Genomic DNA, 67,021 nt, shown 5'->3' with positions numbered 1-67,021 from the left:
TTCTGAATTGCTTATGAACAGATTCCTCTGAATCAGCTCATCCCAGAAAATGTGCTCTTTTTTTTAAACATACAAGTAACATTGGTCATACGCTAGCAAATATTCATGTTAACCTTCACAAATTCCTCAGATCAACCCTGTGCTCATAAGTAYGACTGCAGCTGGTAGGATTTGTTATGGTGCAAGGGGTCAAACCTCTGCTCCAGAAACCCTTTGCAAGGGCAGGTAGACAAACTCTATTCAGACATAGATAAGAGCAGTTATTGTCTTGTCTATATTGTCTATATAGAAGGATTAAGAAATATGTTTTGGATTCTGACCATAGGGCACCAAACAGGTACAGATTGGGGACTGACAGATTGTCAGCTTCCTGTTTGAAGCCAGTTGGGCTGCAGGGGTTATCAGCAAACAGAAGTTAATGCTAGGATCTTTCTCTGGTGAAATGAGCGGTTTTTGTCAGAAGAGAAGCAAATTTTATTCTTCCACTATGACTCACACTCTCCTCTACTTCCATCTCCAAAGAAAATAAAACACATAAAAGAGATATTTATTTTCTATGGTCCTGAATCATATAGAAGCATAAATATTTGGTATACCATAGTCACCTAATAATGACAGCAGAGTTACAGGGGTATTTTGCCTGGCTGGCTGTTTCTTTCTTGTCTCTCATATTTTCATTAATAGACATGTCAAATCCTAAAAACTTGTGCAGTTTGATCACAGGAGTTATTTATCCATGTTAAACCCTACAGCTATAATGAAACTTCAGCACAAGGTAGGGCAGCTCCTCCTTTAAGTCTGGTGGTACTGCGAACAGGGTATGTGTTTAGGAAGCTGAAAAGATTCTTTTTTTTGTTCCACTAAGGAGATTTCCCCAAAGAATTAATATGTTCCATTTGGGTATGCTGCTGTCTGCAAAGAAGCCAAGGGATGGCTTCCAGTTGGGTGCAGTCCTAGAGGAAACATCAAGCATGTGATCCCTCCCCTCCCCACCAATCTGAACATCAGATGCAAGACATTAAAGAGATCCTACCAAGGGACTCTGTTTACTTGATCTTGTTCCTTTTATTCTTCCATTCTATTTTTGTACTTTTACAGCATATGGCTAGATGCTCCCAAACATTTGTTCCCCCTGAAGAGAATGCAGAGAAGTACCCAATCCAGAAATGGCTCTGCAAGCACCATCACACAGAGCTGGAAATCTCCAAAGAAAGTTAAACTTATGCAAATAGCTGAATTCTTTTGCTGTGTTGGTAATTTAAAAAGGAAACAAGCAGGAAGATCAGCCTGAAGAGTAATTTACATAACTCAGAAAAAAAAATCCACACGGTTTTAAAAGCACAGATTGGAATGTCTTAGTAGCACAAATTATTTGCTCTTTCTCTAAAATCCTGCAGTGTTTCCAGCCAGGGATCTTAAAGTACTTTCAGAACATTAATATATAGAAGTCTTCAGCTGGTATAAATCAGGATAGCTGTTTCAGATTGCATAGTCCTCTAAAGCAATCATTTCTTGTACCCACCTCCCAGATGAATCACTAAAACTGAGAGCTAGTATAAGACTTGATTAAAATTATTGGGCAGTCTTGGGGAAAAAGAAATGTAAAAAAATGCAGAAAATGCTAAGTCCATTGCTTTAATTACTCGAAAACCCTATGAAAGAATTATTGTTTATTCAATTTCTCCAGATCTATAGTATATGTATTTATTTGCAATAAATACTTATACAATGCATTGGTGCTGTTAGAGTGAAGTTTTCGCCAACAAATAGAGACCAGTCTGTTCTCTGAAAGAATGTGGGTCTATCTACCGTTTCTCTGTTTCACGTCCTGCATATAAATTAGTGTGCCATGCAATCACTGTCTTCTCCTACCTTAAAATTACACAACTTTTAAATATGCTGTTGAATGCACACTGATATGAAGAGGTCAGGAAGAATTGAAAAGATTGCCCCAACAGGTATATGAAACTTATGGTATCTATTATTTTTATGTGTTGTTTGCACATATGTTTTAATGTATCACAATATCAAGTAATGTCTATCCTCACAAAAAACGATACAGCATTTCTTTACAACTATTGGAGATTTTTTTTCTCTATCAGTAATATTCATTGTATTTATATTAGTGTCCACCTAAATTTTGGCTTACCTTATGCCACTTGTTTATGCCAGTCCTACTGTTAGATCATGTTCACCAAGGCCCAACCTGAGAACAAACTTCTCCCACTGTCTTCTGATCATCACTTTGGTCTTAGAGATTTCCTTCAAGATATGCCTAAATCCTGCAGATTTTATCTATATTAGTTTCTAAGTTATACCTTTTATACATTTTTTTATCTTTATAGCTTTTCTTTTAATATCTTTTCTTTCATCCTTATAGGTTTTCTTTATATCTGTTTTATTATTTTATATCTTCTCTATCTTTTATAGGCACAGCCAAAATTCCAGTCCTATTATTTTACAGTTACATTATTTGCTTTCTAGAGATACAAAATATCTTTTTCTTTCATTCTTCAAGAGGCAAAAGGTACCACATCAATACAACTCCACTACTGTAAACCATGCTCATTTCACTGGGATTTACTCATAGTATTAAACTTAAGCATATGCCTAACTCTTTAAAGGGTCAAGGTCTTCCAGGGGTGTACTCAAGTCAGTAATTTCAACTGTTAAACATGTGGGAGTACCTACAGTGCCAGTGAATTAAAAGTTTAAACATTTTAGAAGACTGATCATCTCTGCTTATTTTTTTTTTCTTTTTGGCTTTTGACTTTTGAAGACATTTACAGGGCCTGTTATTTGTGGGTTCCTTTATAAATGAATAATTACTTTGGCATCTTGCATTACATTTTTCCTAAATTATATTACAACTGGAATTGCAACATCTTATACACTCAAAAAGCATAAGAAATACTGACTACAGTATCTGCTGATCTTCTGATTTTTTATTATTATTTAGAAAGGTGGTTTCAATGTAATTATAAGGGCTCTTCTACATTTGATCTGCAGTATGCCTCAGTCAGATCCTCTGAATCAGTATTAAAAGCACTGAGACAAGAAAAATAGTTAGCAACCAGGGCAGACATGAGAAAAATATTACTTTGTGGTCTTCAGAATGCACTTAAAAATTAATAGTGTTGTCAAATAAAAATATCCAATTTCTAGAATATATGGGCAAATGTGGATAAACACACGGTGCACATTCACATCTGTGTTCATAACTGAGTAAATTCAAAGTTCAGTATTAAACAGAAGGGTCTGAGCTAGTTAAAAATTGAGGTAAGTTTGCCTGAAGGCTGTGGGTCTATGTTTCCATCAAATGATTATACCCTGAAAGAAGAGGTTACCTTCAGACGACCAAATGTTATCTCCACTTACTTTCATCTGTATATAAACTGTTACATAGAGGTATTGGCCAAAGAAGAACATGTAGTGGCAGGTCATCTCCTTGTGGAACATTTTTACCCTGAAAAGGGACTGCATATAAAATGAATTTTTTATTAAATGTTCCTCTGCCTATTTAGCATCATATCTGTGTAAACATTTGCATGATAAAAGAAATAAATGAAATATTTTCTATCTTTTTATCTTTTATTTCTTTTTCAGACTTCAATTTAAGCTGGTTGGTACCCTTCTATCTTGTGCAACATAAATAAAACTTATTTACTAAGTTCTGGCTGGTGGTTGAAGGACTAATGTGGCTTTTAAGAGTTATACAGCTAAAGATGCTATATGAGAAGAAAGAAATACAGATTCAAAGATGAGAAATCAAAATACACTGCATGACAAAATATTATTACCAATACTAGACAATAAAAAGCAATAATTATGGAATCCCATATTTAGTCAATCATTTTTCTATTAAAGCCATCCTAATATGTATGGGAAATGGTACTAGCATATACATATAAACATAGCCAAATTTTATCCTCAAGCACTACTTAAGACAGCATTTAGTTTCATGGTGCAGTATGTACCTATCAGAAAAGCAATTTGGTGCCCATTTGTTGTTATTACTTTATTTTATATAAACGGTAAGTCTTTAGAAGCTTTTCTGCCATAAAAATAATAATACCATTTAAGGGGGTATTTTAAGTTTTCTATTTTAAAATTTGGACGGTTGTAACATGGAGCTTAGAACACATATTGCATTTCTATTAAGCTTGAGTACAGTACAGTATATCCCTTTTGCTATAACTAAATAACTATCAGTTTTGCCTTTCTGTTAAGTCATTTCTTTCAGCAATATTTTATCACAAAAATCAGTAGACTTGGCCTGAAACTTTAACATAACAAGCTAATAATACTACTAAAATGGCTCACTGCCCCCAGTAAATCTTATTATATATAAAATGATTGTTCCTAAGACAACAAAAGTAAGTGTTATAATGTTAGAAACAGTTAAGTACAGAAGTAAAAATTTACCACAATGTATTGCATTTATAGACTTCACAAAATGATTGGCAGTATGATATTCTCTCCAAGGAATTTGGTGCATCTATGAAAAAGTGTATTATTTTGAGCATATTTTACCTTTTCAGTGTACTCTTTTCAAAGCAATTGACTTTATTAAAATTCCTTAGTAACCCAAGAACAGTAGGAAACTATAGGAAAGACAATGTAGTAGCTATTTTACTTGCATTTCCAGGAATAATGGAAAGTTGATTTGGGAAAAGAAGGAAAAGGGTGACATTTTTAATAAATCAAAAAGGGAAGAGGGTCTTCACGCTCCCAGGGAGAGATATCAGGTGTATCAAGTTTGTCTCTAGGTCTAAAATCTGTTCTCCTCATTTACAAACTCCCCAAAAGCTTTTTACTTTAAGCCTATAGCATCTAAGACAATTAGCAGGAATAAAGAAAATGTACTACCTGAAATACTGTTGTATATACTACAGCTTTGCAGTATTAACAGTCCACTTATGTCACCACTAGAGTTACTACTAGAGAAGTTTAAAATAGTTTTCAGTACTTGCAAAAGTAAAGTGTGGGGAGGAAAGAAGGGTAAACCTTGTACAAAATGCCTGGTGGGTCGGGTTGGAGTGGTTACATTTTTCATGGAAGCGATAGGTTCAGTGGATAAAAGATACAGAAATGCCTTGGAAAAAATCTGTACCACAAAATCTGCTAGATTGCTGCAAACTGAAGTTTGCCCAGAAAGGGAATTTTTTCCACTTTTGAACTGAAAAGAAAACAAATATTTTCTAGAAATCAAATTATTCATCAAGGTTATGGCCATTTGTGAAAGCATAATTCTATATCTGTTACATTCAGCAGCATGGCTGTGAATACAAAATATATGCAGTTATCTTAATTTTTTTCTCATATATCTCTATATATTCTCCTCACTACCGAACACACTGAAAGCATTGTTGCAAATGCTCTCTTCTCTTCTATTTCTTTCCATGTACTTATTACTACTTTAAGAGATATTTTCTTCATGCGTAGTCTTCTGTCTTATCTTAAATAGCAATTTCACAAGTTTCTGGATAGGCACTATTTTATTATACATTATATTGTCACTATTCCTTTGAAATGATGATATTCAGAAAATAGCTCTTCTGGATAATCTGATTTTTTAGCTCTTAAGAGATATTCTTTCAGAGGAAAGAAACAGATATATGTCATCTCCCCTTATCTTTTTATAACTAGCAATATATAATAGCAGAAAAGAAAAACACGGACAATTTCTTACACCCAAATCAAATTAACCAACAGGAAGCCTATCTGATCTAAAAGGGGAAGATATCATGGTACAGGCAGCAACAGCATCCAGCGCTTTTGTATTTGTAAATACAGGTCTGTTTTTTTTATCTCCCGTTCAGCAGAACTTTGACTTTTTCACTGGAATTTGGGCCACTTTAGCCCATTCCATTATTCCAGTATATGTTTAAACACACCAGCTGGGCTCCATTTTGATAGCCAAGAACACAACATCCCTCATATAACACGGTACTATATAGTACAGAAACATCAGATCTTCTTACTTTACCTCCCTGCACAAAAAACATTCTCCGAGAGAGGGTATTCCTGGGAGCGGGGGAACACTCATTCTGCAGCAGTAATTCCGACGTACCACACAGTGTTGGAAATTACTGCTTTTCCTGGTGCAGTTTCAGCTACTGTTTAGTTAGAAACGTGATCTCATGCTGGCTCTGGGTACTTTGGAGGAATTCTGCCTCTCTCATATTATCCTACCCCCTCTGTTCCCTTACACTCCTTTTTCCTCAACAAAATAGAGGAAATGATGATAGACTCCAAAGACAGAGAAAATAAAATGTCAGCACTTAAAAATCAACTGAATTGAACGGGTTTAGAAGGACTGAACACACAAAGGAAAGTACCAGACCTTAGTCAGGGAATAACATCAGGTACGCTAATATTTTCAAATATTAAACACTCTCTTGCAGGAGTGTTACACTTACAACTTTAAGAGTGAAGTCAAAGAAAGGACTGGAAAGAATTAAGGCTTAGGGAAATATGGAGCCCAATATGGTATGTCAAAGACAACAGAATTTTGTTATTGATTTCAGTGGAATTTTAAAAATAGTTCTTTATACATGAAATTCAAGGGGGAGTATTTTCATATAGAAAAGAACTCTACATGTTAAGGAATCAATATCATAAATAGGAAGATTAATATAAAAATATAAAAGCAGCAAGGGAATGTGCTTTAAAGCAATATCTGAAGCAGAGAGCAAGATGGTCAAGAGCTGCAGTGTCAGCTTCAGAGAAACTTCAGAAAAAAAAAGACCAATAAATTCTCATTCACTGAAACAATGAGGAAAACAAAAAAACACATCTGGAAGGATTAAAAAAAACAGGAAAAACAAAGAGCTCTGAAAATAATGATTGAAGACAACACCACAGAATTCAGGAATAATGTAACTCATCCATAAACACTTCACATTAAAAAAAAAAAAAAAAAAAAAAAAAGCAATAATGAACAGCAAAGCACTTGAGATCTCAGTCCCAGAAACAAAGTATAATAAAGTAACTACACTGCAATGTGATTTTACATTTTACTTAAACCTCCATTGATTTCTGGGAGCCAGCATTTCTTCTAATAGATTTTATTTGGTGTCTGCAAAGGATATGTAGAAAGTCTTGTGGTCCTAGGCCAATCGCGACTGTTTCAGTGGTGCACACAGAAGAAGGCTTTTATTTGTACCAGGCAACTCAGAGCACAAAGGCAGTTCCACTCCCCCAGGAGACTCATCAGGCTGATACAATGGAAATTCATTTGCCAATACAATCACTTACACCAACCCTTCATGTTGCCAGCATCTCTGAAGAAAGTCGGAAAAACTAAAGTTAAGTTTGGGATCTAGCTGAAGAGCATCTAAAAAAATTACATTTTGATGTTTCTGAATTAGCCTTTCCCTCCTGAACTTGTGTCCCTGCACTTCTACAAAATTGAACTGCTCATACCTTTTTTAATCATTTTTTGATCTTATTTGGAGTGGTAAATTGGATAGTCTCTTCGATAGCGTGAAACAGAGGAGGCTTTTTCTACCAGATGTTACAGTAATAAAACAGAAAGCTGTTTCCCATTATTGGCTGGTCCATCCTCATGTAGTCAGTTCCCTTGGAAACTGAGATTGATCATAATTTCAAGAAAATATAAGAACAAACTGAATCATTTGGCTCCTTTTTCAACACTTATCTCAATTTACAATGCTAACAAAACATCCCTAATCTCACTTCTGGTTTTATTTTTGTTGCACTTATCTCTCATAGTGACAGTTAATATAAGTTAGATCAGATATATCAGTAAACTAATTGCAAAGTTTCAGAAAATATTTTAAGAAATGTAAGTCAAATGTGCATTGCCATGTACTTCATTAAAAAAATGGTCATTGTTCAAGATCTGATAATCTGGATAACACAATATCTAGGTATCATGTGATTAAAAATCCTCATTGTATCCAAAAACTTGAACTTTTATTGAAGCCAGAATATATTTGATAAAACACTCTTTTTCCAGTATTTCACAGGCCTCTTCAGAAGTTCATAATCATTTATCTCCTCAGAATTTGAATGTGATTAGCTTTAGTTTGCTGACTGCAAATAAGAGGAGTTACCATTTATTTATTATATTCTTTTGTCATTTTAAATTCCTTGTTATAAAATTACCAACAGAGCTTGCAAACTGTTCAAAGGACTAGTTCAAAAGCAGCACTTTTCATGCTGTTGTCTTTGGATTATGAACATCAACTAAAACTCTGCAAAGATCTCTTTACTGTTCCAGTTCTTCACTTCCAGTTGCCAATCTATGTTTAAAAACAAGTAATTTTACACCAGCTGAGAAATTTGACACACTCTTCTCAACTACTCTTCCTTACAATCATTCTTGCAAGATAAAATTGCCAAATCTGTCAAAGGGAGCTGTGCAATCACAGTGAACAGGAGGAAGTTTTTATCATTCTTAATGGAAGGTGATCCAATAGATTTTTATATTGTGGTCCCTAAAGAAAGGCTTGAAGGCTCTTGGCACCTACGCAAAAAAAAAAAAAAAAAAAAAGAATAAATAAAAAAAAAATTATCAGCCGTTGATCATGAACAGCTAAGGAAAAATGTACTTATTAAAATTTGTAATCTTTGACTTATTTGCCTTTAAGATAGTTCAGTCACTGGAATAAAAAGAGAACCCTAAATTAGTGTAATGTTAGGTGTAGATTCTAAAAAAGTCTGTCTGTATACATAGCCATGTAAGTTAATTTTGATTTTGGAGTCCTAATTTTGTCACTTTCTGACTTTTATGAATTCATAACAAATTAATTAAATAATATCTAGAATTTATTTGATGATTTTTGTTCCCATTTATTGGAGAAATTCTTGCTGTTCATCCAGTTTTGTAAACTTGACAAATATTATTAATGAAGTAAATCTTTATCATCATTTTCATCATTACATGGTGATTTTTCTTATACAGTGCCAGACAAATGATTTGTGAGTAGTTTTGATATTATTTGTCCAGCATAGCTTTAAAAATACCTTGCAGTAACATAAATATTATTTTAAATTTGATGTAATAGTCTTTAAATCATTAATAAAATCATTATTTTATTTTATACTTTGAATTCTAATAAAAATAAGAGCTCTTAAATTGTAAATCTTGAAGTTTAATTCCAATTTTAGCTGGACACCGTGGCAATCCTGGCAACCTATCAGTCCAAGTGGAAACCCTGGTCATGAAGGAAATGGTTATCTTTGAAGAGACTTGACTGTGAAACCTGACACTAGTAAAGTCTTGCTTGTTAGGACACAAAGTAAGTCAGCTTTCCCATCACCTCGTTCCTCTGCTTTCTTCTCCAAGAAAGCAATAATAGAGATGACGAGTATCAAGACGAGATGACAAGCAAAGAATATTTAAAAATAAGCCGATTCTGCCAAGGCTCATATTTTCATCTTTCCTCTGGCTTTACCTCATCTCCTTAAATTCCACTGAATCACCAAAGGAGAACTCTGACCTAGTTGTGAAAAAAAGAAATTAAAAAATAATACAATTAGTGACTAAACCAACAAATCAGAAATACTCTGCAGACCGGAATCTAAGAAATACGCCTTTAGCAGGATTGCTACCTACTGATGAATGCAGCTCAAAAAAAGGCTTAAAGACATTAGAGAACTGCTGCAGCTCTAGAAAACCAAGCACTTCCAAAATTCAGGCACATAGTGTACAGATAAAAAACTTTTAAAATTGAATAGGGCATATTCATGAGCTACAGGGTAGGAAACTAATTCCTGATATGCTGTTCCTACAGAGTTGTGCTCTATCCTACTGTTCCTGAATTCTCTTTCAGAGAAGTAAGAAAAAAAAATCCTCAGTTCCTTTTTAATTCAAGGTCCTATATAAATATAAATAATGACTTATTTTTAAGAGGACAAAGCAATTGTTATTAGACTGGGCTATTGCAAAAAAAAAAAAAAAGTGGTGTTCTAGGTCATATGTATAAAAATATGGGTTTTGTTTATGTTATTATCCATGCATTCAATTTAAGGCTCAGTACAACTTTAAAAGGAAGTATATATTAGCAAGAAGAGACCTCAAGGGATTTGGAGTTTGGTTCATATAAACATATAAATGTTTTGATGTTTATTTCAATCTTATCTATGTAAGGTCACCAACACTGTTATAATACCCTCTTATAGAATATCTGTTTCTAATTCTAGGATGAAAAGACTCACAAAGTTTTGCTTTAACCTTTTTAAATCCTGTCAAAGATTTGGTTTATTCCGAATTTGGATTGAGGGTACAAGTTGGTTTGTTTTTGTTTTTGTTTTTTTTCCTATTTTATCCAGACTGATTCTGCCATGTCTTGTGTAAATCATTATAGCCTTGTCTCTCTCACTTCATTGGCTTTTTACTTCCATCTGTTTTCTCTCATCTTTTCCCCTTTTCTGTCTCATCTGCATTCTCTTTCTACTCTGTTTTATCTCATCTGCTTGCTCCTTACTATTTGTCCAGCCATCTGTTTTCCGCTTTACTAACATAGTCATCTAACATAGGTGGAGAATGAATGAGAACTGAGAGCTCCATTCTGTGAGATACCAACCACTTATAGCAAACTTTACCTTTTTTTTTGTTTGTTTGTTTGTTTTTTTGTTTGTTTGTTTTTTAAATAACAGTCCTGGACAGTTGTTCACTGCCCTAAGCAAATTACTTTTCTGAATGTAGCCTGAGTATATTGTGTTGTTATTCCTGGAAGCACTAATTTATGCGGGAGACATTTGTACTTTTCATAGAAAAGCATAACTCCCTAGTGTCCTACCTGCACACAGACAAGCACAGTATCATGGTAGGTAATGTATTAATATCTAAAGGGAAACGGTAAATATTTATCATTACGGTATTGGATATGTCTAAGAATATTCATGAATGTGCTTATTTTAATGTAAATATAATTAATTTAATAATGATGCTGCAATAAAAGCAAAATTGAAATTAAAAAACAATTGATAGACATGTGTTTAAAACTTTTCAGTATCAAGATGCAAATACCTATATTATTCTGTCACTGAAAATTGCTTAACATGGCAGGTTTAATTCTGCCCTGGGTATACCTTTATGACAATGAATATCACAATTCTATTTTCTAAAGCTATAACCTGGCCACGGATGTTTAGGAATAAACATTAACTCTTAAACTGAACTCAGTCAGAACATTCCAGCAGGAGTCACTTGAACTATTCTTTTTTTTCTTTTTTAAAAAAGAATAATTCTTCACAAATATTCAAAACTATGTAGTGAAGTACTGAACTTCCAGAAGTGTGGACTGAGACTTATTCATACTAGGGACCTTGAGAAGTTGCTCATGTTTATGCACTTTACCCGGTTATTTCTTCAGTGTTCTCCCTGGTAACAAAAGTCTCCAAATGTAATGTCAAAGGAATTTAGTCATGGTCATCACCTTGGCATCTGGTCCACCATTTAAAGAGAGTGAAGGTATTTCACAAAATTACCTGTGCATTTCTGTGTCTTAGGCTCAGGAATGCTGGCTAGACCCTGAGCTAAACTACCAACATCAGTAAGGTCCAAGCTGTGTTCTGTGCACCATTTTCTCAGGCACCTCCCCCAAATAAAATACTACTGATTTAGGAAAGCTATTGTATATCTTACGAGACTTACCACCTCTGATGTTGCACCAGTAGAACTGTATACTGGCCAAGGCTTTCAGTTCCCAAACCCTGCCCTGCTAGTGCTATCCCAGGAGATATTTTTAAGCACTGGAGAGGCAAACAGCAAGATCCAGACTCTCACCACTATATTATTAATATATTACTAATTACTATAAGCTAGTGTCCTGCTGTGCAGGATACTTCTGAAAACTCTGGACACTTCTAAAACTTTCCTAAAGTTACAAGTAAGATTTGGAGAGGTAGATTTCATGCAGCCTTGATTATGGAGTCCATATCTGATTTCTATAATCATGAAAACTGTGAAAGTTTTGAAATAGTGTGGAGAAAGGATTCTCCCCCTATTTAGAGCACTGTATTCTCCACTGAATATCAAAAGGGTCAGTAACAGAAGAATTCGGCCAATTTGGATTTTATCAAATAAAAGTAGCGGTGTTCATTCCACACTCCATGACATACTGTATTCTAATTTTTAAAAATTAAGTGCTAATCTGGAGCCCCATCAGAATAAATGTTGTTACTGAGAGCAGGAACTAGTTCTTTACATTTTCACAGAGGCTCTGTTCCGAAAGCTGGCACCTGTGCCACAACCTAAGCAGTATTTCTCTTATTATGAAATGCTGGAGGCATGAACCTGAGTGATTTGGAGATATTCAAGACAGCTTTTTTGGAAGGCAGCCACCAGAGTGTACTCTGTTACAAAATAAATCACACTGAAAAGATGCTCCCTGTCAAGCTGGAGATACTTTTAGAAAAGATCAATTACAAATATCATCACATTTATGTGACTATTTCTACCTTTGTTAGTGACACAAGCTTATTTCATACTCACTGTAAGATCCCAGTTGAGTTCCCCCAAGATTTCACACAGATCATAATACCACAAGCTCTTAAATCCAGGGGAGAAGTCTCATTTTTATAGCACAATGAAGTACAATTAAGGCATGGTTGTCTCCTGGCAAGTCTGAAATGATCTCCATCTCATCTCCTTAGGGAATATGTTGAAATGAAGCCATTTAAAAGATCTCTAGCCAACACTTCAACAGCTCTGAACTCTCAGAAAAAAAAGCTTTGAATTTCTGGAAAGGGTCATTGCTGAGAGGTAGTCCTTTCAGGATTATAGAGTACCACCTGACTGAACAATAACCTCATCCCAAATTACTATTATCATGTATTTTGGTTTAAGAACAACCAACAATGTTGGCTGTGGAGGGTGCAATACAAGGATGTAACAAAAAGTGTGCAAGCAAAGCAGCAAACCTTCCACTTACTTCATCAACACACTGAAGTGGATACCTTGCCTAGGGATATGGATGCACTGCACACTGCAGCATGAAACAAACATGTCCATGCTAGCTTTAAAATGTTTGGATACTGAAAATTTTTGCCAAAGAGGGACTGGGTTCTATACAGTCTAAGAAAACCTTTCTTGCTAAGAAAAGGTAATTTACCTCAGTGTGGTATATCACCCCACATAAAGCTTCTTGCACCCTGAAAGATCAGCTTCTAGACAGCTGTAAACTGTCAGTTTTGTTGACACTGTGCAGTATAGACAAAATTAATTAGCATAGGTACTTCCTGAGAATTATATCTTCAGGTGTCATGCAGGTAGCTGAAAGCTGGATTGAGAATGTCTACACTTCCTTTGCATGTATGGAAGTGCCAACATACCATGAGACACTAGCTTAGGATAATGTCCCTAACCGGATAGGCATGAAATCATATGACTAACTAAATTTTCCCCAAAAGTATGTGAATAACCATTATGCAGAACAGAGATGAATTTATCCAGGAATGACATCCAAATCCAGATGTAGCACCTACCCTTAGACACCTACAGTACAGGACTCTGCCTCTGAACTGAGTCTAACCTCCCATTATATTCAATGGAGACAGAAGAGTAAATTCAATTTCCCACACAAAGCTGCCCAGCACCACTTGGGATGCAGGGGGTTGTCTATCCCAATTGCCTGCTGACACTCCAAAAGGGCATAGATCTCGCATGAATCCTGTTCTATGTCTGTCACCCACCACACGCTACCTCACCTCTTCCAGTGCTTTTCACATAACACTAGACAGGCACGTTTTGACAACTGAATCAAAGTCCTGGTCCGTACGGTCAGTGACATCTAGAAATTTGTTCAAATAATGGAGGCATGTCTGTGCTTAAGGTTGAGCCAAACAGCTCTCTAGATTTGGCTGACGGTATTGATGAGGGCACCATAATGGGAACTTAGCTGCCTTGCTCGCAGGTAGACACTTACATTGCAGGCACATGGCTAGATGTCTGAATTTGGCCCTGAATCTGTTTAGATGTTTACTCTTAGCCCTAACCTTATGTGAAATCTGAGGCCAAAAACCACATCATCAATATTGTTGAGAAACCAAGATAAAAGTTCCATCAGAGAAATCATTCTAGCAAGCCTCCTTTTAATGCTATTCTTCACCCAATCTTAAGATACGGGGGCAGAGAAGGACTCCTGGGTGAAGAATAGAGGAATTCAAGCTTCTTGTTCCAAATAGGTCATCTCTCTTCATGTTCAAAGCAGAAAGGACATAAGGAAGTGAGTCACGTCTATATAATCGAATTTTTCAAAACGGATCTCAAAATGTAAGGCTGCTTCTCACATTTTTCTTTAGAGTACTACTAATAATAATCTCCACACAACAGGCAGAATCTTCTATTTTCTCTCAACAGCTCATACACTGATGCTTTTTCAGGAAAAAAGTCAAAGTCAAATCTGGGCAACTAGCACTGTTATAATAATTTATAATGCTAACTATCTAAATTTTACTAAGAATAATAGTATTCATAAGCAGCATGGGCAAGACAAGGCTTAGCACTCTGTTAATTCCACAATCCTTACACAATGTAATATGCCACAAATAGTATGGAATGGCACTTACACAATAGCTTCCATTCAACAAAAACTTACTTGTTTTTAACTGTATAATGGATGAATTATTAGCACATTTCAAGAAGTCTAAGATAGGATTGACTGCAAATTCAAAGTAATGCTTCATATTACATTTAGAACAAAACTTCACTTCTGCTAAAAATGTTTTAAGCACAAAACCAAAAGACAATCCATGGGAAGTCTTTTGCATTTTTTCTATATTTTTTAAAGAATCATTTAATTTGTATATATTTTCCTGTGTTTCATTACAGCACTATCAATCGCCGCAGTTACTTTGGAATACTGTACATATGAATTAAATTAAGGTAAGAGAGCTATTAGGAGAAAATATGCAACTAAAAACACTCCCCATTTTTTCTTAATCTTAAATCTGACCTTGTTAACAAGCAGGTGCAAGACTTCACACTACAACCAAAAACAATACAGAAGCAATAGTTCATTTTTCCTCTAATTGTTCTTTTCTCTAAATTGTATTAGCTACCATTTGTTTTATGTGATATTCATGATTAATCCTTTTTATTTTTTCAAGTTTATTGTAGTCATGGAAATAAAAGTGCAATCCTTTGATTACATCACACAGAAGTAATCTATGAGAATATAACATGTCTCACAGTATGAGAAATGTATCCCAGTTGACTTCCTCAGTCAAAAGAATTACCTACCTAAGGTATCCTTAGGTAGAAAGTTCTCTGCAGTGAATTATTCCCCCTGTTTTTGCTAAGTACAGCAATGAAATCTCACAGCCAAAAAAGTATATGTATATACATTAGGTAGGTAATATGCTTATTAACTCTTTCATGGTCCTTTACCAGGATAAACTTACGATAGCCTGTCTGAATGCAATCTGTAACTGTATAAACAGATACAACATCTATTTAAATCTTCTTAAATGGTGTTATCTTCTAGTTAATTTCTTGTCATCATAGCACATAAAAACCTATATAATCAACAACAAAATGCAGTGCTGCCAAAACATATGTTGCAGTCTCTTCACCTAAAAGCAACTTAATTAACCCAAATGATTCAATTTACCTCTTATTTAAACTTTCTAAAATGATGTAAAGGAAGAGTAATGAAAATCAGAATCAAAATCTACCTTCAGCCAAACTGCAGAGTATATGGACACATAAAAAAAAAGGACATTCAATTATCTTTTTTTTTTTTTAATCTGTCATTTCAAAGTTATAGGAATTTCACGGGAATATTGATTAGGAGGACTAGCATTTCATCTTGATTCAGCCAGTGACGTGCTGTGTGGTGTCTATAGTGTTTTGAAAATATATAGCTAATACCATTACATCACATAGGTGGGTTTATGAATGTTTTTGTTATACTTTCTTTTTTAAATTGCACATTTACAAGTAATTGTAACTAAACTCTAAGGCGGAAATTATTAAATTGTGTAGCCCTCCACACCCCACATAAAAATGATCTTTTCTAGGGATTCACAATAAGAATTGTAGCACCTTGGAAGATCTTGGAAACCTTGGAAATAAGTAGTTTAAGCTTCCAGGAAATTTTTCTCTTCATTAAAATGCTTCCTCACTATCTCCTGCTTGATTTATACCACCCACCTAAGCTTAACTTTATAAAATTTGTAGACAGATGTGCAAAGGTCAAATTATAGCATCAGTAGATTATATAATCCTATTCCTTATATTGAGGAGATTAGTAGGCATATGTGCAAAGGATGAATTAAATCACTAATAGATTTAACTTAATTTAATAGATTTGTTTAACAGAATACCAGTTTGCCTAGTCAAAAGAACTTTTTTCCAATATTCTACAATACTATTATAACCTCATATATATATATTTATTTATATAAATATTCACCTAAATTCCATCATCTTTGATAAAATATGGTGAGTCTAGGTAAAGTACATTCACACAAGGGTTACAGCTGCTTCTCACTGACACATCACAACAGCTCACAGCTATGCTGCTTCTGTTAAAAAAAGCTATCTTTTTGATTTAACAGAACAAAAAATGTTCTATGCAATTTTGTTATGAGATGCAGACTATATCTGACATGAACAACCATTTCTTCTGTTTACAGAAGCAATAATTCAAATTTTGCTTTACTGCAATACTAGCTCAAACTATCTCTAGCAAGCATGGTATTCAGCAGGAAGTTTTGGGCTTTTTATTTAGTTACATAAAATTAAAGCAAAAAAAAAAGATATTTAATAAAGTTCAGAACATCTGCCCATCTGCAAATACTGCTTATGGGAACATTTTCATGCTATGATACCTACACCACTGTTTTCTCACAAAACAACCTCTGGTATTAAAATGGAAATTTTTGTTTCCTGATAATTGTAATGAATTATGATATTTTCAAAAGATATTTTCTCAGTCCAAAGAGTGATTCATTAATGCTAATAAAATATGTATCAAGATATAATGAGCTCCCTGTGATGCAGACAATGAGTTTAACAGGTTAAAATTTCACAAAATGTTGATTAAAGTATTAAAAATGTGCTTCTTTTCATTAAAGCATATAACCAAATTGCCATTATACTGACACAAAAAATAGTAAAATGACATGGCATAAGAAAGTGAAGAAAAACAAGAAGCCTTCAGGCTTCTTAAGTAGAAGTCCTTAGTGTTAAAAAGCCTTCAGTTATATTCGCATAAAGTTTGCTTTATAGAATATATTTTATTTGTAAAATAACATAAGGTGGAACTATCCTAAATTACAGTAGCTTGCTTTGTGAAACTGTATTGCCTTAAAGAAAGGGCCAAATAATCTGTAGAATGCATCTTTGTGACCTTTCTAATTTTTATGAAGGAATCTAAGACTTTTCCAAGCTATTAAGAAAAGCAGAACTATTAGCATCATCAAAAAAAAAAAAAAAAGAGGAAATTAAAAACAAAATAAAATGCTCACAGATACACAACGTCAGAACTGATTTTTAAGTTCTCTCTAATTTTCCTCTAAAGCTTATGGAAACAAAGTGTGTGTATCTTAATCTGAGCTCCACAGTTGGGGTTCCATTACCAATTAATATTCATCAAAATTTCTTTATTATGTGCTAGTGTTGGTAATATGGAATCTGGCTCATACTGGCCAATATTGTACGTTTTCACTAGTCTCAGGAGGCTCAGTCCTGCAAACATTAGCACACGTGTAACTTTCCTGAGGTAAGTAGCCCAATTGACTTAATAACACGGAGTTAACATGCAAATGTATTTATCCACATGTCCAAGCATTTGCAGGATCTGTCCCAGGCCTTCCACGGACTCCCAGTCTTCCCATGGGCATCTATGGCCCGAAATCTGAGACAAGTCTCTCCTACTGTAGTATGTCCAGATCTGAAAACTCATTCATGCACACGAGTTTAGCTTTTTCTTTTTCTTTTTCCCCCCCCCCCCCTTTTTTTTTTTCCCAGCAGCACCACCAGCTGGAGCAACTAAGGAGATTAGGACCAAACTCTGAAAATAATTATCCTGAAGAGAGTAACTCACAACCAACATTGCTAAAATACCTCGATTGTTGCTTGCCGTTACAGTATTTCACAGGAGCCTTCCTGTTTTTGCAGGACATGTTACAAGTTACCCTCAAGATACCAGGCCGGCTGCGAGGAGTCAGTTCTGTAGGGTGTCAGGTCTGCAAACACACCGTAGGGGTTTCCTCACTTTTTCCCACTTCAAAGAAGCATTAAGAACAATTTCTCTTTATTACAGATTTTAACTAGATTTCTTTCTCCTGTGATGATTAATTAGGCGTTTGTTACGATTTGCCTTCTTTCCACCTCTAAGAATAAATGTTCCCTTCTGCTAATCAGACATAAACAAAATGTTTTGAAAAGTAATCACTTGTTAAAAAAAAATGGAAATTGGGCTTCTGTGTTGTGAGGAATGTACACACATAGCACAGTGAAATTTAACACTGGTAAATGATCTGACTACCTCAAAGTGAAGCTTTTGCCTTCCTACAGTGGCCTTTCACCCTGCCCTTTCCTCCAATCTGAGGAGAGCTGATGTTGATGGAACATATAATGGCTCCTTTCCTGTGCAGTAAAGTCAGCAATAAAGCTCAGTAATTAAGGTGACCGGGGAGGCCCAGCCCAGCAGGCTAGTGGTGTGGCGAACACTTTTAGAACTTCAAACAATATCAAAGTCACTGAAAAACGGGCCTAGTTCAGGACTGGTTTGAATTAAGCCTCACTTCCACACGCACTTTTCAAATCCAAGCTCAAACAAGAAAGCCAAGGCCTTCTGGATTTCATTAGAGCCAATTATCTTATCTGTTTCATCTCAGGCCTGACCCTAAGGCTGGCAAACAGCTATTCAGTGCGTTTGTGTGGTTGTTTGAGAAAGCCTCCAGCCAGCCAATGGCCTGAGGAACTGCTAATTAAAACACAGTTGCCCCCTGCCTCTAGTGATTAAATATTTTCAAGCTTTTGTAAATAATTTTTCCATTCTTTGCCCCAAGCTTCAGCGGTCCAATACATGCGGTATTTTTTTTTTAAGTTTGTCAAAGAATACTGCTGGAATTAAAGTTGTAATAAAGCCTAGGAAGCTCTTATATCTTGCTTCACTTTGGCAAGTGATAGTCTACAAACTCACAAAATACGTATACTGTTTCTTAGGGAATTAATCAGCTTATTCTGCTTGAAGTGATACAGTGTATAATAGGCCATACATTTGGTCAATAGTCATCATGTTTCCTCAGATGTAAACACGATATGTCTGCTCATGGGCTTAATGAGGCCATATACGCTGTAGAAGTGTTCCTGAGAAGGATGGACACACTTCTAAAGTCCGTTTTGGGAAGGACAGGATCCTACCAGTAGTATATCCAGATGTCTCATTTGAAAAGAACAGTCCCAAAATACAGGTCGCTGGCACAGAGTCCCAAATAAAATCTGGTCATTAAAACATTCATAAGAAGCAAACAATTGCATGTCTTTCATCTGGGCTGACGTGGTCATTCAGTCTCCATCTTCCCTTTCAAGCCATGGCCCTGGCAAGACCTCCCTCTGCTTAGCATCACAGCAGAGGACCTGGAGGGAGACGTAGTTCTAGCCTTGGTGCCAACCACTTTGCCAGGTTGTGTGACTCAACATGTCCCTTGTACCCACTATAAACAGTGCTGGCAGCGTGTACCTGGTGTGTAATAAGATGTGGGGAGAAGTAATTTTTTTTCCTTCTCTCTGGTAGCTTTACAAGCAGAACATATGAGAATATGTCATTCAAATTAACCTTATAACTCCTTACATCTTACCATTATGGTTAATAATAATAAAAAATAGATATTAGTATAGTACATTGGAGTCACAATAGATTTTTCATTGGAAAAAAAAAAGCACAGAATACTGATGCCGGTACCTGGTATCATGATCTGGAAAATCAACTTCATAAGACTGAATGAAACTGAAATAATTAAAAAACAAAATGGCAGAAGCTCAGTTTAACTGGTGGAAATGTTAGCATATTCTGTATTTCAGAGACATACTACAGAAAAAAATTGCAAAATTTAGCCATTGCTGTGATGTGACTTCCAACAGAGAAGGTAAAAGGTAGCACAAGTGCTTATCTGAGTGACAGATAGAAAGATGGTTTTGCCTACAATGAGTGACAGTAGGAGTGGCTTGGGGGTAAGAATTCAGTTACATTAGGTTTAAACTAAGGGTAAACTTTGATAAATGATATATCAGAGTATTCCAGATTTTCATGATGCGCAGAAAAGACAGATCAGATATAGTTCTGATGTAATTGGCTGACAAATAGTAATTGAAGTTGCATTGTGAATGAACTATCTTCTAAAGAGATATAAAGAAGCAGGAGCAGGAATCAAGACCGAAAGCAGAATGTTGTGAAAGCACTGAAGAAAACTGGAGAAAATGCTGGTTCCCCTAAAAACCAAGTTAAAGGAGCTACTAGAAATGCTGAGTGAAATCCAGGGATACTAGCCATTGGAGGCAAGGAAAGACAATTTTTCAAGACAAAGATCAGCAGAGTCACTAGAAGCAGATGACAGGTTAATGAAGAGCAGAAAGAAATACAGACTCTGAGCTTTGGGCTCTGAGGTTTACGCCAAGAACAGTTTCAGAGAAATGGAAGGATGAGCTCCTGTTTTGGGGAAGGTCTAGAACTGAAGCAGAGGATAGACAATAACAGATACACTCACACCTTGGGGACAGAGAAGGAGAAAGGAGAGGGAGTGAAAGAGGTTAAGAGTGTTTTTTTTTCTTTCAGTGAAACACAATTATATCATTTGAGACAATAGCCATTCAGGGTTGGAATTTGAGGTTAACAAGATTAATTAGGGAAGAGAAAAGCTTGTAGCCCAGCACAGATCAGCTGATGAAAAAGAATGATGACCCAGGTGCCAGGCGAAAGAGTTAGAGAAGAACAGATGAGGAGCAACGTTGTGATCAGAGGCAGAGGACAGAACCATGGGAGGGGAACTGCTGTGTAGAATTTGACAAGTGGTCAAACGAATGTCTCAGAGAGAAAAGTGGAAGGAAAATGGCAGGGGAAACTCTTAAAGAATGCAGTGTTACCTATGTCTAGTAATTAAAAGACTATTGCTTGAACAGTCTAATAAGACAAACATTTACTAAATAAGCCTGTACACTGGGGAAACGTATAAGAGGAAGCAAACTTATTTCCATTACTTAAAGTTCTTAAACTTGCCCCGCAAGGGCAAAAAGGACAATATAAACATTTCCATTTTTGTTCAGTGATTTTTTCCAGAGGTGCCAATGACTGAACTTGACACAGAGCAAGTCAAAATTAGCTCCAGAACATTCACCCACTGGCTGTTCTCACTTTCAAGGACAGTTGATACTTCTTAGCAGTGGTCCATCTGATGGTACAGAGTTGGAATTGCCTTCCTGATCAGCTGGAAATCAGAGTCTTCAAGCTGTTACCAATTCAGCATTTCTTTTTCTGACTTTGCTTGCAGTTTCTAACAAGAATTACATCAAAAATGTGGGTAGCTCTTTTAAACACTTGTTTCTTGAAGAATCTGTAGGTTTTTTCTTGTAGACTTGTAGTCTACCTGGTGAATAAGCAGATAATAAATTGTCATTTTAAGATACAAGGTGAATCATTTTCCATAGAGAATTCTTCAAGTGGGGGATGATGTTATTAACATCAGATGAAGTTAATAAACCATAGAGAATGAGAAGTCCTTATCACAAAGGAACGGAAGTACTTGCAGAGGTTTAACAACTGTTGTTACTTAATCTAGAACATATGATAGTCTGGTGTGGGGAACCAATAACCCCCCAACTTCCTATCAGCCTAATTATGCAGGTATAGAACTGTCTATAATTTTGTCATGAAATATGCTCTTTTACTAAAACAAAATAATTTTGTATATGTGCATCACTTTTCTGATATTTTTCAGAAGGAGACTTTTTCCAGATGAGGAAAAAAAATGTATATATATATATAAATTCTCCAAATAACCTGACAGCAAGGGTACTAACTTCAGATGTGATGAGGTCAGGTTTAAGTTCCTGATTTGTAAGAAAGGGGGATAAGAAATTATTTTAAATCACTCAGGGTAGGGATTTTCACTTAAAATTTTTCAGCTTACTAGAGCAACGTCCTCACCATGAGGCTACTCATGCACGTTGTCATGAAAGGGTTTGAAATGCGCACTTACTTGTTTTCTTGGAAACTTTGAAATAGTTTTGGTTTTGTTCCAGTGTAGAAGAAAATCACATGTCAAAACCACGGACAGTTGCTACTTACTGGAACTGCTGTCTTTAGTCAGCTCTACTTAGTAATGCACATCCTGCATAGGAGGAAGAAAGCAGCAAGGTTCTGTGAATTTTCTGAGAGTGAGAGAAAAGACCCCCAAAGCTGCATCTTCTCTCTAGCCCTATGATGTGCATGTACTCTGTACCAGGAGATAAGAGAAGTGCTAAACAGTTTCTGCATAGCCTGGGCATAGTTATTTCCAGCCTGGTTTATACTGCATGGTAATGTTTTTTTGTTTCATTTTTTAGTATTTTTTGATATAAATTTATATCTTTGATAACTGTATTTTCATTGATACCTGGTATCAATATGACTATAAAGATTTTGATAGACAAACATATGAATCAGTTAATCAAACACAAATCAATCAATACAAACACAAAAGCTTACTTTGTTTCAAGCCATGACAACAGTTGAAAATGCTCATGTATAATCTTAAATCTTCACTTGCTTAACTATGTTACATGTAGTCAAAATAGCTAAGATAGATTCTGCCACCTTTACTCAGTGAATAGCTTCTGCTTTCACTCTTTTAACTAGACAGATGACTCTTACAAGAAGCTACTTAGCATAAATAATAATACTACAACTTAACCTTGACTTATGCTGATGTACAGAACTAAGAAATGCTTTAGTTAATGACACAGGTGACCGATTCACTTCTAAATCCTGACCCGTAGGAGCAAAATTGAGCATATGTGATCATAGGACAAAGATCACGCTTTGCATGAAAAAAATACAAATATGTCAAACATCATAACTCTCAGTATGACTGAGCATTTTTCTAATACTGCCTGTAAGAAACAATTCACATCTAGGAGCTTGAAGTCCGATGGCTTCCTTCACAGTGAGTAACAATTTGTTTTTCAAGTAGCTGCATTTATTTAATGGATTATTAGTTACCCAAGCAGTACTGCTAGTACAAGATGATCACGAGTCATAGACCTCTCTGAATTTTTTTCATTAGATACTATTTTTGAGAGTTTGTATTTTCATAACTTCAGATATCTCTACAGGACTAAAAGCTAAATTAAAAGCATAATGAAACCCTCAGATTTGGGACTTTAATTACATCCAGGATGGAGAAACCTTGAAAGATATTGCAGCCCTGAGTTAAGTGCTACTCATTATTATTCAGGATTCCAGAATCTGACTCTTGACAGATTTTTCTATTTTCTTTGGACTTACTGGAGCTTTGTTTACCAGAATATATTCTCTATGCAAAAGGCATGTTCTTTTCATTCCATTGCTTTATGGGCAAAGTGTGGTGCAGGTACACAAAATTATTAGAACCAAAAAATATTTCAAAGGAGTTACTAGTGCAAAAGTATGAGGACATCTATAAGCACACACATGCCCTGGAGGTACACACACAAACTTACACAGAGACACAGGTGCGTGGGCACCTCACAATACTTCTTTGCAATCCTGGTAACATTTGAAAGGAGGAAAATAAAAACTGCATTTCTTTTTTCTTCTTTAAGTATTAAAGGAAGAACAGTGGAGGTCTCATTAACTAAGCTAGCTAAAGGAGGCATGAATAAGAACTGTGTAGCTGAAAGGCCTCTGTTTCTGCTGTTCTTGAAACAACACTTCTGTCTGATTCTGGATAATGGGCTTTTAATAAAAATATCCACCAAAGGAAAACAATTAAACAATACATAAAGCACCAGGGTGCAATCTAGTGGTTCTGTTACAGTCTGGAGCTGTTCCAGCAGAGAACATGTGGATATTTTTTACAGGCTACAGTGTAGTTCTCAAAAGTTATTATAAAGCAACAAAATTTAAATTGGACCTGGACATCTACACAATTGCTCAGTGTTGCTGTAAGACTTTCAGTTCAGGCCTGAAACTTATCTCCATCTAAATACTGCAGATATTTTTACTTTCAGGGTAAAAAAAAAAAAAAAAAAAAAAAAAAAAAAATTGTACTCTTGCTGCTGTTTAATTTCTTCCAGGATGTTTCTGGTGATATTTTCACCTTTCCATCAAAGTATTTGACAATATGGCAATTCTTCATCCATTTGCCTCTATTCTTTCATCTTTCTGGTTTGATAAAAATTGGAAAACAGTTATATTGGAAAAGAGCTCAGGTATATTTCAATACTTTGAAAACTACAGAGCATGTATTGCTTGGGGTTTTAATCAAATAGTTTTTAACCCGAAGCACATAAACTTGACACATGCCATATTTTATTATCCTTTCTCCTCCACCCCCTACTCTGCCATGTCAATAAAGGAAACTGTGCATTTGTAGAGAAGTAAGCCGACATTAATTAATTTCTGTAATGAAAGATTTCATTTCTGTAGACGCAGTGAATGAAAGGAGCTTCATATGTATTTTTAAAAATCACAGTACTGTTAAGGTGAAAGTTTAGGGTAGTTTGGTGAGAAAAAGTTGGATTTTCCAAATAAAAATAAACAAGTAGGAAGAACAAGAGGTCACAGGATATAAACATTGTTGCCAGTTTTAGTTTTATGGTGAACTTTGAAGTATAACAAAATCTTGAAAAGCTGTTTATACCAGTGTTTCAAATACTTTTAACCCTATTTCTCCATTTCCTGAGAACACTGTCCCTATCCTCACAATATAAATCTAAATGCCCTGAAGAACTGTCAAAAAACAAGAAAACAACGCAAATAACTCCAAACTATTCAAAAGCACAAATCTTTGCAACTATTCAATATGCACATATGAAACTTATATACTAAGATGTCTGAAGAATATTAATCCAAGTAAACTTCCATCAAAAGAAACTGTTAAAGCACTTTTAAGTCTTCTTTTTTATGGCTGTTTTGTCTAGTTATCTTTGAATTTTCTTAAGATATTTTCCATGACAGAAGAGGGGGAAAAGACATATTTCTGGTTGAAGTGCTATTTTAAAACCATTAGGAAGAAGGGGACGAAATCAGAAATGAATAACTAATTGCAGCTCTAAATTACAAATCTGAAGAATACTATGGGTGACTGAAAGCAAACTGTATACATACTTACAGAAACTACTTTACAGATAGATACAGCTTCCATGACTGCGTTCTGTTTTGTTATAGTGCTCTACGTAAAAACCCTAGCTTTTCCGAATGGTACTATGCCCACGAGAATGCAGAAGGATTGTGGATAATTAGCACTCATCGTATGCCCATCTGTATGTGGGTAAATCATTATCTGCTTCTTGTACTCTTGCCTCAGATATTGTGTCTTCCTCCTTATGAAGTAAAGTGCCAAACACATTGCTGTCAGCAAACAGACAAGAGAGATAACAATAACTGAGATAATCCTCACCAGTTATTATAAAGCAAAGTATTGAGAAATAAATAATTTATTTTCATTAGCAAAGGTAAATATGGCATTTTGTTAGTCTGAGACCATTTACTAAAACAGTCAGCTGGTAACACAATAGATCAAGATTCTGAAGATCTTAGTTCTTCTTTCTTCTTCTAGTTCTTTTTTTTTTTTAATGCACATAAGGCCATGCAGCCTATTTTGCTTTTTTGTTTCCCTTTCCATGCCTTTTATCTTTTTTATGTCTTTACACTGCAGTTTTCTTAAATCAGAGACTATTTCTTACTATATTTTTTAGTTCAAACCTAGCACAGCGTAGCCTCAGCAGCAGCCTCTTGACATTACAGTCCTAAAAATAATAGCACTAAGTTATGGATAATTAGAATATTTAAAAAAAACTTTATTACTCAAAAGCTATTGAATAATATTTATCATAATATACCAGTGTTCTATTACTTAGTGTAGTTACAATATAGCTAGGTATAGCTATGAAAAATGTTGTTTTTTTCTCCCAGGTTCTTTTGTTAAGTTTGTCAAAAAACAATGTTTCTACTCAGTCATAGAGTTACACAATATTGCAGAGTAATGATGTCAAATAAAGCCACAATAATATTTGAAATAATAAAAATCGATGGTTCGCCCTCATGTGGTGTATTTAGTTCATTTCCAGAAAATAGAAGAGCTTCAGAGATGAGCAAATAAATTGATTATGCAACTGGATACATTTCTAAATAAAGAGAGATTGAAAAGATCAGAAATATTTACTTTCAAGAGAAGACAAATAAGAAGGGACATGACCTAGGAAATGGAAATATATTTAAGATAATAGTTAATACAGAAAGGAAAGAATGTACACTTCACCTACACACAAACATATAGACTTTTAATGAAATTGGAAGACTATAGATTTGAGACAGGAAAATGATTTTTTTTTTTAAGACATACATATTTAAAATCTCAATACCTACAGATCAAATGATGAAAAAACTTCACAGGATGCACAAAAAAATAAAGCTGCTATCTCCACTTCTTTAGCAAACAAAAAGTTCTAATAAATAAAATTCAGATGAAAATAAAGTAATATATATTAATACATACTATATATGTGTACTTATATGAAACTATATAAGTAAAACATGGGACTATTTCCTTTTAGTTTTCTTTTTAGGCTTCATGTATGTCATTTTAACTTAAAAAGCCAAGAAAATTCATGATTAATACCTACGTTGAAACAGAGTTAAAAAAGAGAATATATTTGAAAAAGAGCAAAAATACATTTATATAGACTTTTCTTTTTATTAGATTCAAAAGTAAATGTCATCAAACCAGAAAATACAGAAGTAAGATTAAAAAATGGGAGGGGTCAGTATCATCAATGCAGTCTCTCAAATAACCATAGCTATACACTGTAAGGCCATAAAAAATACAAAGAATATTTTTAATGTTTTTGATCAGCAATTATACTACAGAAATTTTTAAAACTTTGTTTACTTTTTCTCCCAATCAAAACAAACACTAGGAACTGCAAGAAAGACTGAAGATTTTCTACATACCTTTGTTTTCTTTCATTTTTATACTTTAACATGTCTAGATTCAAATTGACTAATTTTGAATTCCTTTTGTTTAAAATGAATATTTTGGACTAACTCTAATTTTGAAATGTATTTTAAATTTTAAATTTTTAAATTTTAAACCATTGATGCAGTACTTTGTCCTTAACTCTCTCTTGATGTCATCCATGTCATGTGAATTTGCTAACGTTCTTAAATTCAAATCATACACAACTGCTAAAAATCAAATTCAATATTATCATGAGCTATTTCTAACATTTCCAAGAAATACACACACACACACACACACACACACACACACACACACACACACACACTTATTTTAAGCAAGCTTTATGGCAGTTTCACTGACGTGCTGTGATTGTTTTATGCTACGCTGGAGTGGTACAAAGCAGCCAGAGCACACTGGCTGGTTAAGCTAAATTTACGGCTCCTTTGTTGAATAAAAGCAGTGCACAGCAGTTGGAAGGCACACGCCAGTTCCTTCTGTCTCTTGCATCTCCCCAACTCTTCTGAACACACATATTTTTTTCCTCCTGCATTTGCTATATTCTACTATATAAAAACACATCTCTCTTTCTAGTCTCTATAAACTCTAAGTACATACATGCACATGGACACATGTACAACACAGACCTGTGCCTCTGTCTGCTGCCTCCTTTACTGAGCACATCTGGTATATGTAGGTTATGAAAATAATTATTTTAACATGAGTAGTTGATCATTGCTCTTATTTTTTCTACAGCTGTTGGCAGAAGTTAGTGGATTAGATTCTCATAAACTCTTGTGTAGAATCACCATCTTAGAAGACAGCCACCATCTTCCATTATTTTCAAAGAGGTTAAAGTGAATTTAGCTTATATAGGTGAAAGTGAATGATGGAACAAAACTTTCTAGGGGCAAAGATATCTTGGTCTATGAGAATAATGGAAGAGATGTGCTTTTCTTTATCACTGAGAAAAAGAAGAGGTGGCTTCCCTTTAGAAAAAGTACATTCTTTCAAGGATTTCTTTAGATAAACCAGTTGCTTAGCTATAATAAATATCAAACAAAATATTTTGGCAAAATGAAGACATGTATTGTTTTTGCTATTGCATTTCTTTTTCATTCTATGGAAGCTTCTATTTCTCACTCACATTTTTACTATCTCCTTGTTCCTAAAGTGAGCAAATATTTCTTAAGAAATGCAAAAGAAACTGAAGGGCGAATATATTTTCTTATACATGGAAATCTTCATCTTCAAACTGGCTACAACCAATTAAATTTGATTTTGCACTAAAAAGAGTGAGCTTAAAAATACCATAAATACTCTTCATGTAGCACTGAATCCAAAATGGCAGATACAAACCAGCATCCTTATTTTTCCTGTTGCCCACAAGACTCCCAGTGGAGCCACTCTTTCAGCATGTTTTTCAAGTGATTGTTCTATGTTATGCCTCTAACTCATCTTCAAATGCACTGCATTCTTACAGATGAAAGCTGATGGTGGGGTTCTTATTTCTCAAAAGAAATAGAAATATTTTCTAGGAAAGTTTGGAGAAAAGAGATTGAGATGGAACTGAGATTCAATCACAAGATTTAGGTAAAATAGATTTACCTAGTGATGTATGCAGCTGAAAATCAGAAGTATTCACCTACTTAAGTGTGTACATGCTTGTACAGCTCTAGAAACAGATTCCACTCTAAGAACTGTGTTCATGATATCAAATATATCATTTATCTATCATATATACCTGATTATGAGCAAAAATCTAGTAGCAGAAAAGATAGCCTTCTTCTCTTTTTCTATGGACATAACCATTCAGAAGGTTCTCTGCTGTGAAATTTGACAGTCAATCAAGCAGTAATGAGGTACCTAGAGTCACGGTTGCCAACACTTCAAATATGTGCTGTGTACAATTGGAAGAAACTAGAGCTCTGCCGGTGAGAAAATGAAGATTATGTGCACAATTACTCTTACCGCTCTGACCAGATGCATAGTAAATGACTATCTGGCTCATCCTTCATAATTTACAGAGTTTTGTGTTCAAAGTTGCATGCAGTTTGCTTCACTGATACCCACCCAAACTGTCAGATCAGTGATATCACATCCACACCAGGGTGTACTACAGAGAAGCCAAGGTCTGTGCCCAGGCAAGAAGGAGCTTAGGGTGGAAGAAAATTTTTCCTGGTGTTTCTGCTCATTTGGATATAGCAGTATCTATTGCAATCAATATTATATTTCTTCAAAAAAAATTTTAAAATAGCAGTTAGCAATTTATCGTAATGTGGAAATGTCACTTGCATAATACAAGCATGAATTACAGGATTAAATTGATACATTTAAAATAACAGTATTACCTTTTGAATCATTGACAATTTGTTTTCAGGGTGATCCTAATCATTACACTGAGTGTATCATCTGCTTTAAAGGAATTACAACTAATCAGTCATGTAATGGTATGACTGCAAATGATTCAGTGTGTAAGTTAACATAAATTATACTTTCTTGAAAAGTCTTGTTTTGCCCAGGCAAAATTGACATTGGTTGACATTCCCTTTAACTCTGAAGTACAGTAATATGCACAGCAGCAATATTAGTTGCTCGGCACTGTTCATGAGTATGCCTTACATTAGACCTGTAAAGAACATACCTGGACAGCTACTAAGCCCAAGTATTTGTTTTCATGATAACAAAGGTGCCAAATATGGTAGGAGTCTCAGTTACTCAAGTCTTTTGTTCAATAAGCTGAGATCAGCATTGCCCACAGGGCTAGATGGCCATGTTACTTATGTCATTATCAGTGTAGGTAAAATTTAAACCAAGAATACCATCCAGTACCCTCACTTCCATAAAAATTCAACAAAGAATAAGGTAGATCTTGGAAAGAGCTTGAGGAAACATTTAAATGTAGAAAATCTGGAGCCTACAACATTAAATTATTTTTTAGACTCTTAAGTACAGGCAAATGACGTAAACAAAATTCAAACCCATTTCACAAAAACAGTGTAATACAGTGACTGTTTTAGGCCATTTCTGTGCCTAGGGCTTAGACTATGAATTCAGGTGTGTTATTATGAGATACTTTGAGTACTTTTTTATGGATAACCAAAGAGTGCTTCAGAAAAAGATCAGAAATGAGTCTTATACTTTCTGTGATGCATTTTTGATAGAATGTAGGTCAAAAGCTGTAAAAGGCAAACGTATAGTTTCAAATTACAAGTCTTGGAAGTGATCAGAGATGCATTGTGGTTATTTCACTGCCCTTCTTACATGTCAGTTTTCACTAGAAGGTTGTGTTCAGATATGTAGCATTTGCTAAATCTTGAGGGGCAAGAGCTCACTAAACCCATTCATGGGACCGCTTTACAATGAAAGGAAACGATGTGTGTAAGATAGGACTACTGAGAGAATAAAAGGGCATGTTTTAAACTAGTTCTCTCTCCACTGGTCTCATGAAAATAGAATTAAGTTTATGATGCATCACCTATGAAAGAATGAAATTTCATTCAGAAAGCTATTGAAAACAAAAAAGTACAACATAAAACATTTCATCCTTACTGATATGTTTCACAATTTTTTATTTCTCAGTAACCAATATTTCACCATCATATACATAAAATGCCAACATAGTCAAATTTGTGAGGATCATAGTGAGACTTTTATGTTAATGAGGAATGCTGGATTTAGACCATTCACATTGCTTTGTATCTGCTATGTCTGCATGTAGCTGTAATCAACATGAACACTAATATTTTTCTTGTGTCTGGTATAATTGCTTACATTTAAATTTTGTACATAGGGAAATAAACAGCTCAGAGTCAGTTTACCAGCATGATATAACTATGACAAAATGATTGAATGATTAAATCATTAAATACTTTTTTGTTATTGTTCATTCTGATTGGGTGACAACAACAATTGAATAACCTATGTATTAATCCCAATAAGTTTTTAAAGTAGGATTAAGTTGGTTTCACCATGGGTTTTCCTCCTTTCAAAATTGCCATAGTTGTTATTTGTGTACTTATGTTCTATATCTAGATTTTGTAACCTTAAAACAAAGTACCAACCTGAATGCTGTAAGATACTCGACATCTCCCATAGGAGGGTCTAAGCCACCTGTCCAAGCAATATTTATGTTATATCCTTCACCAAGGCCACTTCCAACCTGAAAAACAGAAAAAAAAGATGACAAGGATTGAAAAAGAGGAAGAGGAAGGAGGAAAAGAGAAAGAGGGAACAGGAAAAAGAGAAAAAATCTGAACCGTGTTTTAGAAACAAACATCAAACATGTCAGATCAGCCCAGCCTTGTTTGACAAGAACTGCTCTGGGTTATGCACTTGTTCTACACTGGTCCCCTGGTCCCAATGGACAATTTGGTAATCTGGTGTAATTTAAAGAACCAGAGAAGGACGAGAAAATTAGGGGTAATCATGCAACGCAATTACCTGAAAGATACAAATAAAAATGGGACTCTGAAGAAATAAACCTAACCTCATTTGGGGCTCCACTGCCGGGGAAGAAGTTGCCTTCATCATAGCGATGGAGGGAAACATACAGGATGCTGGGGTCAGCATAAAAAGCCTGCTGTGTACCGTTGCCATGGTGAACATCCTAAAGGAGAAAGAAAACAGATGACAAATGTAATAATGTCCAACTTGGTGCAGAGAGCTCAGTTCTGCTTTCTTTTACCCTCTCTCTCTCTCTCTCTCTCTGTTTCTCTCCCTCTCCCTTGCCCTCCTTTTGTCTTTCCCTTTCCCCCTCCCTTCACCACCCCATACTTCCTGAACTTTCAGGCAAATTACTCTTTAATGCACTCATTTTTTAAACTGGCTTCTAAAAATCAGGAAACCATAGCGAGCATGCCCTGGAGACTCCAGATGAGCCGTCATTGAGAAATCCCAGTCCTTTTGTACAATTAGATATTTATACACCGGCTCTTTGTACTCCTTGCCTCAGTGATGGAATCTAGCATCCTGTTTTATGGAGGAATTTTATGACTTATTAACTGCCAACAGTTCATAACCCCTCAGGCTTAATTAACTAGCCTCATTGGCCTCTGAAGAAAGACTAATGTTTAAACTACAAACTAGTATTTTGCAGAAGGATCTATGGTTTACAGAGCTTTTTCACAATTCTTGACAGAACACTAAACATAAGTGTATTCATTGATTTGCCAAGTTCCACTATTGAGGTCAAAGGCTTTGTGACCAGCTGAGTAAATTGGCTTTCTTGAAACATTCAGTTCAGTTAGCGGTCCCTCAGCAGTTAGATCCACATCAAAAGAGATGCCAGATGCGGAAAGGACTTCATACTTCATTTTTGCAAAATCATGACGGCAACAGTTGAAGACATCAGAATATGATCTCATTAGCTATTAAATCATCTGGTAGATAGGATGGTGCCTTCCACAATCAAGAAGTGACCTTGGCCAGGCTCCATATTTCAAACATTATATAACCTCAGCGAAAAGAAATTCTATGTCATTAAATAAAATACTGAGAAAGAAACACTAACATTAAATCTATATGATAAAGGTTAATGATGCGGGCTTTTTTTTTTTTTTTTTTTTTTTTTTTTTTTTTTTTTTTTTTTTTTTGTACACATGAAATTTTAAAATTTTACAAGTGAAATGTAAAATCCACTTGTCCTTTGGCAAAGCAAAAATTTTTTGTAAAAATAATGTGTAAAACCTTTTTGTAAGTTTCTGCATGGATTTGTAAGAAGCTGAAAATTATAGATATTATCAATTCTCCTCCTTTAGTCAATCCATTTAAAATTTCTAATTTTAACATAGAATTGAGAAGGAGAATAGACAAAGTACTCTGAAGAGAAACATTTCTACTCAGATTTATTTATTTTACAAATGTTCTGAAGTCTGAACTGAAATTAGTACTAGAAAACCCACAGTCATTTTTTCCTCAGGATGTCTAGACTCCAGGAAGGTTCAGGTTAGGTCTATGCTGTCAACAACAGAGAAAGCACTGCCCATTGCTTGCACCTTTTGCCAGCTGAGGTAGTCCATGACTTTCATCCATATTGCTCTGGACTCTCTAGATTGATCTAATCTCACCTGCACTGTATTGTTCTTGACTTGGACCTCCTCTGGGACCTATCCGGGGTAATATTATAACGATTCTTTTCTTTTCTCAGTTGAAAGTGTTTGAAACAATATGAGGATGAAGTCACAGCCCCATTGTACAATGCTGAGGTTAAATGTAACTCATCCTGGGGGGCTGGAGGAGCATATACTAACGTGAGAGTGTTGGAGGTTTGAAGGCAGCCAGTGTAGTGTTAGAGCTCTTTGAGTGGAAAACAAATTCAAATGTGGCATGTAGACTAATCCCTGAACCAAATCAGTTCTCAACTGAGGCCAAAATAATTGTTTTACTCTAAAACAGACCCCAGATCACACTAACATACATTCAAGTATGGATGATCTTGGGACTAAAGATGCTGCAACAAACTGAAGAGTTATGTTGATCATATAGATATATCTAAAGAAGATATACCTAAAAACATAAGAATACTATGCTTCGTGATTTTAGATTAGTCTTTATTTTCCATGCATATTAGGGGGTTGGCATGGGGTTTAGGTTTCTTGCTACAAAAGTTTTCAAATGACAAGAAAAGAGATTAAAAGGTAAGGCAGAGCCTTTTTCTGATTACACAAATCTCAAAACTGGCTTTCTTGTTTAAACTTTAACTCCATCAAGGATGTCTATCTTTTGAAGAGCAGAAATTTTTTGTTAGACAAAGATATCTCTGCTGTTTAAGGCTGCGTATGTTAGTTACCATGTGTGAAATGTGTTCAGATTCTGGCTTTTGTAGATCCAATGCAATCAGAATATATAATTCAATTCAAAATTGGAGGTTTATTCATGTGGTGGAAAGAGAAAGAAAAGCTGACAGACCGATCTTTTACTTTAGTGTAGAAAAAAAATGAAGGAAAGATTAAAAATAAAAAGGCTAAGAATTTATATATGAACACATGTAGCAGCTATGAAGATTACTCTTCATCTCTAACTAGAGTACAGTTTAATGTATGGGATTGAATATTATACTTTAACATTTATATTGTAGTAATATGTATAGCTGCCAATCAGCCTAAGGTCCCGCTGTGCTAGTCACTGTCAAATTATAGTCTTAAAGGTTAATTTTAAGTCCAGTGCCTGTAATTCCGTTCTTTCAGGTGCCCAAAGTTCTCTTTGATGGACATAAAGACATCACTATTAACTGATTCACTCAGTCAGTCAATTTGGATTGTAATTTAGCCATAGTTTGCATATAAGAGGTTTTCCTTATGGATTTTTATGCATCATTGCACTGACCATAGAGTAGACTAGAGACTGGACTGTAACTGCTCCAGGAATGAAGTAATCTGTGTCAGCCATATATTTTTCCCCTTTCACCAGTTGAGTTATTCTGACCAATGGGATAGAGTAAGAGAGAGACTGAGTGTTCCCTATCTGCTTTCCTGAGTAAGGACAGGCAGCTCCACAGGTAATTATTTGCACAGGTAATGATTTACACATTTAACTTTACTTTGCAAAATTGAAGCTGAATTCCTAAGTACTTATTGGTTGAGTAGGTCAAATGGAAGTGATTTCTTTTTCTGACTCAATGAATGTAACATTTACAGTCAAAAAGACTTAAAAGTATTCACAAAAATACAAGCATTGAATAGGCTTTTTTTATTCATAAACAAGAATAAACATAGAATTCACCTTTGGCCAACATTTACTGCAATAAAACTCAATGAACTGTAAGATTCAAGTCAGCAAATGGATACAACATACCATGGAAGTGATTTTTTTTCACAAACACTGGTTTCTTGCAGTTGTTTATTGTGTTCCTAGGTGATAGCACAACACTGAGAAATATCTGAAAAACTTCCTCAGAATATCTAAGTTAGCCCTATACTAATTTTACTGCTTATTTTTCACTTGATATTTCTTTCTCCCACACTCGCCCTTTCTCTGCTTCTCTTCAACAACCAGTATGCATGTTTAACTGAACAAAAGTGCTAGATGGTAAGGCCATGACTTCACAATAAGATTTAATTATGAGTGCAGATATGAACAAGATTTAGACTATTAAGCCCTGCACTTCAAAAACCCTTTAACATATTTTGTCTTTAAATCTTTTATCACCTGCAAAAATTAATTAAGTGCAGATGTAACAGGTTAGGTTTTGATGCCAGGGTTCATTTCCTGTCTATGCTTTGTCAGACACCCTATTACACCTCCTCGTGAACTGTAGGAAAACAAAAATGGTGCTCATAAATCAGGATTCAACTTTCTTCGGGCTGTGGATTGGGCTGAACCTTTAAGTGCAAGGCAGAGTTCCAATTCATTATTCATGAAAATAATATAGACAACATGCCAAATGTCATCTGCATTTAAATAATCCATTTGTTAAACCTATTAAGTATTGTATAAGAATGCCTTCTATTAAAATACAAGACTAATCCAATGAAGCTGATTTTTAATCATGTAGTTTTCCTTCAGGGAACCATCAAAAACTGGCATACATGATTTGAAAACTTCTTAGAGGGAATGACCTGCTGATTTGTTTAATAATAACGAAGTTAAACAACAAGTCGAATCATTGCTAGCTGGGGGAAGTGGCCAATTTGGTTACCAAAGCAACAGCATTCTTTAAGCACATCTGACTATTTAAAGTTCGTATTCTGTAGGGAAAAGTAAACTTGGGTTCTGTAGGGTTATTTTAACAGTGGAAGTATCAATTCATTTAAGGACCATAAAAGTTGCCCTGATCTGTGCCTTCTTCTCATTAAATTGCAGTTAACACCATTAAAGTGAAACATAGATGTTTATGGCTGCAGTACTGCCATCCTGGCTTTAATGAGTTCCCAAAATCAGAGGAAATGCACACCTTTATTACTTGTAGGTATTAAAAGCAGGAAAGCCTGACATATAAATACAAATTCATTATCTTTTATCTAGATGCAATGAAAGCATGGTGGTTGCAAGAATACATACCAGATCTACAATCAATATCTTGCCTATATTTAGTTTGTCTCTCAAGTATTTGGCAGTAATTGCAATCGAATTAAAAAAGCAGAACCCCCTGTGGAATAGAGAAGAACAGAAATAAGAAAGCAAATCAGTCAGGAAAACAGTTATAAATAATGTTCAGAGCATTTTAAAAAATGCTATATGATCTCTGAGGCCATAAATCTGCTTCTGGGAGTACCTAGAAAGCCTTTTCAGTCATCTGCTAACAATTACCGTTCTTCAGAGACATGCAAAATGCAGGTGATTGCCAGTAACCTTAGTGCTCCAAGATGGGCAATATTCCCTGGTACTTACATGGCTGTTGATTCTTCAGCATGATGGCCTGGGGGCCTTACAACAGCAAAACCATTCTGTAGGAACAAGATAGGTTTTCAATTATCAGCTTGGGGAGAAAAAAAGTAGTTGACTCAGTGCAAAATAGAGCAGCAGCAGGAGGATTGAACTCTATTAGTGGCTCTTGAGTACATTTTTCTATCCAATCACCCTTTCATATTTTTAGCAAAAATAATATATTTGAGAAAAATGGCATATAATCTTATATAAATACATACAAACACACACACATGCATATGCATGCCCACACAACATGATCAAAAGGGGAGGGAAAGGCAGGAAGAGAAAGCTGTCATTATCAATTCTGTTGTTTAGAATTCACACTTAAAAGACAGCACAGACCACTGATCCATTCTTGTTCTAAATTAATGTAGTCTAACATTGCTCAAGCTAGAGACACTTCAAACTAAAAGTAGCTTGAGGTATATATTTTAAATGATTAGTCAGTATTGACTCTACCTCCTGTATGGACTAAATGATAAATTCAGACACACACACATGCAATTCCTAAGAGTAGAAAAAGAGGACAATGAATATCCCATATTTCTGCAGACCATAAATTAAACTAGGGAACCTGCCAAGTTTGCAAGTATAATCGATTCCCTAAAGTCAATATCTCACACGCATTCTGGAATTTTATAGAAATTTTCGCAAATGGGAACATTAGGATCAGTGAAGATCAAGGAATTTTTAGCTTGTAGATTTACTGAAGATAAAACAAAAATGAAGTCCTCCCCCTCCACGAGGCAAAAGGAAGATGCAGAAATATTGACAAGGCACCTCTGTTCAGAAATGTAGACTATGTATTCAAAAACAATGTACCATAAGGGACACAATATCCAATTCCTCTTACAACTGTCATACTCAGGAATAGCACAATTAATCCATCAAATTTACTCTTTGTTTCAACTGATCAGGACATTTAGTTCTCTTTTATATTTAGCTATATTCTTCACATCAAATTAATTATAACTAACATATACATAAAAACAAGAAGTTATAATTTGTGCATGATAATATCTGCCAAACTTATATTTTCAAGCTTCCTCACACAAATACCGTATGTATATGCAAAGATTAAGCATCGCATTATCAGCAAGGAGGGGAGAGAAAGAAAAAGAATGGAATATTTCTATATTTTAATACTCAGTTAGTATCAAATTATCCCAGTTAGATATACTTATGCTAGTGATATGTCAGTGTTTCAATCTTCACTCATCTGAAGCATATATGATAATTACTAAACTTTCCTCCTCTCACAGGTGTTAATCAGGAAAAACATCATGGAAGTTAATGGATTTACATTGATGCCCTTGAAGTCTATTTGCTTTGCAAATTATTATTCAATAATATTGAGTATTTGTATATACAGTATTATTAATAATTATTCATATTTTTCATGCAATGTGCATCTGTATACTTACAGTCCTATAAATTTGTGTGTGTGCATGTACAATAATGTACTTGTGTTGCTTTTCTGATATTTAATCTAACAAACATACACTACCAGGCACATAATTTGTCACATAATTTGCTGCTAAGCATAATCCAAGCAACCAGCTACAAAGTTTGCAGAGTCCTAGCCAAAGATTTATCCATCTCTAGCAAACTTAAAATGTAATGAAAATGGAGTACATCTCTAAAATGTAATTCTACTGATTACCATTTAAAGAATTTGGGGGATTTGACAGCATCATGCCTTAATTTGTATTAAATGTGTACACTTCAAAGAAAAACTTAAGACTGAACAAGTATATGCATTCATATAGAAAAGATAGATACACATGGTGCTGTCCAAAAGTTCATCATATTTTTTTTTTGTTTTAAGTCACAAATCTTTGAAATCAGTTCTTGTATTTTTCAAGAAAAACTGGACATGCGGTTTCTACAGGCTCAAAGCAAAGGGCAGATGGAAAGAAACCTATGTTTAACATATCGAAAAAAATACACAAGATTTTAGTCTTTTGATCTAGGGGCTAGTGTTGGGAATATCCTTCCTGGCACATAATTTTTGAACAGCAAACTTTTATGCTGGTTATCTAAAGCAATTCAGCTGCATATATTTATTTTTGCCCATTCTATAGAGAATAGTAACCTAGGACTGTACAAGCCTCATGTCAGGTCTTGTGGACTTCATTATTCAGAACCAAACCAAGATTACGCTCTTAGCTAAAACATTATTCCTTTACTCTCAAGATGTTTTTGAAGTTCCTTTTCACACAAAGTTTGACTTAGACATTAATTCTAAGGTATTAGAATCTATAATGTATAGTGTATAATTATATAATAATGCATACCAATGTATAATGTACTTTTTTCTTCTAGCCTTTATGAAATCATTAAATAAATCTATGTTGGGAAAAGTACAGATAAAGAAGTAAAAGAACACTCACACTAGAAGGTATTACTGAAGAGAGAGCCTTCATCATAGCTATATTTTGTTCTCTCAATATTTATAAGGATTTGGAAAAAATCCCTACAAGAATTACAGCTGCCCCTGCTCAGCTCTCAATTTATTATTGTCTAACTTTATCAGCAGTCCCAAAAGATCAATATAATTAAGATGATTCTCTCTGAGAGGACTTCATAGGGGAATACAGAGAAGGGAAAAATGGGCGCTGTGCTGTTTTTGAGAGCATGACAGATACTCTTTAGGTTTCTCTTTTCTGTTTCCTTATTTTGACAGATTTCATTACAGTTGACTAATTTTCTGCTATCAGAACTTAACTTAACTATTCCACTTCTCCATGAGCATGCAGGACATATACATTAATATTGTGGCCATATATTGTGTGTTTTTACATCACAATCAAGTTCAGTAATCACATGGGATTTTTTTTAATACAATGCACGTATTACATTGATGATAACGCACATAAAAAACCCAAATTTTACCAAGTGCTGAAAACTAATTACTGTACAGTATTAACAGCAACCTTCATGCAATTGATAAAACATTTTCTGTTTCTCCTAGTTTCAAGCTTTAAACGAACACACTCTCTATTAGCACAATGGAACATGAATTCATTTATTTAGGCAATATTTAAGTCCCAGACACTGATCTCAGAACAGTAGACAGAAAGGCAAAAATCTGCTTAAAAGATAGAAAGACTAACACAGAGCAATATGTTGAAAATGAAGCCAACACACATAAATTCAAAGTATTTTATACAGAGCTTTATTTATATTAGGATACAGACACCTTTATATGCAGACTGTATTTTAAACTGGCTGACAGACATGAACATTACAGGAAGGATTCCCGTCTGTGTCATATGATTAGCTCTAGTTAAAATCTGAGGATAAAGAATAAAGCTCCAACAGAGATATCCTATATCCTATCTGATATCCTATCATATCCTAGCATATTTGGCCAATGAACAAAGAGATGTCTGCTCAATCTTTCAGTTTATTGCAAATAGACCCACTTAGATGAATCTTAAATGGAAATTAAGAAAAAAAATTATCATTTTTCCATAGTAAGGTAGGTATCTTCTTTCATGGCTCTAAATACATAGCTGGATGCTTGAGTTCCAAAGAGCAGAGGTAGACATCTCCATACTGCAGCCTTCTTGTCTTCCGTGGTATAGTCGATTCCTTTCTCTAGCTGGGCTAGCATATTCAGCTATATCATACTTTGGCACCTACTACACCTCTGCATTAACCTTTCCAAGACAAGCAGTCAAGATAATCCCATAATGCAGTTGGTTCTTCCAAGGCTAGGGACTGACCGCTGATGTTTCTACAACATAATGAAGTAAAACTAAAGCTAGGTACTTCTTGCTTAGAGTAACATGGTAGGCAAGGTGCAGCCTCACTGTGCCTATCTCACAACAGGAGGAACTTGTTCTGCCTACACTACAAGCAGATCAAAAGCAATTGCCATTCTGGCACTCAAAGCATGCTGAGAAGCCTACTTGAGAAATAGCACATATTAGCTTCAGCCTGGAGCTCAGAAAAGAGTCACTGGACAGGTAATGCTTAATAATTCTGTTTTAGATTTTTTCACTTTTATTTTTCTCTGAGAATGCAAGAGATTTCTTGCTATCCTACACAGAACCATACAGCTGATTTGTTCTTTAACACGAATTCACACAATTGCATTGTATGACTAACATCCCCTTCCAAAAAAAAAAATCTTTCTTTTTTCAGTCACAGTTTTCTTGTCTGCTATCTTTATTTTGTCCAGAGTAAGCAGGTAAAATGTAAAGATAAGATCTAAGATTAGATTCCAGTAAGGGCCTATTTACCTGAACTGGTGATGGGATTTGAGGGGGAGTGTTCCCTCTACCTAAGTCTTCATGGCAATAAGCCCCAGCAGACACTCCACTTACTGCAGCAATGGAAAATTCAGGTTCAAATCCTTCTTTAGGCTGAGACTGAATTTGTAATTATTCTTCCTTGAGCTGTTTCTATAATTCGATTACACGGTCCATGAAGTAGATATAAAGCCACATCTCACAGTCTGAGTTTTCTCACAGTAGGTCCAGAGTCATGCTCTTTTTCAAACTAATGAATCTAAGCTAATCTGCAGACTAGTGGTCCTTCAATAGAGGACAAAAAAAACCACCCCTGAGTCTCTGATTCAAGATAGGATATTTATACATGTAAATAAAGAATGGATTCCTTTCAGCTGAAAAGAGAACAAATTGAAGCTCATGTTGTATTCTAAGTTCTAAACTCTTGTATGAAAGAGCAATGCCCTTTATTCCAACTATTTAGAAGTTCACAGCTACATACCTTTGAAAACTGTCTCAAAAATTTAGTGTGTGTAATCCCTAGTGAAGAGCAAGGGATTGTCCTTTGCACTAGCTGATTGTAGCTGCACAGGTTATTTAGGATATATTTCTCAGCAACCTCTTCTCAATTTGTAGGGAGATCAGGTAAGTAACTCAGAGTCTGAATTCCAAACTAGAAGTTCTATATTCCGAAGTCAGCTGTTGAAGTCTCTGTTTTCTACATGTCTATACTCCCTAATCTATCAAACCTTTAGTTCTTAATAACATTACTCAAACACAGAGTTCTTAGTCATCCACTTGTTTTTAATGGAGAATTTTTATTTTTGCTTTAATGTGCACAGATCTCAGAATAAGGAAAAAATAACGGAAGATAATGCTTCATTTCTTTGTAGGAACTGCTTTAGTTAACTATAACGATGCCCTTGGAACTGGTATCCTAAAGAAGGTAATGGTATTCTTCTCAATGTCACTTCTGTAACGTGATCCTGACCTCCGCCATCCAGTAAGGCAAGAATAAGAGTGAGAGGTGTACTGCTGAGACTGGTACCTGTTTAGGGCATTTTACAGTTTTACAGTTTTACATTTCTTGCTGCCAGAGCAAGAGCCAGTATCCAGCCCTAGAGGTCTATGGATGCCATGAGCAAGAACTCATGATTTAACAGAGCAGTAATAGCAGCATGTAGATTTGACAAGAAAACAATAATGGACATGAGGGAATACCATTTTGTCTTACAGAGGAAGCTAGCTGTGACCAAGAACATAAAAATGGACATTAAATGTTTAACTTTTTGACAGAAACAAAAAGTTCTCTGTATGCTTTCTTGAAGTTCTGAAAAGATCTGGAAAATTTTCAATGGAGAAAATATATGAAAAATTTCTACTTGTAATCTAACACAAATACAATGGTGTTGACCCGTTCAGCCGTATGTAGTGAGAAAAAGCAAGCAAATATTTCTTAAAACAGAGCAGTCATGAAGATGTGTACCACATATATAATTAAAATTGTACTGCTATATGAAATAATAATAGTCATTCAGCTATAAATACAACCACAATTACTGGGATAAAGTATCTAAGAGATGGTTCCATATAAAATGTTGTAATTTTGTAACTTTGCAAAAGCAAAGTCTATATAGTACTATCTAAAAGGTTGTATTGGCAGCTTTGATTGATGGCTTTTATCAATCACATCTCTAAAACCAGTAAAATAAGCATTCATTTGTTACTGTTTCTTACATGCCATGCATTGATAAAAATGATCTTCCTGGGCAGCAGGGAGAAATGCCTCCTTTTTATGGCTGCTTTTGTGGCAGATGTGTACATCTGCATGATGAAGGCCACATCTGCACATTGCTCCCTTCTGGATGGGAGCCTAAGACTTCCCTGGGAGCAACAGAGGGCACACAGAAAATTTTATATGGCAGAGGGAGAGTTTGGTAGGGCAGAGAGTGAGAAAGGGAGGTTGAAACAGAGGTAGGACAAAATCTACAGGAGTGCCATCCAAGGGGCACCTAAGCATAGGGCACTTCCCCAGAAAGCAGATTTTTCTAGGTATCCAAAGGAGTTGTGTGGGGTTTTGCTGCTGTTCAGGCAGGCAAAAACATTTGCTGGCCTAACATAAGACCAGAGGGAGGCCATCATGGAAGCAGGGGGATATCTGTATTCAAGTTCTTCTCTTTTATTCTGGCTTTAGAAAGATTTAATTTTAATTTCTGTTTTAGTAAAACATAGTAGCAGAGCTATTAAAGATGACTGAGGAGAGTTTTTGTATAGAATATGAGAAAATAAAAAGACCTTTTTTATTAAGCTTATTCTGCTTATTCATTAGATTAGTACAACTTACCTTACGAAGCTACTTCTACAGCCCTGTGTGACAAACACCTTGAGAACAGTGATAACCAAGTATGTTTTGAATGATAATTTCAAGTTCAATTTAAGTTATCCAGAAATCACAACAAGGCAGCAGAGTAACAATGGCCAAATGCAGGATATTTGTTTTGTTTTCGATTCCATCTGACATATCAGAAAGAACCATCTCAAGAACATGTCAGATTCTGGTTCTGAGGAAATTCATTTCTACTATTTTAATTTGGTTAAATGATCTCTGACTACCAACAGGGTAATTCTACAGGTGTGCACATGTGCATAAACACATGCACACACACACACACAGACACACACATACACACACACTTACACACTAAGGAAGAGAAAGGGCTTGTGCTTTCGACTTGCATTTAGCTGAGATGGATGGTCAAGACAGGCTCAGATCATGTCTGCTTTCAACTAATTTCCCCTTTTTCTTGAGTGTTCTTTTGCAAAATTGCTTATTCAATTATTCAAACTTTTTTTAAAAAAATAGTGAATAATCAGACAAAACCTACCAGCTCTTGTTAGTTTATTCCATAGGTCTCTTCTGTTTCAAATTTGTCAGATTAAAAATATACGGTGCTTATATGTTTCTATCACAGAACAGAGTGTTGCCATTGCCAATGTTGACATATTTAAAGGATATACAAAGTAAACGAGAGAGTAATCCTTATTATGAGTACTGTACTTAAAATAATTAATTCCAGCTTATAGTAATACTTAACGGGGACATCTGAGCCTGAAGAAACCATTTCAAAAATGTTCCTGTGGATTTTCAGTAGTTCCACAGTCTGTTCTGGCACTAAGTTGCCCTTTGTGATGGAAAGTCATCTTCCATTGTAAAAACAGGTTCTTATTAGACATACTTTTTTTAATTATGGCTGGTTAGAACTTTTTTTTTTTTCTAGTCTATTGTAAGACATTAAGAGACAGCCAGACAAATATATATATATATATATATATATATATATATATATATATATATTTTAACCAGAAAAGTAGTTAGGACACATTTACTAGTTACAAAGCAACATGCATTAAAGCAACAATTACAAGAACAAATAATATTTTGAAGGACTTTACTCAACAAAATATAATTCCAAGAAAATTATCATACTAGTACGATCAACTATTTGAATTTCATCTTCCTAAGTATTATTAGTCAATTAATAAACACCTAATGTATAGCAGCAACATAAGCTGTCAGCATCAATATGTATAATTTAGTTAACCAAATAGAAGTATGAGTAACTTAAACTCTTTCAGGAAAAAAAAATATTTGGAAAAGCTAAGCCCTGAAGGTGAGCTTCTATGCAAGCATTGAGATACAAACAAAATCTGAAGTTCAAAGGAACTCAAAGATACAGAAAACCTTCTCCTTTCTGTTCCACCAAAAGAAATCTGACATGGGGGTTCGGGGACCTGCGCAGTCCTAGCACCCATGAGGGAGGTCAGAGGAGCACCAGAGCTGGCGTAAGGGGAGCAGCTGATGAAAACAGCTGTGGTTTGGGAACGAACAGGAGGACAGGGCATGGCAGGGCAGCACCTTTCCATGCCAACTAGCCATAGATCACTGAACTCTTCATCAGTGTTACTCTCCATCAGCAATGCCTGGGACACGCTACAAACTGCAGAGCAGCCTTCGGTCCCTACAGCACATGTACTGCAGTCTGAGCCTCCATATTCATTCTTTCAATTTCAAACATACTCACAGCAAATTTCTCTTTTCTTATGACAATGTGAGATAGGAAGGGCATTATTCTAAGGCAAGGATGGAAGAAGGAAGGAAAATGATTATTTTCCATAATACCTCCAGGAAAGAAATTTCTCTCTGCTGATGCAGATTTTTAAGGTCCTCTTTCTGAAGGTATGCTCCATAACTAGTTTATAGGGGATAGAGACAAAATCTCCAAGTTCATGACATATGCTTCACACAACAAATCATATATAGGGCACAACCTATATTGTTTCCCAAAGCCCCAATAATTATATACCATAAAATATCTCTTAGCTATTGCAATTACTTCCTATCTATATCTAATGATTAAAATGGAATGATATTCAGGCAGTTCTGTATACTCTGCTCCTATAAAGATCTACATACAGACAGCATAGTATCAAAAATTGACTACATAAATTTGTTGGGAAAATGAGAAATGAGGAGAGGTTAATAGAGAAAGCCAGCTGGACAGGAGACCTGTGGCAATGATTCCATATAACATACAATATTCACCAGCCATCAGCAGGCTTCTTTAACTACATAAAATCCACAGAAGGAAGATTTCATACAGTCTTTACATTCTTCTCCTTTAGTAATATTGCCAAAATTGCCTTCTTTGAAAATGTAAATAAACAGATGAAAAAAACACAGCACATGACTCTATAATATCATATTTATCATATTAATTTCACTGGTGTGATTCCTGGTTCTCTATTAAAAATTATCTCTGAAGTGTAAAAAATGGATCTCAGATGAGTGCTCATTATAGCAGCAAAAAATCCTTAATTTTGATGGGTAATTTTACCTACTTGATATAATCAAAAAAGAAACATCCAGATTAAGACTCCCCATGTAAGGGATAATTTGTCTTGATAAAAAAAAATCAAAACATTAATTTACTATTACAGCAGCAGTAGAATTTCAGTAAACCATATTGTTTTACATCCTTAGGGCTGTCATTCTAATGTTTTCACCATTAGTCAGGGAGATCAAAGAAACCTGATATCTCACAAGGGGTTTGAAGTACAATGAAGAGAAACTTCCTCTAACTCGTGGTCAGTTTTTGAATACTGTCCAAATCAGATGAACAAAATGCTGTTGTCCTGAGAAGAGACCTGTGTGAAATGGGACTGATAGTCTCAGGAAATTCAGAATAAACTATAGAACCTTTTGCCTTGAGTATGAGTTTGACTCATGCCCAGCTCTCTCAGCTGTTCTGTAGACTTTGGTTATTGGTTTTGTAGTCTCGATCCTTTTCTTAGTGGCATGTATCTACAGTACAAATCTGTTATTAATACTCTTGTAATAGCAAGCAATGTCAGTAAAGACCATGGACAGAATAAGCACGGAAACTGAAAAGTCTCTAATGTCAGATGCCAGTCAATACAGGGCAATTTATGTTTGTTACTTTCTTTACTATAGTTATCGCATTGAAAATATTTGTCTCTAATACTGAAAGTCCTTTGTTTTTCAAATTAATTGAGCACTATTGATTTTAATTCTAGCAAAATCAAGACAGATTGTGTTTTAAAACATATGCCTTGATTCTTCAAGTTGTAAGGAATGTTTGGGCAGCTCACCCCCAACCCCACTGACAAATGTGATAATTTTCATGTCAGAAAAGCACCTTATAAAAGAGTGATATTAATTTCTCATTTGCAAGTCTTCTTGTCTCAGGTTTTGTCTGTGCTAGAAAGTTTTACGAGCTAAAGTTCTGAGGTTACCCTAGTCATCATGGCTGTTTTGGAAAATGACACTCAGGTTCAACCTCCTTCTCCAGTGCAGATAAGCCAGGGTCTCCTTGGCAGCACTTTGGAGCAGTACCCTGTGGGAAGGCCTTGCTGTGTATTGCAGGACTGTCTTTGTGAGGGGCAGGGTATGCAGCTCTTCTCAGGAACCTGTGGGAGTTCAGAACTAGTCTCTATGTCCTGTCTCATAATATACTTTTTTTCTTAAGATGATGCCAAACTGACAGTGCACCATGTGACAGCAATCTATGGTTGTAAACTTGCAGGGAAAAATTACAACATGATTTTCTACTTCTCTCATCTTACTGTTTACACATTACAGAGCTGTTGTTAGATTACGTACAACTCTTGGAAGGCCTTTTTTTGTCATGCAAAGGTTCTGAAGCTGTGGTAGATCATTCCAGATTCCCATCACAGTTTAATCCTCCCACTCAGTGCTCACAGTACAGGCCCCAAGTGGTTGTTTCACACACATATTTGCTTAATGAATGCATATAGAAGTGGTCAGCTTCACTTACTTCTCCTTAGATCTCTATACATTATGAAATTGGCTTTTCCCCTATACTTGAAACAGCTAACCAGCACAATGCACATGTTTCCAGAGGAAAAGTGGCAGCAGATGGAAAAGCAACATGCAAAGTCCTGAAGGTGGATTGAGACGTAGAAATCTTCAGGGCTAAAAACCCAGAGCTACATAAAGTTTAATCCTGCACACCATGCAGGAAGCCCCAGAATACACTGCAAAAATCTCCCGAAGTATGCTTACCATGTGAGGATGGGTATTATTAGTATCTTGCCAGCAAAGCTTGGTTTTGTAAAGATGCAATGACAAAGCAAATGCTGGAAAACTCTGCCAAAACAGCTAATATCAGGAGCAGTGCACTCATGGAATTTCCACTAGTGTGCATTTCCTCTGTCAGGCAGCCCTGAAAAATTCTCCATAGGTAACCTTTCCATAACATTTCCAATAACCTTTCCTAAATTTTCCATATTCTTTCACTTTAAATTATAAATACCGCATGCAGACTGCTACTTCATATAATTGGAATACTGGCACATAAATCATTAGACTTCATCTTGGAAGTATAAGAGCAAGTGTTTATTCAGGAATAGCACGAGTACTCCTGATTCTCTTTCACATTAGATCTTTCCATTCCTATTTTCTTAATGATTTAGGGTAAACTAACCTTTTGGTAAGTCTATTGGACAGTTTTCTTTCCTATATCTGAGCTGGAGGTTGTATGAGACTTTCTCAATTCTCTCTGTGTTAGACAGAGATTCAGAGTGGGATCAACAATAAATTTAGAGTAAACTACAAATTAGCATTCAATTTTAAAAATGTGTTTACAGATCGTAGCAATTTCAGTAGCAATTAAGGTCTTAGAGTGGCTGATGTTTGATCCTTTTCAGCTGTCAATCTCACACAGATAAACAACCAAAAAGCATTCACACAGTGTAAAAGACACCATAAATGTATAGAGATAAGCAGTGAAAGACCCTGATGATGTCGTGTCCCCCCCCCCCCCCGCATGTAAGGCATATCTCGTTATCCTTATCAGAATTTGCTCTAACGTTCTCTTAAAGACTGAAGAGTGTCCTACATTCATCAAAATTAAAAACTGGCGAAAAAAACTTACTTAATGTGTATTATTCCCATTGTGTGGGAATAATGCACTCTGGGCTGTATAAAGAATCCTGTTGTGCCTTAGAAGCCTAATGGTGATGAACTGCCCATAAGAAAGGCTGCTAAACAGGGTCCCATGTTGATGTGCCTTGTCCTTGATTTGGCGTTTCAATAATTTGTATGTGCTTAGTTTAGATAATGATTTCAGTATCTGAATATGAAAGTTTAGTAAATACATTTGACTGACTCAAAGATATAATAGTATGTTTCACTCCGACATGCTGCCATTTAAGTACTATACACACTATATATATTATTTTATAAATATATATATACACACATGCACACACACACACAAATACAGATAGGCACCCATCTACTAAGACGCTGCTAACATATTTAGGCTGAAATAAAACTGAGATAGAAGAAGAAAATCCACAAGTTTCCTTGTATTTTGGAATTTAAAAATATCACAATGTTAATGTGAAAATATTTATTTCTTTCTTGATTTTGGAAACAGGACTGGATCCATTAGTATTTGGACTGGAAAGCGTATAAACAGTTTCATTAAGGAGACATGTTAGCTCCAACAATGTTTATTAGGGCAAGTCTGCATTCAAACTGCATATGGTGTACCTTTAAATAGGGCTGTTAAAATACCAAATAAAATGTCAAAGTCTGTCAGGTCTGGAGCTTTTATAAATTGTTTAGACTGGGGATAATTTGGGGTTTGTACATCATTCTTTGCAGCTCATGTAGAAAGGAGATAAAAAAAAAAAAAAAAAAAAAAGGTAGGACACGGAGAACAATGAAGTGAGTCAGTTCGAAGCCGTTTCATGGAGAGGCATATTCTGGATCATTACTCTCCTAATCAACAATTTCCCTCTTCCTCCACAACCTGCACGCCCACTCTTTACCTTTCCTCTCTTTGGGTGGCATTCGGAGGTTACGCACGTGGCTAAATAACCACGTTAAAAAATCGCTTCAAAGGGGAGTTCCACAGCAGCCTGCCAGAGAGGCGCGCGCCGCGCGCCGCTGTGGCCGGGGCCAGGGCTCCCCACGGCCGCCACGGCCGGCGCGCGGCGGCGGGATCTGCCCCCCGGAGCCGCCGGGGCCACCACGCCTTCGCGACCGCCCTCCTCCTCCTCCTCCTGCTCCTGCTCCCCGCCGCTCCGCTCCGCTCCGGCGTCCGCCCGGCGCGTTTTCCCACACACGGCGCAGCCCGGACCTCACCTTCAGCTCTCCGGAGGCCACTCGGGAAGCCAGCTCGATGACACAGCCCACAGCCATGCGTGCAGCCCCGGCCGAGTGCAGCTCGTTCCAAATGGTGTCACTGTCCACCTGAGCAAACAGCCGGCCGGGAGGGAAGAAAGAGGGAGAGAAAGGGAAGGAGAGGGAGAGAGAGAGGGAAAGAGAAAACAAATCAGCGAGGGAGGGCTGGCAGAGTGACAGCCAATGTACAATAACATTAGTCTTCCGTCTTGGCCAGCTGAAAGGCCTTCTGGACATGGCTTTGCTTATACTTTTTCTCTACACGGACTTCTCCAATGGAAACACATTCCTGTCATGCCTCGCTGCCATTCCCTGTTTAGATTTCTCGTTACAAACAGCATTACATCGGCCGGATCTGGCCTACCCGCGGCCCGTCAGGCACCCGGGCGCAGCCGCGCGCGCCGAGGGCCCTCGCTTCGGCGGGAAAACCAGGAGCTGCAAGTGCCAGCGCAAAGCGTTCGGAAGAAATCTGTGGCTACCGGCTTGAGGAGGAGTCGCGAAAACCTGTGCCGTATTCAAAACTTAGCAGCAGCCGAGATCATTATATATTTGCCAAGGCAGTAACGGTTTGCATTTCTCACAAAAGACAGAAGACATTTTCAAATGACTGATATCAGAATAATCTTTTACATTAATTTCACTACCAGCTATTGCGATAGGCAGGAAATAAATAAAATAAAATAAAATAAAATAAAATAAAATAAAATAAAATAAAATAAAATAAAATAAAATAAAATAAAATAATCCTGCTGTGGTATCTCCAGCTTTGATGACCTGATAAATTTTGATGGAAGGGTTTCAGGATCTAACACTTTATAATAGATGGATGTGGTTTATTAAAAGCCCAGAGAATTTTTTCTTTCACGCATTTTAAATGAGAAATGGTCACAAATAAAACTTCACAAGAATAGTATATAGTAAAATATTTTAAAGACAACAAAGCAGACCTGCTTTACAGCTACAATCAGTACGCCAAAATTTATTTTGAAATCTATATATTTTAGTAACTATTTATTTGCAGAAACAAACAAAAAGATATACAGGAAATGTAGTATATCCCTTGTTTGATATTATGTCAAGCAGAGATGATAGAGTGAGATAGCGTGAAATAGTTACCCAAGCAGCCAACCAGACTTCCTTGATGCTCCATGGGAAATGCATTTAATTATATCATATCATACAAATTTATCATGAGAAGAAAAATGTTTAGAGATAGACAAAATACTGTGGCAGATGCTATCTGGATAATTTCCAAATACATCGAGACATGTTTTTAGTTTGAACCAGAAGCTTCTGTTCCTAATTTCTAAAAATAAAAAAAAAGGAGAAGAAAAAAGAAATCAAGTAATTGAAAATGGATGCAACTGTTACTTGACTCTGGAGGTTTTGAGGAATTCTCTGATTAGTCAGTTGAAACAGAAAGAAGCTTGATCTTCTCTACACCTGTCAAATGTCTTCATCGTTATGGTTACAATAATATTATATTTCAGCTACTAAAATGATCTTATTTTTCTGTGATAGAGTTCTGTCCTGAGTTTTCTATCTTTTTTTTTTATCAGTTTTGTATGCATGCAACAGAACAAATGAAAATACTCTTATTTAGAATAGACCTGAATAAGAAGATTGGTTTTGCAAAGTTTAGAATAGTATTAATAGTAATAGCACATTGTGTTTTCATCTGAGGATCTCAAAATGTTGAACAAACACAATTAAGCATCATCAGGTAGACACAAGATGATTTATAATATTTGTTTTGCAGATTGGTAACCTGAGATTTAAAGAAATTAAGTAGCTTTCCCAAAGACACACACAAATAGGCAATTCAGTATATTGCAATGAGAAATAAGAAAGAAACTAAGTAGTAAAAAATTGATGACATATTTAACATTAGGCAGAACTTCAGGCTCTGTTGCTTTAAAGCAACTGTGAATCGATTCTTACTTTTTAAAACAAACACAGAAATAAATAAGTAGAGGTCATTGGTCAAATCAATTTAATCAAATCATAATGAAGTTTGAAGAATACTATGCAGTGCTTTCTTTAAAGAAGTTTTAACAAGAGGGCTGGGAAGAAGTACTTTCTTACCATTTTTATGGCTAGCAAATTAAGGTTAACATGAAGGAGTGGCTGATGAAAATGATTCAATGGCAGCTGCTCGGTACACCAGGGCACGAGCAGGAGCCTGCATCCTCAAAGGGGCTATGATTCATTTCCAGGAAGGCCGATTAAGTTAAAATTGTAACCACAGCTTGAGAGTACCCACCCTTCAAGACAGTTGTCTGCTCTGACACGTGAGACGGCAGTTTCTCCAACTGCTGAACACTGTGTATTGGCAAGGGTACAGCATTTATCATTTTCTGCTTTCAACTGAGTGTGAGGAGACTGAACTGGGACAATAAGGCCAGATACGTTCACTGCAAAATTTCCATCAGATGACTTGAACAACTGCTACCTAATTTTAACTAGTCTTGACATAAAATGGGCAACCAGGAAACAAAATAGCATTTCCCAAGGCATTCTCTAAACATACATAGGAAACTCAGGATCTTTTGGCTGACTGCTTGGGATAGCACATGTATCGAATCTTAAACTCTCAAAGCAAGGGGTAGCCCATTTGAGCTGCATATCTGAGTGTATAGTAATTATAATACAGGAAAACTAACGTACGGATATGAGTAAGTACCATGGGAGGCACAGTATTACAAACTTGGAAGTCAGATCTTTTCCATATTCCTGCAAAAATCAAACTGAATTTCTGAGGAACATCTCCTTTGAAACAACCCAGTGAAACTTTGATCTTACAGCCAAAGGTCTCACCATCCCACTCATTTCATTCTGTTTTATATCTCTACTGCTGTTAGTGCTATCTATCTCTTGCCTTGCCTTAAATGTTTCAGGTGCTTAAACAGCGATTTTCTTTTTTAATGTCAGTCAGCATTTACTTAGTAACTTGCTGTTGAAAATGCAGTGATATCAATGGCAAGCCCATTAAAATTATAGCTATGAGCTAGTCCAGTTGTCATGCTGTCTATGAAATACAGCTACTAGATATGCTTGCTTTATTCATAGGAGATGAAATGATTGGAACTTATATGCATAAGGGGAATAAGATTCTTTGTGGTTTCTGGTTCTACTTCATGTATATATCAGATATATCTCACAGTATTTTTTAGATGCTAAGTATGCATGAACTTGTAACAAATGTGATACTTTCTGAATCACAGTCTGTGATAAAGTCAAGTGAAATTTAGTAAAAAATTATTTTTTCCTCAGCATTTAATAAAAACTCTCCATTAGGATTTTTTTTCTGAAAGTTTCAAATAAAATTTACAGAAAATATAACATTTCTAGCACAAGCTAAGATTCTCATGCAGAATTTTAGCATGCTTTTTCCTGTTTAATTTCACATATTCTTAAGATTCCTTTTAAAAATTGACAGGACAGGAAAACTGAATGTCTGTTCTGAATGTCTAACCAAAATGAAAAATAAACATTTTTAAAGCATCAAAATGTCAGTTTTAAACCATAAACATACTACATATTTTGTTATCAAAAAATCTATCACTGCAGCAGCTCTTCAAAGAACAAGGACTGTGCATGATAGCCACAAGAGCCAGAAACACGAGCCATATCTGAACACTAAACTTTTTAACACACATATGGATTTACTTCACTCCGAGTTTCCTGAATGAGCACTGTAGGTTGTAGGTTTTTTCAAGTACATCTAGTATAGCTCAATCATTGGCATGTGTAGCAAAGCTAATACTCTGTAAAGCTACAGATGATAGAAATTAAGCTACCTGTCCCTGAAGTGGATGTGGAGGCATTAAAGAGGAAAGGAATGACTTAAGTGAAAAGAAATGTAGGTAACTTCTGCTGATTGAATGCAACTAATGTTTCAAGTGGTGTGTGCAGAAATTCCCTGCCTTAGACTATGAAAAGAATGTAATATGAATGTTTCCTACAAGAAATATCTATGTGATAATTCAAGCTTTGCAATGAAAGCTTTAGGTATACCAAAAACATGCTAACAAACAAGCTTCATAGTAGAGATGTTTTAGCAGATAGAAAGCATGCACTGTACCACGTCACAGCTGGAAGATTTCATATTAAGACAGATTGGCTATTAAGCCTCAAAGTTACGAACTCCTTATACCTTGTTCACATTGTGGTATCTGTATGTGAAGGTGGAGAGAGAGGATATGGAAATATATCCAAGAAGGATAGATTGTTTATGTAAAGGCCGTTCTGAAATCACCATGGTTACTGAAACCGCAAATGCTACTTATATTTATCAAGAATTTATCTGAGATGCAAAAAAGTGGCATGAACAACAATTCTAAAGCATTTTTAAAAGATTTTTTTTTATAACTGCCTTTTGTTTTATCTGTTCCTTCCCCTGCTAGAGAAACTCCTCACTCCTCATCCTGTTTTGGTGTCCCATTCTCTGGAAACCTCCTGGGATCTGCCTTATTGTCACTCGCCATACTACTCTGGACCAGGTATTCTACTCTCAGTCTGACACACCTTTCCATTTTTCACATCCTGCATTCATTTGTGTGAGTTATCTCTCATCTTTAACTAATTTTTATAAACTCTGAAGCTGTCTTATGTAAACATTTACTGACAGCAGGATCACAATATAAAAGAAAACCAAAGCTTTAGGATAGATTCTGACATGGCATCCTAGAGCATCTTTTCTCTCTTTCCCTCGCTTTCTCTATCACACACACATGCTCTTTGGATTTAACACAGGTGCAGCTTCTGCAATGGACTCCTGATTCCATTCAGTGACCATTCCTAAAAGGAATTAAAAACATACTAAATCTCTCATCCCATTGTAGATTCACTGCACAACTGTTGCCACCATGAAAATCAAAAGCATTCCTCCAAGAGTTATCACTTGGAACTACGAGAGGTCCTGTACTTATTTTCTGAGAATAGTGGGAAAATGCAATTTGTTATCTACATGTGCATGGAAATATTGATCCATGACAATCCTTTGATGGCAGTAATTGTATGCTATGTGTCCAATATCTTAGACAAGAAACAAAAAAGTAGCAGTTCTTCACAGTATTTTTATAATGATTTTTTTTCTCTCTCTCTTAAATGAGTAGACATCAGGCTTAGCTATTCTTAGATGGAATTTAATCCAATATGCATTTCATATGGATACATTTCAACACAAAATCTGGAAGAAAACACTACATAAAAAAAATGCACGCCTTAGATATAAATGACTATAAAACTGAGAAGTAAATAAAATCTAGTGAACCAATAACAATGTAGTCATCTGCCATAAACAAACAGATTAAGCAATATTTGAGAAAAAATATAGGAGTACAGACCTCTTCTGTGATTCTGCAATTTAATAGAATTTGCATGTTGTAGAGTAAATACCTCTGCCTTAGCTTTAAAAAACATTTGGAGTCTCACACTCTTCCACTTATGCCAGAGCAAACATGTTTCCATCACTGGAGTTTTTAGTTCTCTGGCAAGAAGATAGAAATAGAGTGTTTTCCTAAAGTGTTGCAACCTCTGAAAATTGCGTGTGGCATTTGGCTATCACTTCCAGCACGGAGTTTGCCATTCTTGGAGGCAGCTGGTGCCAGCAAATACTAGTTCAGAGGTCTGAAATAGTGTGCTTGCCACCATCAGCAGCTCAACGTCCCAGGTGCCGCGCTCAGAGCTCTCCCCTCCCATTCCTGCAGATTTACTGGCGGTCATTCATCACATCCACGATTTCCACTAAGAATCAAAAGATCCTCCCCATGCTTCTCTGTTTCTGTTTCATCTCACCATGACTAAAGAAGCTAAGGTGTGCACATCATACCCAAGAAAGAGTCTCTAATGAATGGCCTGTCATCCACATCTCTCAGTAAGGAACAAAGGAGAAAAAGTATGTATGGCTGACGTCTCTTCCATAAATCCCACATGCAGGAAGTGTGAAAGTGGGCTACTTCAGGAAAAATATGTACATTCAGCTTCCTGAATTTCTACTATAATTTTCCAGCTGTATCGGAGACTTGTTTTGCCAAAGGACTTTTCAACTACTTTAATCTAAAATGCTTGCCACATGGAGTACCCAAATAGCAACTTTTCATACTTACCTTTCCAGTGTGATTTTCAAATAAATTGTGAAGGTGATGTTATCTTTAGATCCCAGTGGGATGAATAGTTCAAAAGTACTTCACAAATCATTTCTTAAGTAAAAAATGTGGAATTCACTTGGGCTGCATTGGCTTCTCTGTTGTGTTTGTATAATTCCAGTAAATGAATCTATCAGCAATAATATTCATGGAAATACAAGTTTTTAAAAGAACTTTAGAGGATATTAATGAACTTTAACGGATATTAATTCTGACCCCAAAACCTTTCTTTGTGCAACAAGCAATGTGGATAGCACATGCACCTATCTAAGTAGAATATTTGACATTTTTCTAGTTTTAACTGCCAATAGTGGGCTAGCTTTTAAAGCGATTATAAATTAAACTTAACCTTCAGAAAATATCCATCAAAAACTTTCCAAGCATTGGTAAAAAAAGCAAGTAAATATGTGAAATTTTTATTTAAAAATAAATAGCTTTGTATTCTAAATGAAAGTCAGAAAAGAATCAGGATAAGTCAAGTTAAGGCCTGAAAACAATAATATTTTCAGAAGAAATATTTTGATTTAGTTACTCTCCTAAACAAACTTTTATGACAAGCATTCAGACTTTCTGGGTCTCATAAAGCATACATTAGACACCCAAAAGGAACTCAAAACCTTAGTGAGATGGTGATGTGTTGATCATTGGTAGGGGGAATGGAGGGAGGATAGCATGGATTAGATGTGGATTAGAACTTGTTTTTAGAAAAAACTCATAAATAAAACACTTAGGCCCAGACTCAAGTCTCAGATATGTGGCATATATCACCAGATGCTTGTAAAAATGTTACTGCACTTGCAGGCCTGGCCCTGAGTACTCTATTAATTTAACTTGACATTTGTTTTAGTTTTTAATGTATTAGTGTGCGAAAATGCTTGTGCAATTGCCTTGTGTTTGATTGCGTAGTTTCCAGGAGTTTGTGGGCAAATGGATAGAACAACGTGTATTTAGCCATAACGTGTAGAATCTTTTATGTGCTGAATTCAAGCTTTCTTTCTAAAAGGTTTGGCCACTTGCCGCTGAACTCTTTCTTCCAATGCACAATATTTAAGCTTTCTTCCTGGATGTAGATAATGTTCTTTCTGTCAGAGGCCACTGTGGAGCTATGCTAGAACCCAGTGCTTATTCAGATAAGCTGTACCTGAATCACAGTACAGTGCAGTACATCTTCAGAGAGTTTTTCTGTCAATGCTAGAAGCTAAATTCTATCAATAAGCATATGATGTGTTTTTAAAGTACAAATTTGAGTTCTGATTTATTTACAGAATTCCCGTCAAATCCATATGTGTGTGTAGTTGTCTGGGGACAGTGAATACTTGTATTTGTAAACATAAACATGTAAACATATCTTGTAGATAAGATATTATCCCACTATTTACATTTAAGTTACCTGTATATGGTTTAATATCTTTGCAAGAAGCAGACTTCTTTCATAATACTGGCTTTAGGCAGCTCAGCATTTTTTAGGGAACACACAAAATGAAATAAGACCTGTAAAAGATGGACTTTATGGTAGCTTACTAATTTCATAATAATTTTATATGCTGTATGTGCTGAATTTTTGTTTACATTGAATCTGGTCTAGTAGTAAGGAAAAAAGTTGTCTGTTAAAAATCAGAAAACGTTAGCATTTGCCACAAGTTTTCAGATTACCATCTCTTAGCTTGCTATCCTCACCTGCTGGAAGTTAAAGCAGGCTGGGACATTTCTAAAGTAGACTTGCCTGCAGCAATGCCAATGAACTCTCTTTCTCAGTTGAGCAATTTTGCCTTTCTCTACTCTAAACATCGAGCTATGTGGTGGATAGCACAGGGCCACCTCAATGCAATGAAAGGAGAAGAATTGGAAATTGTCTACCCTTTAATTTGAAGAGATTGTTTCTTTTTACTGTGGCTACTCTTCTGACAAGTTAAAGGCAGCACCTCCACCCACCTCCTCAAGAAGGACATCGCACATTCCAGATCTGCGGAAAGAAATCTCTGTATCTCTGTAAGTGAAGAATATCAAATTAGTCCCTGCTCTGATCATCCAGACTCACTTTATCACACTTACCTAACTTTTCTTTTTTAACTAATATGCCTAAAATTAGGAATTTAGTTGTGTAAACTCCCTATCAGTGGAGGGAAACAAGCACGTCCAGATTCTTCAGACCTTAGGTGGAGTGACTCTTGCTCTAGTGGTGCACTTGGCTCCTTAATGACTGCATAGGCAAGCAGGGATTGTCAGGCACCTCCTTTTGGTGTTTCAGTGATTTGCCTAAAATTGGATACATGGAGCCAGACAAGTGAGTCTTCTGAGTAATGCTTTACTATTGCTCTGAACTAAAAAGAGGTAAATGTAGGTTTTCTCTCATCTCTCCATTCCTTCTTCAGGTTGCCTACTCAATCTGTCAGCTAGAAAGACTACAATTCTCTATGTATAAAGAGCGTGAGTAAAGTGTAATGTTCATTGATCCAGTCATACAAAATACAGTCCAGTGAATTGTCAGAACTGGTAGGAAGTACACCAGCTGAGCACAGTGTTCTCCATAGCAGCCTGGAGGGTATTACACCCTACTCCTCCCATCTTATGGACAGCCCAAATAGGTTTATCTGCGCTAGATGACTGAGCATGCAGACACCTGAGCGCCCTGGGAGGACAAACCTCCAGCTGTGCAGGGCCCTCCCTCAGGATCCCCATCTCTAGTGGCCATGAGTCGTGCCTTGTGATGGCTCCAGGATGGCCCTTCTGACTACAGATTTTGATGTCTTCAGCAGAAAATATCACAAAGTCGAAGCTTTGTAACTGTAAGCCCCAAAAAATCATGCAAAACATATCAAAGTGAAAAGTGTTTGTGAGTTTGTTCTGATTAAAATCTTAGAATGTCTTTGTAGATGGTTGAGCTGTCGGAGAGGTTTAGGAGGTAAAAATGTCCTTTTTTTTTTCTTTTCCAAAAAGTCTCTTGAGATCTGCTCCAAAATGTTATGACTGACAAATTTCAGTAGGTTAAAAAAGCTTTGCAAAGTACTTTGCAAAATACTTTTCAAGTACTTTGAATTAACAAGTGAACATATTGACAACATGGTACATTAATGATTACAGAATGGAAAATATCCTATTGGGTTTGTGAGCTTTTAGAAATAACAGCTGACTTGCTCCAAACAGAGAAACAGACATATTTTTCATCACTCTTATAAAAATACTATAGAATCATAGAATGGTAAGGTTGGAAGGGACCTCTGGAGGTCATCTAGTCTAACCCTCAGCATAGCTCCTGTGGGGATTGAACACACAACCTTAGCATTATCAGCACCACACACTAACCAACTGCCCCTATACCTATTTGAGTAAAGCCTGGGATATAGAGGAAAAAGACACAAGTTAATTGTAGCACCTGCATGAAGGTGATGCTTAACTTGAGTGCCCAAACCACAGGCAGTTTGCTTTCTTAACAGCCAGTATTAGATGTTGATATAAGGAGAGATCCCTAAGGAGTCTAGGGATTAAATCTCCTACTGGGAGACAACCTCCTCACAAATACTTTCTTAATTCTTACAAAAGGGCAGGTTGGGTACTATTAACTTTTATACAAATAAGGGGAGTGCACTGGACTCCTAATTTGTGAATGCTGACCGTTCTTCTTGCCCCTAGACTGGAAAAATCAAGGAAAGAATGAGAATTAGCACAAAACAACATACTGGCTGGATAAATTATTTAAAGTTGTGGACTAATTATCATTCATCTTGCTTTTCTTCCTGTGTGTCCAAGGGAAAAAGCAGTACTGGCCAGCTACCACAGCAAGGAATGTCAGGAAGAAAATCAAGAGTAGCATGTACATGCCTGTGTGCATGTGTGTGCATGTGCGTGCACAAGCATATATTTAAATATATGCCTGTATAAGTCTTTAAGTAAGACTTTAACTCCTTTGCTTTTGCATTCAGAAAATTTAGCTGCTTTGAGCATTTTGAAGGATTTGTAAAAGTATAGAAATGTTTTATAGCCTTACTTTTATATGTGTATATAGTTACAGGCCCGAATTCTCTTCTAGTATGAAAGATCTAAGTTATACTAAAGTTAATGAAACAACACAGCTTATCCCAGAAGAAAGTCTGATCCCCATTTTACTGCCACAAATGCAAAATTAGAGGGAATGCAATGCACTTTCCATAAAATGTAGCCCATTTAGCCCTCAGACAGCTCAATATTTAGTCAATGAACCATGCTGTTCGGCTCACTAAACATTTATTCCATATAAGTCTGATTTCTTGCAGGTTGATGTTCCTCCTCAGTGCCTTCTCATGCAATTTAAGGATCTGACTTTGCACAGTACAGGTTTGCAGCAATGTCTTTCTTTCTTTCTTTTTTTCTTTTTTTCTTTTTTTCTTTTTTTTTTTTTTTTTTGAATTGGATAACTGCCCAATTTTATATGATAAAAGTGAAATTCTCTTCTGTCTGCAGGGCAATCCCCAGGGAACAACGTATGAAACCCAAACTTAAATAAAATCATATCCTGTTTGCAAACATCATATTCCCTTTGCTTCTCAGTAATCTGGACCCATAAACCCCAGCACAGCTTGAGAGCCCATTCCTCATCTAAACAAATGCCATAAGCCCCTTTATACTTTTACAACCATGTCAGAAAATAATATTGACTGCCAATAGTGATGTGATTGGAGTTGCCTCCTCTGAGCCATAAAAGAAGCAGTCTGTTATCAATTTCTCTAAATGCATCAGGGGAATTATGGGTCGGTTCAGTTCCAAGTTATAAATGACAATTCAAAAGCCGCAGAAGTGTTTGAAGCTGGGAGCTGATGATGACATTATCATAAAAGCCTGCTCTTCTTTGCTTTTGTGGGTTTTTTTGCCTATCAACTAGACAAAAAAATATGACTGAGAAATGACTTCAAGATTTCTTCACACAGCAGCAGGTCAAACAGGCAGGAAAACAATCACTATTTTTAGTGACAGACTGAGGCAAGGAGATGAAACTTACTCCCATTAAAAGTAGATTTCTGCTTTTCTTATTGACATTTTCTTAGCACAAAAGAAGGGGGGGAATTGGAATAGTTGTATGCATTGATCAAATGCATCTCTAATAACTGCATACCCTTGAAAAAATTTGAAATTGTCTGATAGTGCACTGAACCAAAAAGTAATTTGTGATTATTCTCCCCATTTGGCTATTGTACCTGCAATCTACCCATCTTTCTTGGAATACTCTTCACATTCCAAACCTCTGACCAGCTGCAAGGAACTATCTCTTGTTATTAAAAACACTGGCCTTTGAGCTGTTTGTCTTTCTCCAGCACAAGGAATTTCACCCCCCAGTATTTAGGATTGCTTAAGAATTGCTCGTCCTGGAACAGTGTCAAACTTGAAAAAAGAATAAAAAGTATTATTGCAAAAGGGACGTCCCATAGTCCAGGGGCTGTTATAATGCTGACCCTGGACAGTCCTATGATAATGAGCCATCATTGAAAGAAAGCCTATTATGGGCAAATTTATGAGGTTAGATATAGTCAACATTTCTTTCTCCATCTGTGACACTTGTGCAATTTGGCTGTTGGTATGAGACAGCTTCATTTTCTTAGATGGAGAGATAAATTTATTACTTTTATAGTTTCTTATAAAACTATGTAGTTTACTGTCTGGTTTTCTTCTGAAAGTCTTGAATATACCAAGTCAAATTCACGAATGACCCTGACATAAGCAGTTGCTTTCACTGCTTGGAAGCAAATTCATATGGATGAAAAATGTTTACAAAATAAGTAAACGGTAGCTTTACATGCAATTTGCACTGACGTGAAAGCTTTAGAGCCATGATGAAACAGGATCAGAGAATACAGGAGTTTTGCTATTTCCATTGTCTTTCATTTACTTTGCAAAATTCTTGAAAGAACTTTTACTGAAACCATAGATAATATTGAAAGAAGAGGAACTTTGATCTTGACTGCAGTTTCTTGGCACTATTGAACAAAATAAATAATATTATGAAATTCAGAGTTATGGAGGTTAGTTGGGCCTTTCAGGTTTTCAGGAGAAATGCAAGCCATCCCAAACTCATGCTGGTACAATCTTTATAGCTCATCAGCTATTCACTGCCTAGGGAGCTCTAGGTTACAGCCCTTGCTCCAAGAGTTTTGCCCTGTGTTTCTGTCATGTGAAATATGTACGCTGTCTTTGGAGCAGGGGCTGAGAGCTAGGATTTCACATTACCTGCAAATCCATTGTAGATAGATTATAGACTTGGATAAATGGCCTTTATACCCCTTTTCTGCTCTGTCCCATGGGTCCGGGAGTCCTAAACTGTTTTCAACAGTGGACAGCTTCAGTGGAACATGTGAGTGGTCCTCAACCAAAAACAGTGTGCGATCTCCTCAATGGTTATAATATCCTCCCCCCAACGAAAAAAGGGAAGATCTGCTGTTAAATCCAGTGTGGAAGCAGAGATAAATAAGCCTAGGCTTCCCATCCCCTGTGTGAATAGTTTAGCCACTAATCTATTTCATAATACAAGGGCTGCATAATGACAGCCGGCAAGGTCTCCATATGGTTAGAAGACAGTAGGATCAAAGAGCTCTGAAAACCATTCTTCAAGACACAATCATAAATGGAAGAATCAAAGTTGTTGTTTTTATAATAGTACTTTCTCACTGCATTTTTTAGCAAACAAGTAATCAAGCAAGCAAGCAAGAATAGGAAATAAAAGAAAAAAATCAAATTCAGATTTTTCTGTGCCCCCTTACAGAATCTTCTTGTGACCTAAACCATGATCTTACAGCTTTACATTGCTCACTGTTTCATATCCTCCATTATACTGAAAACTACTAAGTAGCAATGCTTCTTTCTTTCCACCATCATTCTCAAAGATATGTAAAGGAATTGCTTTCTACACAAGACGAAGTGTCTCCCTTTTCCAGAGCTCATTTTAACTATTAGACAACTAAATATCAGTAAAAGTGAGTTCCTAATCTGATTATTTACCTTGAAAAAGGTCATAACCCATTCCTTTAAAAAAATCCCATAGCAAGTCTGACAATAATAATATGTAGAAAAGCAAACCAACTAGAAAAGAAAAATAAAGGATCCATTTCTATGACATGTTCTTTAATACAATTTAAAATACATTATTTTAAATCAGAAATAAAGTAAACAGCCACAAAAAAAAGCATAGATAAATTTAAGTGCTTAAAAAAATGAAGTTACACTGAGCATTTCTGGCTTGCATTAGTGTTACAACGGACAGCATACTTTTATTTCATTATAAAAAAAAAAAAATCAAAGTACACCCCTATTCAAGATTTTTACGGCATAACTCATTAATGCCTCAATAACCTGCTTCATAGGAAAGATCTTTTATATTTTTATCTTTCAAAGAATACCACAATCATTTTAATATTTCAAAGCTTATAAAAACTCTTTTTCAGATCTCTCTACATTTCCTAATAACTGCAATAACAGTGAGAAAGTTGTCTTTATGACAATTATTTTCATCTTTTTATATATAAAAGTGTATATATGTGTGTATGTGTGTGGATGCACACATAAAGGTGCATGTACATATGCCTGCATACATATCTGTGTATAATGTTAGTTAATCCATATAAATAAATGATCCTCATATTTCAATTATAGTAAGTTGTTAATCACTGAGTTCGAAATTTTAGGCAGAATCCCTAAGAAGCATAAATCCACAATAGAGGACCTGGAATGATTACCACCAATCCTTTGTTCCTTCATTCATAGTTCAAAAATCCTCAAAAAAATTAAAAATAGTGAAAACTAAAAAGGAAAATATATTTATTTTTGTTAAATTCTTAATGTGTATTTTGTCAGTTTCAGGCTTCATGATGCCATCTCATAATAATAAAAAAACAGCAACAAAAAGATTACTCTGGTATGGAACTCATCCTTTGTGAAGGATAAATGTAAATAAAACAAGTCGATGAGCTATAGTAGAGAGAAGAAAAACACTGTAAGATTGCATTGGAGATTGACCTATAGCTCCAATTGCACTCCAGAGATGGTGGTTTTATTCCTGCATGCTAAGAAACAGTGAACAGAAACTAAAATATGTTTACATCATCCAGCCAGGCCATCAGTATCAGCATTTCACTTTGATATTGTTGACAACAATAAGTAATGGATCCAGCTGGATGAAAAAACGCAGAATGCCTCTGTGTGAAAAAAATGTAGATGGAAAAATATTTCTCCCTCATATTATCTAGACTAGAATTTAACATGAGCATGATACAAACTTCAGTAAAAAAATCTCAATTCTACTTTTTTTCAATAATTTACAGCAATTCTTTTCCTAATTTTATAACAGCTTTTCACCTGTAAATGTCAGCTCGTTGATCACTAATACATACTTGCAGACCTGTATCTCGGATTGAATCAGTGTCAAAACAGGACATAAGAATGTTTAGTTATTGAGTTAATCTATCAGTATCTACAAAGTTCTAGCAGCTATAAGCATTTCTGCTTATCCTTAAAGTTTTGGTAATTTTTTTCTTTTCTGAGTAATGCAAAGCTATATTTCCTTCTAAACAGTCCATAAGACAGCTTATTCAAAGCCCATTCTATAAACAACCATACCTGCAAAATTTTTCAAAAAACATAAAGAACTTGTGCAAAAACAGTGGGATAGTTAAGAAACTTACACATTATTACAGCAAAATATTTTTCTAACTATTCCGTAGGTTTATGTCAATGTACTGTCTTTTGTGTCTTTAAAAACACGATATTATAATGGCTCGGGTTTGATTTCTACGTGTATTATTAGCTTCTGAAGATTTTAAATTGATAATGCAACAATGCTAAAGAGATCATGAATATATTTGTTTAGTGCTGTCCCTCTTACAAAGAAAACAGCATCTACTTACCCCAAGTCCCCCACAAGGCAACAAGGAAAAGAGTTTTTGAGACACGTTTCCTATATATTAAAGAAAAAAAGAAACAATAAGCATTGTTTATCAAAAACTGGAACAGTAATCCTTCATAATAGTAATTCTGATTTCTGAATTTTTATATTACACAATCAAAATACCATACATTAGAATAAATATTAATAGTACTTAGAAAGCAAATCAGCCATGGGACCTTGAAATTACTTTTTTGCAGCAATGGCAAATCTTAAAATTGGTAAGCACATAGTTCCAAAAGAGCATATACGTAATGATCCAATCACCACAGAAAGTCTGAACGAGAGCTAGCAGTCATCACGGTATCATTAGCTGCCGGAAAGATAAGCATTTAGTCTAAGCTAGTCATCTCAGCTTCTCCTGCAGTCAGTGAGGAGAGGAAGACACCTCTACCCAGCCTCCATGACCGATGGAATGAATTATTTTTGAGAAGTGCCTGTTTCTTTTCACTGACAACAGAGGGAGCCTCATTAAGCTTACAAGGAACTGAAGACTAATTTCTTAATTTCACCTATCCAAAAAGTTAGCTGAGCTGACTCCTGCTCTAGGTGCCTAGCTCACCCAGATCCTTTGGAAATTTCAGTCTTTATCTTCCTATCCAGGCAAAAGTGCATTTACTCAATCAATACATCAATATTTTTTAAACATAAAATGAAATGCTATTTATTTCAGTATTACTTGGTAAATAATTTCCTCTAAAGGAAGCATAAAAAATTAATAAATAGACCTAAAGCCTAACTTCATGCGTATTCTGATTTATACATTATATAATGTGATGGGTTTTATCTTAATATTTATCCTCCCTTTTTATTTGCTCATATGTCCTCTTTTTAAACCACTAAGCTCACTATTTGTCTTGATAAGAGCACTATTAAAACCGAGTTCAGATCTCAGGATTTGATGCAGTTGCTATTCAAGTGTGTAATTTGATCCTAAGGCAGCTGGGGAAGAGAGCATACGCTTTTCCCCTGCCATATCACAGAACTAGCTTTGTAACTGTGCCATATGGAGGAAACGTTAGATAGTGAATCACTCAAGTTACCTAAGAGCAGCCACCCATTGTTAAGGAAGAGGCAAACATTGCAGTTACTCGTGTTTAACAGGTGCCAATGAAACGTATACAGACAATTATAAGCCATCATCTTTGAAGTATGAGAGACTAGGCTGCAAGGTCTGAGATGAAGAAAGTGCTTTACACGTTGAGTAAAATCCAAGATACATCTTTAAGCGGCTGGAGGCCTTTGATCAGTTTGCAGAGTGTGCAGAAGAACCCAAACAAAGCCTCCTGCAAGCTACCAGGGAAAATGCAGGTGCAGCAGCTATGCCCAGCATCCTCATACTGTGAATCCTAGTGGCATGGTCCCAGGCATGCAAGAATAGGTTGACTGAAGGAGCTTGTCAGAGTAGAGATCTAGGAGGATTTTCCAGATCCCTTGCTAAACAGATCCAGTGACCAATGCAAACAGCAATTTTTCACTTTTTACTGAGGTGAAGATCAAAAAGTCTTGAACAGATGACTGAAAACGAGTGCTGTTAAAGTATCAGAAGTCAATGAGAACATAAGCTGTAATGCGAGATAAAAGAAGGCATTTTTAGTCTACTGAATGACTAGACTCTTTTTCTTTAATTCCACTGCACGGTTGGGACATAAGAAAAAATAGATGAATTCTCATTTATCTCCATGCAACTGGACATATTTTGGATGATAAACACTAATAAAAACAAACAAACAGAAAATTAAGACAAAAAAAACAGATGGTGAGTCAAGGCCCTAAAATCAGTCAACAAATAGTAGTAAAATGGGCAAAAACAAGCAGAATGGCTTTTCAATCTATCAAGAAACTTGCCAGGACATTTGCTCCTTATTGTATAATAATCAGAAAAGCAGATAACAGAGCTTACAGAACAAGAGAAACACCAAATTTTCTTGGAAAAATCAGTGTGTGGAAAGGTCCCACTAAGAGAAAGTGAGACCATCACCTCTCTATCTTCATAGAAAGAAAAGATCTCCCAACACTCAAACCTTGAAAATGAAACAACATGAGAAACTCCCATGATGATTTGGAAATGATGCCCCAGAAGAACCTGGCAAATACTCAGTGATTTCCCTTCCTCACTCCAGAATACCTCTAGAATAAAGAAAAAGATCCTGGGACATTTCAAGTAAGATAGTAGGAAAATTTTAAAATCTTACTTTTCTGGCTTTTCACGGGACAGACCTTGCAATCAACAGTAAATAATTTGAGAAAAAGATGACTTTTTATGGAGGATTCACCTAAACAATTTACAGATAAAGTCAGAAAAAATGCCCAAATTTTATCTTCTAAAATGTCATCCCAGAAAGGCAGTAGAAGTGGTTAATCAAATTTAAGTGTTACAACATCTATCACTGAGGTCAGGAGGCCCCTACAGAAGTTCAGGAATCTGCTGAGGCTATTGACAGCTGAGGGTTTAATAAGCAAGAAACGTGATGGGCAAAAATCTCTCTCAGAAGAAAAAAAAAAA

General features: G+C 35.8%; 1 protein-coding gene across 4 annotated transcripts; it reads right to left on the bottom strand.

The window, feature by feature from the left end:
- Positions 1-19,706: 19,706 nt before the first annotated feature.
- LOC146591685 (histone deacetylase 9-like) lies at positions 19,707-49,619 on the bottom strand. Of its 4 annotated transcripts, none has more exons than XM_085312426.1 (6): positions 49,426-49,619; positions 36,454-36,509; positions 36,124-36,211; positions 31,613-31,732; positions 31,188-31,285; positions 19,707-21,570 (listed from the first exon to the last, which is right to left on the bottom strand). In XM_085312426.1, the coding sequence occupies exons 1-6, from the start codon at positions 49,480-49,482 to the stop codon at positions 21,567-21,569; spliced, it is 423 nt and encodes a 140-aa protein (XP_085168552.1). In that variant the 5' UTR covers positions 49,483-49,619; the 3' UTR covers positions 19,707-21,566. The 4 variants fall into 4 exon arrangements, with proteins under 4 accessions (XP_085168552.1, XP_085168551.1, XP_085168550.1 ...); XM_085312425.1 differs by lacking the exon at positions 19,707-21,570 and adding an exon at positions 21,577-22,314; XM_085312424.1 differs by lacking the exon at positions 19,707-21,570 and adding an exon at positions 26,554-26,611.
- Between the last annotated feature and the right edge of the window lie 17,402 nt (positions 49,620-67,021).

Source organism: Rhea americana, unplaced genomic scaffold (genome assembly GCF_003343005.1).
Source record: "Rhea americana isolate MKP2758 unplaced genomic scaffold, rheAme1 scaffold_363, whole genome shotgun sequence".
NCBI classification, from domain to species: Eukaryota; Metazoa; Chordata; class Aves; order Rheiformes; family Rheidae; genus Rhea; species Rhea americana.
The sequence above is the reverse complement of the archived record's forward strand: the minus strand, read 5'-3'. Positions and strand labels throughout refer to the sequence as shown.

Coding starts and splice junctions, on each gene's coding strand:
- LOC146591685 (XM_085312424.1), bottom strand. CDS start 49,482: ATGGCTGTGGGCTGTGTCATCGAGCTGGCTTCCCGAGTGGCCTCCGGA. Junction 31,733..36,123: donor AGATATTGATTGTAGATCTG/GTATGTATTCTT, acceptor TTTCTCCTTTAG/GATGTTCACCATGGCAACGG. Junction 26,612..31,187: donor GAGTATCTTACAGCATTCAG/GTTGGTACTTTG, acceptor TTTATTTATTAG/AACTTTTTGTTTGCTAAAGA.